Source organism: Varroa jacobsoni, unplaced genomic scaffold (genome assembly GCF_002532875.2).
Source record: "Varroa jacobsoni isolate VJ856 unplaced genomic scaffold, vjacob_1.0 scaffold_408, whole genome shotgun sequence".
Lineage (NCBI taxonomy): Eukaryota > Metazoa > Arthropoda > Arachnida > Mesostigmata > Varroidae > Varroa > Varroa jacobsoni.
Genome location: NW_019213310.1, coordinates 112,848 through 174,057, shown reverse-complemented (window position 1 = coordinate 174,057; position 61,210 = coordinate 112,848). Strand labels below are relative to the sequence as shown.

Genomic DNA, 61,210 nt, shown 5'->3' with positions numbered 1-61,210 from the left:
ACCGAATCGTCTACAAGGCGCTTCGCAGAGGACTTTTCCAAAATAGCGAGTAACCCGTCTGAAGTGAGCTATCACCCGCATTAGGCTGTGGGAGCTGGTAACTAACAAAACTTACTACGGTTCCCGCAGCCAAGCAACTATGCCCATTTTCGATCTGCGCTTATTTTGTTGCTCGAGAGCCTTGGGCAAGTGTCGTCATGATGGATAAAGATACATGTGCGATGGCAAGGTAGAGCGAGTGAATCGCGCCACTCGTGTTTTAAAGACCTGTAAGATTTTCAGGCTTGGGCGAACCTAACATTTAGTCTATTCATAATAAACGACCGATTTCTGACCACAAACCTTTACCAAACAACAACTTCTAACGGAACTAATTCGATGTTACCAGCGCCCTCTATTTGCCCTTGCGGGCCCTTTCCACCTTATTGTCTACTGGTACGTTGGGCTATTCAGCATTTACCGAAAACTTTCCATGCTAACCTTACAGAGGGTCAGGCTACCATACACGAACTGCAGTTGTCAATTCTGAGTATCGCGAGGCGTGCCCTTTTCTGAATTGGCCTAACACGATGTATGCCTGTAACTTACCAATAATTCCTGAGCAGTCGCTTCGTCCTGGCAATGGACACCTCAAATTTAATTTGACCGTTTTCGTGTTTCTACTACATAGAGAATAAAGATACAAGTGCGCTTGTTTGGCAAATATGTATAGCGTGTTGGTTTCTTATTATTATTACCTATGAACTACGTGTATCTATTACTTGGGTCAAGTCGATTCGCCTTCTTGTCGTGTCGCCACTAATCACGCATGCAAACCGTCAGTGATACAAGATTCAAAGTAGCCAGGGGGAGACAAAAAAAAGCATGAATGGTCGATCCGTCTATCGGTAATCAATAGATACTCAAATGCAAAGGTTTTGGGCGTTGCGTGAAACTTGCAATCAGAGTTTACTTCACGCCAGCCGTGATAGAAATCTATTCAGAAGATGTTGCTAAAGGGTGATTCCCCCATATATCATGACGCGAATACGGTATCAGTACGGTACGCTGTGTAATTTTACAAAAAAAAAAGCAAAAACATAGTTTTCTATACGACTAAAACCTGTAACTAGATCGCTAGATACAATTATTGCTTACTGAATAATCAATCATGGATGCCTAAACGTTAAAAAACATAAAAATTAAGCAATACTGATTATGCAATCGTTTACTATTTTAATACAGTATATCTATTACGTTTAATGTAGTGTGTTCTAATCATGGGAGCGAAACAGACAAATTGACATATGTGTCAACTTTTTTTTTTTACTAATCTCACTCCTCTCTACTTACGTCGAATGAAATGAAAATTTTAATATAAATTTATTATCAGAGTGTTCATTAGTAAGAATCTATGGTTTAAGAGTCTAACAGTTGGGTACGCGTACTTTATAAAAGCTGAAAATGCTGATTACAGTAGTTCTCAGGGCGCACCTAGATAATTTGCTAGTTTTGTAACATATACTATTTTCAGCAAAACTGGATCACATATTTTTACGTTAACAAAACAACGTCACGTAAGTGGCAACATACCTGTTGTCACATCGTGTCACCATTGATCGCCGACCTCGACTGCATAGGGTTTCACGAACAAGGTTATAATAGGCAAGAGCAAATTTTACCGTCTCATAAAACACAACTATAAAATACATTGCTACGTATATATATTTCGTGCCGAGTTTTGCATGTCCACTCTAATAAAAAAAGGTAATTTTTTTCTCTTACGATCTTGTCTCCGGTAGCGAATTCGAACGTACGTGACGGATGTAGGCTCCGAACGCAGAAAAAAAAATGAAGAACACGTTTTTTTGTCGTGTCGGATCGGCGAATGTCGGAGAATCAGCGCAAGGTAGAATAAACACAACGGTCACAGAAAAGTAACTGACAGCAGAACAGCTTGAAAAATAACTCAGATAACAGAGCTTTTAAGCGCTCACCATTAGAGTTATTTGGTGTATGGTCTCATTATAATCAAATGACTAATTATTTCACAAAACAAAGTTTCCCAGAGTACTTGGCATCTTCAAAATGTATCTGGTTATTGTTCCCATATGTTATAACCATTTCGCTATTACTTTTTTTTGCTATAATTTTTATTATTACTATTTATTACTTTTCTTGTATTTTTGATATTTCAATTTTATTAAATATGTTACAAAATACACCCAATAACTAAATGCAGCATTGATATCTTCGGCTAGCGATTCCCCTAAATTAGTAGCACATAAAAGTAGATGGTAATTTAGAAAAACAGAGATAATTCGATCATACATTTTCCTTTAGCCTTTGATTGTGTTTTTTTTTATTTAATCAATCGATGCTGATCAATACATTTGTTATAGCATTGTCGTGAAAAAATGTCCCCACACTTTGTAACTCAATCGTACTTTTCATACATGTTGTTTCGATCAGCCCCTCTATGTTCGCCCACCTTCGTATTTTTGTGAGGGAAATCGTGCGTAAATCATACTTTGTTATATTTAGTAACCACTCACATACAAGGCCCAAAATGGTTCTATGCGAAATGATATAGACTTCCCGATAGACCTCGAATGTGGATCGAGAAATGACTACTTTCTTAGCTAATGGCAATGGGAATGATAAATGTTAGGGGAATATGGGATAACTGCTCAGTTATTCGAGATAACTAAAAAGACGACGATGGTCTATCTAAATGAGCAGAACTTCATAATGACGTTACCAGAAAAATGTAATTGATACAATGAAGCAACCTGGCAGAAAAGGAATGAAAGTATGGTACTGGAACCACGGTGAATCCAAATTGACTCGAAGCCTGAACGTGCTCGGCCGTTCGAAGTTGAGGCAGACAAAATTCGAGACGGAAAACATGAATGAGTAGATGCGCGCGGAAAAAATCATAGAAAAACAATTACGTAGACCCCAACTATTACAAATTGTGCGTTTGAAAATATCTTTCACCTGAGATAAATCATGCAATAACAATGGTAATTTAGTTTTGACATATTTAGGCTCTGTTTCATTCAGACCTACTGGTTATTGTTGACTAGCGATAAGTTAGATGAAAAGTGTTTTAAGTTGAATATTCCAATTCCACCTCTTGCCATGACCGATTCGACTACTAAGCTATCTAACAACACCAAATTAACTTACAATTAGGATGATTGGCTTTTTGATAGTTGGAGAAAAAGAGACAAGAAATTGTGTGTACATTGAATCTCCTCTCGATTCAAAACTTGATTCCGATTCTTCGGTGGTCAGAAAACGTCGAAGAGATATCGTTTATAACCGAGATAATTGAATTTCCTGAATATGTACGGTAAAGGAGTCGTGTCCAGAGTAGCTATAGTAGGCAGCGTGATTTGAAAAGCAATAGTTACCTTGTAGTTCAGCAAATTTTAACTTCATTTGTAATAACTTTCGTAACAATAACTTCAGCGGTGCTCTATCCTTCCTTATTAGATTTACAAGATTGTCACCAACGTTATGTGTTACGCACAACAAATCCGTGCGACGAAGTAGGTGCATTAGGTGATTATCAAGTTTTTGTTTTTGAATGGCCAGTCTGTTGCTTGAACGTGTTAAAACCTAGCGAAAGCACTAAGCTCATTTGCCTTCAGTAACTGCTCAAAGTGGAGGGAACTTGAACGATATTAGTACTTAAATCGGTGAAAAGAAAAACTTGCATTAGATTTTACAACCAGTGAAAAGATAAAAAAATTATAACTAAACTAAATTTTCTACCCTAAGGTATTCCGCTAGCAAAGTGATATTTCTTCGATTGCAAGTTACACGTATTGTCAAAAACGGGTTAAAAATGAGAAATTTTAATGAAAATTTTATCCGTCGTAATTTTATTCTACGCCCGACCAAAGCATATATAATTAAGTCTGTATCCGGTCAGCAGAATTACGATCCGAAAGAGGCGCGTGTAACACATTTCGTTAATAATAAACGTCACTCGTATCAGTCTATGTAGATATTCCGAAAGAGACCTGACTAAAATGCGATTTTAACAAAATAAAACTTCCAGTTCAACTCTATGCCAGATAAGTTTGGAATCCAACGTCAAAAGAAATTTTTATTAGAAGTACAAGGTGTCTTCATAATAAGGTATGTACAATTCATTGAATTGCGGCAATTACGATTTGGATCGGGCATTCTAATATTTAGGATTGATCTCGATCTTCATATTATTGACTTCCGTGCATTACGGAAGCCAGTAACTGGACTGCAATAGATGAACGCAAAAATTCTTGAAGACGCAGTAAAAAAAAATGGCAACGCAAATGTCAAGCTTACAGCTACCGAAATCACCGAGAGGGCTCGTTTTCATACGCAATTAATCAGGGAAGCATCAGGCTAAAAATCTTTGGGAACTTTTACTACAACGACCTGCTATAATGATCTTTTCAATAATGTTCAACCGCCTTTCGCAGCTTCAATAAAATAATGTATAGATAGTTAAAAAATATAGAGTATATGCTACATGGTTATCTGATGAGCGTATGGAAATGACCAGGCGAACTATAAAATATTTATTATTACCGAGATCACCCACTCGGACCTGCACAGTACCTAGGCCTATTACTTACCCTATAACAGTACTGCAGTTTAACCGACACTAGTAGAAGATTTTAGGCCAGGACCCAGCTTTTTTCAAGCCTCTGCTAGAACTGAAGATACATAGAAGAAGAAAGTAAAAGATCATACCAATGTTGTGCAAGACGGTATCCAAATCTATCACCGTTTCGTCTACAAGATGACTAGATTTGTAAATCGCTAAAAACCTAATGATGAAAAAGTGATGGGAGTTCACTCAGTGTCGGTGATTAGAATTATAGTACCTCTAAGCTGTGTCCCAACCCCGCCCGTTTTTTGACCGATAAGATGCACTCGTCAAATTCTGAACTATGTGTAAGGTTTACAAAATTTTCCTGACAAAAATGCAAATAAATAATATGCGAATGGAATCACTGTGTTTATACTTTTCGATTACGCTTTCTTAGCATGTTCTTTCTTATTATCCCATTATAGTTACACTGTACTGATAGTGCATGCCGTGTTCCTTTGTACACTGCTGGTAGCAGCGGATGTGCTTTTGCGTGCTCTTGTTTATTCTTTGAATTAGGTCTATTAAACGCCATTCAATAGTTTTTTTCTTAAAAATATACATGAGTCGGAAGGGGCGGAGATCATCTACTGGCTAATACGCATATGCCTTGATACTCAGGAAATAGTTCCGCCACCTTTAAAGAGCAAGTCGTGGTGTCAACCGCAAACAACAGTGCACCCTACGAGATCGTCTAAAATATAACAGTGGTGGGCTGAACGATTGCTACTGCGACAGGAACCAAATCAACAGGCCTTTGTTTATCTCATAAAAGCTATATATTTATTTAGTAACCCAAATATACCCGTCTTGGCTTACTTGCATCATTGCCCTTTGCTTTTGCTAAAAAGTAAAGGGCAATGATGCAACTGCCCAATGCATTGCCCATTGCAGTTTTCTAAACGTTTGGCATATATTGCGCTTATTCAGTGCACTTCGTTGTTTGTTCATTCGTAACTTCGCGCCAAATAAGGAGTTCACCATGGCCCGTTCCGCTATTCCGAAACTACTGGCAGCATCGCTGTTGGTACGAAAGCCGCCATTGTTGTTGACATTGGACGAAATGTCTGTTACGCTATAAAGTCCGTGGTGTTTCGTTTTTGAAGTGTTCATCTTGAAGGTAAGAATTGCATGTGACATAAGTTTTTTTTCCAAGTGAATGCAAAAAATAAGATGAAATGATCCTCTGTAACGATTATATGCATTCGGTGCTAATTGGCGTTGTGTCAACCTGCGGTGTTAGACAGAGTGTACTGGTTTGTACCTTGCTTGCTCAGATTAAGCGCGTGTATTTCACTTGCTGCTGTTAGCTTATGGCCAACTGGCGTTAACAAATGGAATTTTTACGAAGAAAAATTCAAGTAAGAAAATGGGAGCTCATTGCTTAAATATGATTGAAATTAAAAAGCATATAAAAATATTTTCTTCTTAAGTTATATCCGCCATTTTTTTCAAGATGATTATTAACATCTCTTTGAGCGATGTTTGATGCATTATAAACAAGATTTTCACAACATGCCTTAGATTTGCTTCGCTTCGTAGAATATGCCCGAAGGCCACACTACTTCATAATATCCTTATTCACAACAAGTAGTTCCTATGCGGCTTAAAGAAAATATTTGTTTCTATTTTCTGCAGGAGTTTTTGATTAACCGTGATCGTTTTTTTTTGACGCTAGGGACGTACAAATTAAAGTAAATGCAGCATATTTTATTTTTTTTTTTGCTATTATATATTTTACTTTCATATTGGCGTTCAATATTTTATTTATCGTTCAATGTCGTAACAAGTTTGCCAGAAAAAGCAATACCACTTTATTCAAAAGATTAGGAATCTGATCTCATATGTTTCTTTAGAGTGTCTGTTCACTATGTTTCCCGTTTTTTCAAATTCCTCGTGACATCAAAAGCGCAACGTTAAAGACAACAACGGAAAGAAAACATTGCTCGATAGGCTGTGCTTCAAGCGTAGGGCAGCGCCCAAGTGTAGAAGATGACGGGTCTCCCTCCGTTCCTGCCCCCTTTGGGCGCACCGGACCCATTCGTCATGGCGATAGCAATGCAAGCCCAGGCCGCGCAGGCGAACCAGGCACAGCAGCATCACCTAGCCGCGCAAATCGCTCAACAACAGCAGACGGGTGGCGGTCCCCCTGGAGTATCTCCAACCGCTGCGGGTCACATCCCACCACCCCCAGGTGCCACACATATGCCTCCACCACCACCTCATGGCCATATGCCCCCGCCACCAGGACACATCATACCGCCGCCACCTCCAGGCCCTATGGCACCTCCTCCTCCTCCCGGGCATATGGCACCACCACCGCCGCCCCCAGGAGGTAATCACATGCCACCCCTACCGAGCGGACCACCTGGTGGACCTTCGCTGCTCTCGTCTCAGCAGTTTGTTCCACCGCAGCACCAGCAGCTTAGTGACGCAAAACTACAGGAAAAAGGTATAACAGCAACGACAGTGCGGATTTTGAGATGTATGTATTTATACGTTTATCGTTGTTATTGTTCTAATATTGAAGTTGTCAATGGATTACTGGTTGAAGACGCTTAAAGTATAAATAGCTTCCTAATTAGCTAGCTAGATTTATCAAGTTAATTATTAACAGCACCTTTGCGCGGAGAGCTGGGCAGCTTGCTTTTGCCAATAAATATGATGGTTATGAAAAGCTTAACATATTAATTAGTTTAGTATTTTGATAATTTGTAGCCCGCAAATGGCAACAGCTGCAGTCGAAACGATACTCAGAAAAGAGAAAATTCGGTTTTGTCGACGCGCAGAAAGAAGATATGCCGCCCGAGCATTTGAGAAAGATTATGCGTGATCACGGAGATATGACTTCAAGGAAATTTCGTCACGACAAACGAGTCTACCTCGGCGCTCTCAAATATATGCCTCATGCGGTGCTGAAGCTGCTTGAGAATATGCCAATGCCTTGGGAACAGATTCGGGATGTTAATGTTCTGTATCATATTACGGGTGCCATTACATTCGTGAACGAGATTCCGTGGGTTATTGAGCCAGCTTACATCGCTCAATGGGGGTACGTTTTGTTAGTGCTAGTTTTTGTGCCTTTTATAAGATATGTCATTTTTCTAAAATCTGTCACACGACAGAACACTTTGCTACTTTGACAAACAGTTCTTTCGCAAATGAAAGGTAAATTTACCTGTTATAAGTATCTAACCTAACTGCGAGCATGGCATCGTCATTTCATTAGTAGCTCAGTAGTCAAAGGACACTTGATGGCACTTAGTAATAAAAGGCTCTCCTTTGTTGCCCTTTGTATTTTAGCACCATGTGGTTGATGATGCGTCGTGAAAAACGAGATCGGCGACACTTTAAGCGAATGCGTTTTCCACCGTTTGACGATGAAGAACCACCTTTAGATTATGCCGACAATGTACTTGATGTTGAGCCTCTAGAGGCCGTACAAATGGATCTGGGGACCGAAGAGGTTTGTTATCAAATATCTGATCAAACGTAACACCATGCCATGGAAAATTAACAAAAGTTAGACACTTAAAGATAATTCTCTACGCATTGCCTTTTTCAAATACACATTTGTTACTTTATGTTTATGTATAGAAAACAATTGTACAAATTCATCTTCGGAAGATTCACATTTTTCTTGAATCTGACCGAGTAATTTGCCGAGTCATCAATTTTTCGGCAAAATATTTATAAATAAAAGGTTAGAAATTTGAAGATGCTTATCTAAGGATTGTTTTCGTGCATCGCGAAGAACAAGAGCACTAACACTTAAAGCAAATGCGTAAATATTTCGTTCGTAAAAATATAATAATGCAAAAAAATTGTAGAAGCTTATATACTTTTCTTTCTATTAGGCTACATCAATTTGAAGACGTAATTTCCTTATCCAAATTTTAGCGAAATGTACAACATATGGAAGCAAAATTTTAATCATTGAAGATTTTTTCTTATATATATATTCTTATCTAGACAAATGTGTGTTTCAGGATGCTCCAGTAGCATCCTGGTTCTACGAGCATCGACCGCTTGTCGACGAAGCTGCACACGTGAATGGGTCTACATATCGTAGGTGGACGCTGTCACTACCTCAAATGGCGGCGTTGTACCGACTTGCTAATCCATTGTTGACAGATCTTGTCGACGATAATTACTTTTATCTGTTCGACCTTCGAAGCTTCTTCACAGCGAAGGCCTTGAATATGGCAATTCCTGGAGGACCTAAATTTGAGCCGCTTGTCAAAGACATCAATCCCGCGTAAATAGCTCACTTAGTATTGACGATTTTTCATTTGATATATACGTATATTCAATTAGAGGCGCCTGAAAGCACAAGAAGTTATATTACATATGCAATTGAACTACTGCCTTATGATTACCAAACATGACAAGTTACGTGTCAGTTTTAAGGCATTCGATCATTATGGGTGCCTATTGTAACTTGTTTCAATTGTATTGTAAAAAGTGTAAAGCAGTGTTAACGAATAAGCTTTCTTCTTATAAAACTTCGCTCATTTTTCTTACAGTGATGAGGATTGGAACGAGTTTAACGATATAAACAAGATTATTATTCGACAACCTATCCGAACAGAATATCGAATTGCGTTTCCATTTCTGTACAATAACGTGCCCAATTCGCACGTTCATCTGTCGTGGTATCATACGCCAAGTGTGGTGTTCATCAAAACCGAAGATCCTGATCTTCCAGCCTTTTATTACGATCCTCTGATTAATCCAATTGCGCACCGACATAACGCAACTGCGAAGATTCCTGCAATGGACGAGCTGCTGCCAGAAGACGACGATGAGTTCGAACTACCGCAAGGAGTTCAACCGTTTCTGCAGGATTGCCCGCTCTATACGGACAACACTGCTAATGGCATCGCTCTTCTATGGGCACCGAGGCCGTTTAATTTGCGGTCAGATCGTACAAAGCGTGCATTGGATGTACCCCTTGTTAAGAGTTGGTACAGAGAGCATTGTCCACCTAATATGCCGGTCAAAGTGCGTGTCTCGTATCAGAAGTTGCTGAAGTATTATGTACTTAATGCATTGCACCAGCGACCACCAAAGCCACAGAAAAAACGCTACCTATTCCGCTCATTTAAAGCTACAAAATTTTTCCAGTCAACGACCATCGACTGGGTCGAGGCAGGATTACAAGTATGTCGGCAGGGCTACAATATGCTGAATCTTCTCATTCACCGAAAGAACCTGAATTATCTTCACCTTGACTATAATTTTAACCTGAAGCCAGTGAAGACTCTAACGACAAAGGAGCGTAAGAAGTCCCGATTCGGTAATGCATTCCATCTTTGCCGTGAGATCCTGCGGCTGACAAAGCTAATTGTTGATTCGCACGTCCAATATCGTCTGAACAACGTCGATGCGTTCCAGCTTGCCGACGGCCTTCAGTATATTTTCGCTCACGTGGGGCAACTCACCGGTATGTACCGGTACAAGTACAAGCTGATGCGACAAATTCGCATGTGCAAGGATTTAAAGCATCTGATTTATTACCGTTTCAACACTGGAACCGTGGCCAAAGGTCCGGGTTGCGGTTTCTGGGCACCAGGATGGCGTGTCTGGTTGTTTTTCCTGCGAGGAATCACTCCGTTACTCGAACGCTGGCTTGGCAATCTTCTATCAAGGCAATTTGAAGGACGTCATTCAAAGGGCGTAGCCAAAACCGGTGAGTTCATTAAACTCATACTAGCGCAAAAATTATATGCTCGTCACATTTGCTACACTGTCTGTGATAAATGAAAGGCTGAAGCTGCGTTCCTGAAAATCATTCCAAGTTTGTTCATTAAAGCACACAAGAAGAATAGGCAGTTGCTTTATTAATATCGAAGGTTTCACCAATAAAATTTAACAGCTCTCTCCTCACGTAGCTCTCTTAGCTGTAGTAAAAACTAGTAACAATGGAGTAGCAACGCGTTTCGATTTTAGTTACCAAGCAACGTGTGGAGTCGCACTTCGATCTCGAGCTACGCGCCTCCGTCATGCATGACATCATCGACATGATGCCAGAAGGCATTAAGCAAAACAAAGCCCGTACGATCCTGCAACATCTAAGCGAGGCGTGGCGCTGTTGGAAGGCCAATATTCCATGGAAGGTTCCCGGCTTGCCTATCCCGATCGAGAACATGATTTTGCGGTATGTGAAGATGAAGGCTGATTGGTGGACGAACACTGCTCATTACAATCGCGAGCGTATCCGACGCGGCGCGACCGTCGACAAGACTGTCTGTAAAAAAAATCTGGGTCGACTGACGCGTTTATACTTGAAAGCGGAACAGGAACGCCAACATAATTACCTTAAGGACGGTCCATACATCTCGGACGAGGAGGCCGTTGCTATCTATACGACGACTGTGCATTGGCTTGAAAGTCGTCGATTTTCGCCTGTACCCTTTCCTCCGCTATCGTATAAGCATGACACGAAGTTGCTGATTTTGGCTCTCGAACGGCTCAAGGAAGTGTATTCGGTTAAAAGTCGCCTCAATCAAAGCCAGAGAGAGGAGCTTGGCCTCATTGAGCAGGCCTACGACAATCCCCACGAAGCGCTATCACGCATCAAGCGTCACCTACTCACCCAGAGAGCGTTTAAGGAGGTGAACATTTTTCAATATTTTACCTACCATTGCTAAGACCTGATGCTTGCTAGAAAAAATATATTGCACAAGCTGCTCTCATAGCAATCAAGTGTTTCTCTCATTCAGCCGTTTAATTGAAGCGTCGTGTTTTAACTCTCTTCAAGCGTTTTTGATCAGATAATCTGCGAAGTGTGTTCAATGATGAATTGCTTTGCGAAGCCTTCCCTTCGGGCGGTCGAGGCGTCAACTAAATGACACTACTTACTTGCCCTGGACTGGTCCATACGTTCCCTTGTATGCGGTTTGAGCATAGTAGAATGCCTGAGTGCGAATGGTTTGTTTTATTTTCGCATGAGACATATAGCACCAATGAAGACAAGAATTAATTCGAAGCTGTTTTCCGACGTCTGGTTTGAATTCCATAACTTTGCGTGACGCCTGTTTGTTAAGAATTCATTAGTATTATTTATTATCTTAGAATAACTTCCAAGTTTTCTTTCGCACATGTTTGTCTTTTTTCTCTTAATATATAGTTTTTGCACTGTCTTCCTTGTCCTTCCTCCAAGGTCAAAATTACGTTCGCGATATTGAGATTTCGCTTAGATTTTTTGGTTTTCGCTATTGTAACTTCCTTCAGACGCCACACTTTGGTGGTACAATCGACCAGACCTGTCGTGAGCTCATGAAGGTATCAAGTTTTCAATCTAAGGTGCTGTCTCATGTGACATTTCAACAGACACTCGATTGCTGTGAGGAGTCAAAGGCGAATGCGAACACTGCAGGCGTTTCACAAGCGTGAAACGTTCATAGGGTTCGAATGGTCAAGTGGCCGGGAGAGTGACAACTAAATGATTTGGTGTAGCATTTCTGAGAACACATAGCGTGCACTATGCACCGCAAGAAATAAAAAACTTAATTTTTGGCTACATTTAGCAAAATCTTTAACATTAGTTCGCAACTAGTCCTTACTTCTTAATTAAGAAAAAATAAACAAAAAAACAAACTTATAGGTTATGCAACATGTTCGTAGGAATCCTGGTTGTCCCGTTATAACTTTAGCGTTTTTTTTGTTTCACGGCTTTACTATTACAGGTTGGCATCGAATTCATGGACCTTTATAGCCATCTCATTCCAGTCCATGAGGTCGAGCCGCTTGAAAAGATTACGGATGCATATCTAGACCAATATATGTGGTACGAGGCTGACAAGCGACGGTTGTTTCCACCATGGATCAAACCGGCCGACTCGGAGCCACCACCTCTGCTTGTGTACAAGTGGTGCCAGGGGATCAACAACCTACAGGACGTATGGGAAACGGGTGAAGGCGAATGTGCGGTAATGATGGAATCCCGCTTTGAGAAACTTTACGAAAAGATGGATCTAACATTGCTCAATCGACTGCTGCGTCTTATTGTTGATCATAACATCGCCGACTATATGACAGCCAAAAACAACGTGGTTATAAACTACAAGGATATGAATCATACGAATTCATATGGTATCCTTCGTGGTCTTCAGTTTTCGTCATTTATTGTACAGTACTATGGCTTAGTGCTCGATCTATTGTTGCTGGGCTTGCAGCGTGCCTCGGAAATGGCAGGACCCCCACAGATGCCGAACGATTTTCTGTCGTTCCAAGATGTACCGACAGAAACCGGGCATCCGATTCGCCTCTATTCACGTTATATCGATCGAGTGCACGTTTTCTTTAGATTCACCGCCGATGAGGCGCGCGATTTAATCCAAAGATATCTTACAGAGCATCCTGACCCGAATAATGAAAACATAGTTGGGTATAACAATAAGAAATGTTGGCCCCGCGACTCTCGTATGCGTCTTATGAAGCATGACGTGAATCTTGGCAGAGCCGTATTTTGGGATATCAAGAATCGTTTGCCACGCTCAGTAACAACAGTCCAGTGGGATGCAAGCTTCGTTTCTGTGTATTCAAAGGATAATCCTAACCTCTTGTTCAATATGTGTGGGTTTGAATGCCGAATCCTGCCGAAATGTCGGATGTCGCATGACGAGGTAAATATTTTATTTAAATTATTCGTCATTTTTGCCGTACATATTGAAGATGGCTCGGCCAGAAAAGTAATGATAAAATGATGATGAATCAATAATAAATGCTTTAAACAAGAGCCGATATAAGATATATCTAATAATCCAAGCTAGGTAAGTTCTCCTGGCCATGAACAGGTTTATAGATTATTTATAGCTGCAATTGTATATTGGTGACGTTATAGTTAACTCACAAGGACGGGGTGTGGAATTTACAAAATGAGGTAACAAAAGAGCGTACAGCCCAGTGTTTTCTACGTGTGGATGACGAATCGCTGGCAAAGTTCCACAACCGTGTGCGACAAATTCTGATGGCGTCAGGTTCAACAACGTTTACGAAAATAGTCAATAAATGGAATACTGCCCTCATTGGTTAGTTGCCATCTAAATGTATTATTGCAATGTACGATATCGGCTAAATTATGCGGCGATAACAATGTTCCAATCTACTCATAGGCCTTAGGCCTAATTAGAAGTAAATTGTAGGGCCATAAAATCTCTGTTCATATACGTATGTGTATCAGTTAGTGAATAATATATTCAGAAACTTCAGTTGCTTTGCAAATGTTAATGTAATCTCAATGCACAGTCATTTCAGCGTTATGAATAACATTGTTTCAGCGAAACTAAAGTAGAAGACAGTCATCTAGTTATTATTTTGATACAACGCATTGTTTTAATTCCCGTTGACTAACATGGAGTGTTGTCGATATTGTCTCACAGGCCTGATGACCTATTACCGCGAAGCCGTGGTGAATACCCAAGAGCTTCTAGATCTCTTGGTAAAGTGCGAGAACAAAATTCAGACTCGAATCAAAATTGGCCTGAACTCAAAGATGCCATCGCGTTTTCCACCGGTGGTATTCTATACTCCAAAAGAGCTCGGTGGTTTAGGCATGCTCTCAATGGGTCATGTACTCATCCCACAGAGCGATCTGAGGTGGAGCAAGCAGACTGACCTCGGAATTACGCATTTCAGGTCAGGTATGTCACATGACGAGGATCAAGTTATTCCTAACTTATATCGTTACATTCAGCCGTGGGAAAGCGAGTTCGTAGACTCGCAACGTGTGTGGGCAGAGTACGCTCTCAAGCGACAGGAAGCATTAGCACAGAACCGTCGGTTAACTCTCGAAGATCTCGAGGACTCATGGGATCGCGGCATCCCGCGTATTAATACGTTGTTCCAAAAAGACCGTCACACCCTCGCTTATGATAAGGGCTGGCGTGTACGAACGGACTTTAAACAGTATCAAGTCCTGAAGCAGAATCCGTTCTGGTGGACGCATCAACGCCACGACGGCAAACTGTGGAACCTTAACAACTACCGGACGGATATGATTCAGGCGCTCGGAGGCGTGGAGGGAATCCTCGAGCACACTTTGTTTAAGGGCACCTATTTCCCAACTTGGGAGGGTCTATTCTGGGAGAAAGCGTCAGGTTTCGAAGAAAGTATGAAGTACAAGAAACTCACAAATGCTCAGCGATCTGGTCTCAACCAGATTCCTAATCGACGTTTTACACTGTGGTGGTCACCGACTATCAACCGCGCTAATGTTTACGTCGGTTTCCAAGTGCAGCTTGACTTGACAGGCATATTCATGCACGGAAAAATTCCAACGCTTAAAATATCATTAATTCAAATCTTCCGTGCCCATCTGTGGCAGAAAATTCATGAGTCGATTGTCATGGATTTATGTCAAGTGTTCGACCAAGAGTTGGACGCTCTTGAAATCGAGACTGTTCAGAAGGAGACGATTCATCCTCGAAAAAGCTACAAAATGAACTCGTCGTGTGCGGACATTCTCCTATTCGCCACCTACAAGTGGAATGTCTCTCGACCAAGTCTGCTAGCAGACAGCAAAGACACGATGGATGGCACTACCACGCAAAAGTTCTGGATCGATATTCAGCTTCGATGGGGCGACTATGACTCGCACGACATCGAGCGTTACGCCCGTGCAAAATTCCTGGATTATACTACGGATAACATGTCTATCTACCCGTCTCCCACCGGTGTGCTTGTCGCTGTCGATTTAGCCTACAATCTGCACTCGGCTTTTGGCAACTGGTTCCCAGGGTCGAAGCCATTGATTCAGCAGGCACTAGCGAAGATCATGAAGGCAAATCCCGCGCTGTATGTCCTTCGTGAACGGATCCGCAAGGGCCTTCAGCTCTATTCCTCGGAGCCTACCGAGCCGTACCTTAGCTCGCAAAACTACGGCGAACTCTTCAGCAACCAGATAATTTGGTTCGTCGATGATACGAACGTGTATCGTGTCACAATCCACAAAACGTTTGAAGGTAACCTGACGACGAAGCCCATTAATGGTGCGATTTTCATCTTCAACCCACGTACGGGCCAGCTTTTCCTAAAGGTTATCCACACGTCAGTGTGGGCCGGACAAAAGCGTCTTGGTCAGCTGGCTAAATGGAAGACGGCCGAAGAGGTAGCCGCATTGATTCGTTCGCTGCCTGTAGAAGAACAGCCTAAACAAATTATCGTCACAAGAAAGGGTATGCTTGACCCTCTTGAGGTCCACTTGCTTGACTTCCCTAACATAGTGATCAAGGGTTCAGAGCTACAATTGCCATTCCAGGCATGCCTCAAAGTCGAGAAATTCGGCGATCTTATTCTCAAGGCGCAGGAGCCGCAAATGGTATTATTCAATTTGTATGATGACTGGCTTAAATCTATCTCGTCGTATACGGCCTTTTCACGACTCATTCTCATCTTGCGTGCTTTGCACGTCAACAATGAGCGGACAAAGGTCGTGCTGAAGCCAGACAAAACGACGATCACGGAGCCCCATCACATCTGGCCCACATTAACGGACGAGGAATGGATCAACGTGGAACTCAAACTGAAAGAACTCATCTTGGCTGACTACGGCAAGAAGAACAATGTAAACGTTGCTTCACTAACCCAGTCCGAGGTCCGAGACATTATTCTCGGTATGGAAATCTCTGCACCGTCAGCCCAGAGACAACAAATCGCCGAAATTGAAAAGCAGACCAAAGAGCAGTCGCAGCTTACGGCCACGACTACCAAGACAGTCAATAAGCATGGAGATGAGATTATTACATCAACGACTAGCAACTACGAGACAATGACATTCGCCTCACGCACTGAATGGCGGGTGAGTATCCAATTATTTTAATAATTTGGGTATCCCTTTTAGGTGCATTCAAATTGTGTAAAAATTTCAGCATGCTGGTTGGAGTAACAAGCATGCATTCATCCGTTGAAGCCACTTCTCTTTAGAATCAAATAAGAAATCCTCGATGGCGGAAAATGCGTCGTTTTTCGATTTCATGTAAAAGCCAGCTATTATCCAACTTCCCACATTGGACCAATTCATTTTAAAATAAGAACGCATTGCTCGAAATCGACGGTCTATGTCAGTGTCGCCTTACATTGGCTGCTAAAAAATCCAAGAAAAGATTCAAGGAGCGATCCTCAAGTGAAGATCCTCAGTAGGGTCTAGGAAAAATTCATCATTTTAATACTTCTAGATTAAAAGAAAAGAAATATCGATTGCTACTTGGGTTGTCCAAATAACATCCAACAGTTCTTTTTGTACTTTTTCTGTACCTTTTGCATTTTTGGAACATTTGGGCTGTTATCAACGCAAAATGTAATTCCGTTGAAATTATTATTTTCAGCGAATTACATCTGCCTGTTTCGCTTGATGCGTAGCTTCCATTGAAATTTAAAAAAATATTAATGATGACTAGTTAGTGGGCCTATTAAATAAGCATGACCATTAGAAATGATGCTTTTAGCTATTAGCGCATACAAAATAATTTGTTAAAGTTTTTAATTTAAACGAGTCATTATATGCATGTATACACACATATATATATATATATAGTAGTGCAAACAGAGCAGGTGTTACATGTTAAGATTTAACAAATCGTAATTTCATAAGAAAACTTTTTCTTTTTTTTTAGCAAACGCAACCACTGTATTATGAGCGTTTGTCTATTTTAGATACGGTTAAACCAATAATGAGTAAGCATCATCTAAAGGTGTTCGCTGCTCCCGTTTTAGATCTTGTCAGGTTACTATCAATTACCATCATGTTTTTGACTCTTGCTAATGGATGTGGACAAGAGTTCCTTCGGCGTGCGCAAGATTTAGCGCGCCGAATTTTAGTCTGTCCTATATAAATGGGGCTTTTCACCTAAGCAGGCTCTGGTGTTCAATGGCTTCTGCGGCCGGCGAATGTCATTAATAGCCTGACTGGTTTTGCGGGCCGCGACATTGCTTAGTAAGGACCTGTAAGTTAGCTCAGTAATGAACAACAATTACGTCAAACTCAGTTGCAATTGTCTTCTTTGCCGTTTACAGGTACGTGCGATATCCGCCACGAATTTGCATCTTCGAACTAATCACATATATGTTTCGTCCGATGACATCAAGGAGGCGGGCTACACCTATATTCTGCCGAAAAACGTACTCAAAAAGTTTATAATAATCTCAGATCTGCGGACGCAAATTGCTGCTTATTTGTACGGTGTTTCCCCGCCAGATAATCCCCAGGTAGATTGACCTGACAACACTTTGTAATAATTTACAGTTTCGACCTCACAAACGTGTAATTTAGCAGTTAACGGCCGAATTGTTCGTTACCTGTGCTATGAGTAGCACGATCAATGAATTTTATGCACACGCTCTTAACTACTTGTTTTTAAGCAATTACATTGCCGTCCTTATCATGAAATTGTACTAGTCGCCTATGCAATTTTTCGTTATTAATTGGATGTGCTTGCAGGTTAAGGAGATCCGTTGTCTTGTTATACCACCACAATGCGGAACGCATCAAAGTGTGACACTCCCACAAGCGCTGCCGCAGCATGACTACCTGAAAGATTTGGAAGCCTTAGGCTGGATGCATACGCAACCGAATGAGCTGCCCCAGCTCTCACCTCAGGTATTTAATTATTTATTTTTATTCCTTGCTGTGTCATAGGATTCAATTCATGTTGATTCTAAACGTATCTGAATGCACACAATTTTTTCCAGAGCAAGGTAACAATATACGTGTACACGTCAATTAGCAATTACGCACGATAACTAATTATCTGGCCTTCTCTTTATTATAGAGCCAGATATATGAGCTGACAGTAGCCGCAGTGGGTATATAAACACACTTTTATGGAATTTGAAATCTAGCAACGTTACCAATAGCTTTCCGTACAATAATTTGCTGTCTTTCTTTTGTGAATACGTAATATTTTCAGGATGTCAGTACGCACGCACGAATGATGGCTGATAATCAAACATGGGATTGCGAGAAAACCATTGTACTGACATGCTCTTTTACGCCAGGTTCGTGTTCTTTAACCGCATACAAGCTTACACCGTCTGGCTATGAGTGGGGCAGGCTGAACACTGACCGCGGCAACAACCCCAAAGGCTATTTGCCCTCACACTACGAAAGAGTGCAAATGCTGCTTAGCGATCGATTTCTTGGCTTCTTTATGGTGCCGGCTCAAGGCTCCTGGAACTACAATTTCATGGGTTAGTATCGCGCTGCTATAATGTTAACGGCCATGAACCGTACGGTTTGTACGATACCGTACAAACCGTCTTGCGATATTTACAACTCTGTCACTATTCGCTGCCTTATAAACGAAGCAGAAAATGTAGCTATATGGCTTGAGGCACTCACTAAATAGAATGCGGGATTACTAGGTAAAAGTTGAATGCTGCGACCGATAGTTCGCCTTGCTTTTAATATGGTCTGGTTAAACTTATTGAATGTTAACTGAAGTATGCATATACAATATTTCACTTTACAGCTTAGTAATGCAGATTATATTTAAATTAGTGTTCTTACGACATGAAATTGAATCTTTATATTATGTAATTATAATTTGTATATATCTTTAGTAACCTATTTTGAGTAGTCAAGTACAAGACCTCTTAGTAAGTATCAGCAACATTAGATTTTTTGCCAAATGCTATGTTTAAATTTCTACGTTACTTCCCACTTTTCTGTTTCAGGTGTACGGCACGATGTAAACATGAAGTACGATTTGGCGCTTGCAAATCCCAAGGAATTCTATCACGAGGTCCACCGTCCATCGCACTTTCTCAACTTTAGTGCCCTTGAGGAAGGAGAGGCCGTAGGTGCCGACAGAGAAGACCTGTTCCAGTGAACAAAGGCAGCAAGATGCTGAAATCTTTCAATAAGTACTGAAAGAAATTTTGTGAATTGGCAGAGCATTGTCTGCGAAAATGTATATACACGTATAATTAAAAACAAATTACGTTGATGAAATATATTTGGAAAAATATTATGTATATTAATTTCTCTTAACCAATAAGATTTAAAGTGGGTGTAAAGAAAATCCAATGGTTTTTGACTGATTAGTTACTATATAACTGAATGTGGTAGATTTCGAAAATGATATGATCGTAATAAAGGGGCTTCTTTTAGAGTATCAACATCATGCAAACAGACGCTTATTTATTTTGTTGCAAGTTAGTCCGTCCACAGTATAATGCTATCTGGTATTGCGTGACATTGAATGAAATTAACTGCTCTGAAGAATTTACTGTACCTATTTACCCTCATATTACAACAGATTGCAAGAAATTATTACTAGATTAATTAAAAATTTTCTATGAATTACAGTATTCTTCATCAACAAATCGTAGATGTTCAACTTTTCGCTGGAGGAAGAGACGAACTTTCGAAAATACTGGACTTGCTAGATATGTTTACAGAATTCTCCTGCATTCCGTAGATTCTTGTTATATTGAGCGCGTACATATTATGATGCTGTATCCACCATATTCAGTACGTGCATATTATAAAATGAGGCTGGCAACTCAGGCTGAGTTTTTTCTTGAGCTTACGCGGCCTCTTGCTAAAAGCTCAGTATTCATAGCACATAAGAAACTTCAATCTACTACATGCCTTGGACAACAAGACTGCTTGTAGTCTTTTTATTATTTTTTAGTCTTTTTAAAATTGCTTTTTATAAAGCAATTTTGAGCTAGACTCCTATAAGCTAACGAATTCAATAATATTATCAACCTTTTTAGTGGGGAGAAAACTATAGTGCTATAATTTAAAGCCGACAAAATCGTCGAATCTGGGAAGTGCAAGAGTTATGCCCACTTGTCACTTGTTACCATTCTAACTGCTTTATTGCTCCTTCTAACATACACACTCAAGCCAAAGTTACCTCCATAAAACATGATCGAGGTGTATGTATACGCGGACAAGTGTCCAAGTGTGACAAGGATTTGTAACTTTAATGACGACTAACTCGTATACAGACAGGTTGTTTATTTTTGGCACTATACTACTAAATTAAAAAACGAATGCCTTTAATTCACCAAAAATAACGAATTAGTATTTCTTATATTTACATACATCCACATTTTTACACGATGAGTGTAGAACTAAAGATATTTTCCATGGTTCATAAATATACAATTAATGCAACACATATGTTTCCAAGTTGTTACACAGTGCATGCCACTGCTTTATGGCTAGTATTTGGGCCTACATCCTTGAAAGCGTGTAGTTTAACCTGCGAGTTTAAGTTGCGAGGGCAAGCAGCTTTAAAATAAGCCATGACTTACGGTGTTCAGATAGTTTTTCGATTATAATACGCCTGCAGTTTGAAACGTTCTTTATATTTTAATACAAGACAAAAATGTCTAAGTAGATGTTCTTTCTGTGTGCTGTAGGAAGCAGCACCTCAATACAGATCTATATATATCTTCACTTTATGTTGTCATAAATACTACCACTTAATTCATATTAGTCATTTTCGTTATTAACTTAGGTCTCTAGTTTCAGGTGTACAGCTTCGCTCGGTCACCATAGATGTACAATTTCGAGCAACAATAATTTACTTCTTTAGTTTTTTTCCGGATTTTACTTTAAAATTCTCGTATTTACTACCCAGTACCTTGTCTTCGGTACTGTTTCAGTTAGCATGAGGAATTACCATCGAAGCTGATGGCAAATTTAATTCAATTGTCATACTTCAATATGCCTAAATAATGAGCGAGCGAGATGTGTCAGTATATAAAAAAAAAAAACAGGGCATAATGAGCAGCCTATTCAATGCCTCTCAGTTTCCTAAGCGATGACACCCTGTTACTTAAGGCATCGCTACTCTTATTATTTCGAAGGCCATCTCATAGATGAGACCCCACCGTCCTGACCACCGCTTCTGGACACAATCATGCTGCGGTTGCCTCCATGGAATTTGTGCTTTCTACGGACCTTTTGAATTTCCCCTCTCACTGGATTACCCCAGTCGTTAGTTCCACCCCTACTACCAGGATGCTCTGAATTTGACGCTGCTTGGCCGAGTTCCTCCATACCGTCAAATTGCTGTCTCTGACGATTCCGTTCTTGATTGTAGAATTTTCCTTGGCCCCGCCCGCCTGATCCTAAATGTCCATCTGAAACATTGAAACCAAAATGAATGTCTTCTATATTGTGCATTGATACCTGAAGGATAACGTCTTTATTATTTAAAACTTTCGGTTTCGTGCTACCCTGGCAAGCGAAATACCTACTCTGCTAACTACTTTACAAAGTTTCTCTTTATAAATCCTAGTAAATTCCAATAATTGTAATTCAATAAAGTCTTAAATGAATCTTATAAAAAATATTGCGTTTTGGTGTTATCCCGTAGCTACTCAAATTCACCAAAAGCACCTTTGTTCAGTCTTGTTTAGCTTATCTATCATACGTATGCTTTCATATTCCTACTAGCGTGATCTCGATTTAATGATTTCGTGAATTGTACAGGACAAGCCTTTAAGAGAAAGTATCATTTAGCAGAACAGAAGTCCGGTTGAGATGACAAAAACTCCGAGACGTGTTCCGTAAAGTGACTGCGTTTAAGCAGAGAAACTCAAGTATGTCGTAAGTAAGAAATTCAAAATCGACTGCTAACAACTGTTCAATGCTACTGCACCGTTTTTAAAGGCCTATACTACCCGGCGTTACAATGGCTGTCGCTTTTCCTACCTTGCCTATTGTCTCTGTTGTTATATTGTTGATTTTGGTGCTTTCTTGGCTGCTGACTCTGTTCGGCGATGGCCCCAGCATAGTTGAACGGTTGAGTCTGTTCGCGTTGCTTTTGCTGTTGTCTCTGTTTTTTTCGTTTTCTCCTCTCCAACTTCGACGTTTGCGTATTCGCGTAACTGTGGAATGCCGCAGTGATGAAAGTATCGATTAAAGTTATGCTTTGTCAAAGCATATTGTAAACAATGTTTATTTGATATAATTGTACGTGTACTAGTATGCTCTCTAGCTGGTCTGGTGTTGACCTCTTCATCTGGACGTGTTACAATGATGCTATCATCTTACGTTCAGTAGGGTCAGTTTAGGAAAGGCGTTAGTTCAGCTTGATCACTGACATTTATAGTAATTTTTACTATAGTTCACTTTTCTACGGCGGCGTTTGGCTTGCTCATACATCCTGTACTTATCTCTATTTCAATAAGTCTTTGAAAATTAAAATGTGTATAGAAAACGACCGAAATTCTAATTGAGTAGATTTGGTTGCGCGGTTCACCAGTTATTATGCATTATACCAAACTACTCTACAAACCTAATTTCCTCGCCGCCAGCAAACGGAATTGATGGTTCTTCCCGTTTTCGTTTTCTCGACCTCGCCCCTCGGATGACGGTAGGCTCCGATTCTTGTGATTTTTCCCCGAATTCTTCGTCGATCTCCGAATCTTTTTCATCTTCTTCGTCTTGAATGCATTCCGACGACTGCTCTTTCGGGGCAGTCGAATTTTGCGATGTCTCACACTACAAGAATATTTAGACCACATTTACATGAAGTATTCTAATAGCCCAGGACGGCACTATAACTCAGTAGATTCTAACACGCCATAACAAAATGTTGCCTATAATTTTACCTCCTGTGGTTGACAGAGTTCAGCGTTTTCTCTTGCCTCCTGAAGCATCTTGTTAAGAGAATCACGTTCAAGCTCGGTTCGTTCCACTTCTTTCACGTATCTAAAAAACAATTTTAGTTATTATAACACCGGCTCTCGCCTAGATATAGGTACATAAAACAAAACAATACCGTTCACATGTTTTTAAATATTACTTCTATGCGAAAGTTTTACGAAAATATTATATATTTTTTGGATAGATAAATGGGTGTTTCTGCTAATGCTGGTTTTATTATTATCTCTAGTTTTCTCAGCGCTGGGTTCACTTTTTGAACAAAAATGCTGCACCTTTCATAGGGCGTAATCATACGAAGACGTTGAACCTGTCCTTCCGGCGTCCGCTGCACATATAGATTACGTGGGAGACGCGCCCTTTTTACTTGATCCGCTTCTTCCCAATGTGGAAAGAGAGCCGAATGCCTCAGGCGAGGCACCGTGATAGGTACACCGCTGTCACTAAGTGATTTGCCTTCTTCGCTTCTTATCAGTTCACCGTTATCATCTGTAACATCGCACAAGAACACAACAGACAACTTGTCAGTAATAAAAACCCAGAAAATTGTATAATCAATTGTAAAGGCAAGCATTTTATTATTACGTGAGAGCATAATTTCCTTTCGCTATAATTTGCACATCATAGACCTTATTTATAGTATTAGAGGCTGAAATTAAAAATAACTTCTCAATTGGCAAGCTATACGCATTCATAAATAATTACTCCGGGCTGGCCAGTTTCTCATTGTATGCAAAATTGCACTTTCGTTTCGATACGAACCTATAAGTGTTGGTAGTCGAACATGAGTATCGTCGTGGGCATGCGCCACGGGGATGTCATGTACAATATGAAGCATGTTGTCCATGTCGAACATGTGCAACGTAGATGGCACAGGTATTTCTAATTTTGGGGCGTTCAGAATCGGCTGCGGGTCAGTGATAAACAGCGAAAGATGGTATAGTCGTTCATTACTTTCATCTTTTTAGATAAGTAATTGAAAAAAGGTAGTGACTGCTACTCGTTATCGATGGCAGTATGAGCTGAAATAGATCTGATAATTTTCTGTCGACAAAGAACTTTCTTCCCCACAGGCACTTACCCGTGGTTCAGTGTCACCTATTACCGTTTTCAAATCAAAAGAAGTGTAATGGCTAATTAGAGAACATTCCACCATTACTGGTTTCGAAAACATAAATCCCTTTCTTTTTAGTATTCATCGTTATCTTTAAAAGAGTTAAAGTTTATGGATTCATCGCAAACTAGCCTTTGAGAAGACTTAATTGAGGTATCATGTTTTGATAAATGTGCAAAGTCTCATGTTCTATAATGGCCTATGCCGTTACTGGGAAAACGAGTTTTACTTACATTGCTTAGTTGAACTTCACGGGCTTTCAGAATGATTTGGTGCAATTCGTGGAGCTGCTGTTTGACCAGTGGCGGACAAGGGTTGCAACAAGCGATAATACCTTGAATCTCGCGAGGAAGCACTTCACACATTTGCAATAACATGTGATTCGGTAGAACGTACCTGGAAAACCATAGCGAAAAATATTAAGCTCCATTAATGGCTACAGAAGATAATAGCTTGTTAGTAAGCGTGGCTAATTTTTTAGCAGCCCATAGCAAACTGATGTCCGAGAACGTTCTGGATTACAATTCTCTACAAAACTTCTGCTTCGGGAAAAAATTATGAAAATTATACGCTTACGAGCTATTGAGGTGAGTAAGTACTGTTGGGTAATGCTACAAGGTATTTGCGTCTATAAATCCCTGGTATGGTGTTATTTGTACTATGTATGACCTATATTGTGAAGCTCCACATCAACTGACGTGGTTCTCCTTTGATCAAACAGAAAAACGCTTCTGTGTGGATTACAGCTATGGAAGACTACGACTTACCCGGTGCTCTCGTCATGTTCCCTGGCTAAACGATCCCGCCATGCGTAAAGATGCTTTAATGCATACATTTGTTTATCGTTCAATTTTTTGTGACTAGCTTTCGTCAGCTGTAGGTGGCTATCTTCAGTAAGCAGCGGCTTCTCATAACGCCGTAAACAAATCTGTGAACTACGTTCCCATACTGCACGTAATAAATTGCCCTGAAGAGTTGAACACCGGTTAAACACTTCTTCCCTGGTAAAAGCCTCCATTTAGGTAAAAATTTGTGACGACCCGTACAATTTTAGTTTTTTTTTACTATAATTTGGTCGTATTGAATACGACGAGATAATTTGGAGAATTTGGTTTCAGGTTCCGACTCTGTGCACTATCAGAGGTAGGATCATGATCATTATCTATGTAATATTACTTTTTAAAAAGCAATCACTAATAATATGGAGTGCTGTCTGCTTACCTGTGTATTGGATGCATCAGCTAAGTCTCGTTTCATTCGCTCAAAAATTGGTAACAAATAATGGGTGTCCCCTCTGGCATACGCGATCATTTCCTCAGGTAGAGGTCGAATACGCCAGTCTACTAGTTGAAATCGTTTGTCCGCCTCCACTGACATATAATATTTAAGAAGATAGCTTAATGACAATCGCTCAAAGTTCAAAAGTTTAGCAGCTACGCCAGTGTCGAATAGGTTCACTATGTAGATGCCAAAATCACGTTGAAGCCATTGTACGTCACTAACAGCACCGTGTAGAACTTTCACGATTCGTGGGTCTGTTGTCACCTCATTCATAATATGCAGTTCAGCTCGTAGTACTAGAGGATCGACAATATAGTCTTTCTCCCATGTAGAAATCTGGACTAGACATGTGAAACCCTGACAAAGTGATTATCATAGTACATTAGTGTCTTTTTCATATAGGTTTAGACGAACATCCAACAGTAACAATATATTGCGTTTTGAAGTCTGCAACAACGTCTGGTCGTTTGTATTTCTCGACGTTCGAGCGAAAAATTGCTGCAATACTATTACAAGTCATAAAAAGTAGATTCACCGAAAAAAAAAAAATATATATATATATATTATACATGTACGATATTTTCACTCTGTGGAACGAGCGAATTATTACCTGAAATGAACGAAAAGAGTGATGCTCGAGATCAATTGCGATGCATTTCTGAATTCGTAAATGAGCCATCATTTCGTCAATGGCTTCCGACGTGTTCACCATGTGGAGCGGTGTATCAGCCATCGATAGCGAATCCTACGAAGCATAAGAGCAAATCGAAATGGATGATAACTTACAGCGTTTTCGAATAAATTTGACAAAACCGTGTAACTGAGTAATTTATTATAGATGTCGTCTTCAATACAGATTTCTTGCAAGAAATGCTTATATGCGCTCGCTTTCATTTTCAAATATTTCTTCGAAAAAATTCCCGAAAAGAGACTAAATATTATTCGAAGTATAACTAATATGGTGGGCTTTCCCATACAAAGTATATTTAAGCCTAAATATAATACACCAAAGTATCTATAGCACAAATAAATCGATACGCTACTAATGTACGTACTTTGACATTATGAGCGATGTGCTCTTCACTGGGCTGGAACGTTTCAATTTCTACTTCGTATGGATGACTGTATACTTCTCGACCGTCTTCGTGTCTTTCGATTAGTATTGCTAACGGCTTTTTGGCATTCGGCTTCTCCCTGATAAACATAAGATTAATGTTGTTCCAAAAGCAAATTGCTCAATTTAATGCGTGTGAACGGGTTCATCATTCGTATTTTGAATTCCCTTAAGGGTCCCTTAAACCTTTCATTTTTTCAGTTGAGCTTATTTTTCGCGTTAACGAGCTGTTAAGCCACACAAAAGGCTGTTAAGCGTATGATTAAGTGTATAGTTTTAGTATCTAATTCCAACTAGATAAGATATTGTTTGACATAGTTTTTAAATTGCGTACTTCCAGATTGCAGACACGTGTATAGTCTCCACTTACTTAATGATAGGAACGAACAAAGAATTGGAGTTGTCAATTTTCTCCGGAAATGATAGCTGGGGTCGAGTTACATTCTTAGCCGTTAGAAGAGTTATTGATGTAGCAGAATCACGTTTCACCTTGTCGTTCTAGAAAAAACAGAAAAAAGAAAATCGCAAACGAAGACAAATATCAGACTTATTCCTATTATTTGTATTTTTTTCCGATGGAGAGTTATGTTTACAACATGCAAGCACACGAAGCTAAGCAAAAAGGCACTTGTTAACAGCATCTACATTATGGAATAATCTAGTTTTATTGGTTCTTTATGGAATGAAGTGTGTGTACTTTAGTTACCAACAAGATCAACATCCTTTTATATGCTTAAAAACCAAATATGATTTCGGGGGACATAATTTTAATGCAAATGCGTGGCATATTTGGGGCAATGTTTAACTAGCAAGTGTTAACCTTTCCAATACAACGCTAGTTATAATTTTGTTTATAACATTCCTCATGAATTTGGATTAATATATTTCGTAGTCTAGAAAATATCTCTTGATGTCATCTTCTAGACTTACATTTTTAGAGCTGTTTAAATCCTTATTAAATAAATTTACATTCAGATACTTCATTTACCATTTACAAGTGTTTAAAGCGAAAACGAGTAATACGAATCTACAAAATATAGTATCAGGCTTACTTTTCGATTCCAAATTGTATCGATCTGTTTTGACACTGTAGCAAGCTGAAGTTCGCTTTGCTCCTGTTTTACACCTTTAGCTACATCAAGCGATATTCCTGCTCGCTCAAGAAGAACATCATTAACCTCAGTAAGAAGGTCCACCTATGCAAAAATGAAATGAAATAATAGTTACTGACTTCCTTTTCACTTTCAGTCGAAGCCCGCTGGTCTTGAGTGAGATGTCCTTTTGGATTATGCATGCTCGTGTATAATCAACTACATTTGCCATAGGCACTGAGATTGCAGACAACAATCAGCTGTTTTGTGCTTTAATTATACTACAGATTATTTTTCACTCGTCATTAAAGACCACACACAACATCGCATATCCTATATTATTATTATTATACTGTATCATGTAGTCTTTTATTCTAATTCAGATAAAGTAACGCATCTAGTTAAGAGATGTTTGGCAAACCTTTTCATCAAAGTCGGTGCCCTCTGCCTGGAACATGTTCTGCTTGCCGACCTGTTGACTAGCCAACGAAGACATCCTGCAAAGATTAAAGGAAGATGAATGAATTAACTTACCAGTTCTAATTTTTTGCCTATAATATCAGTTAAAAAAAAATCGGATTAAGCAGATGATCGCATTATTCATGAGCGCAGCAATCAGTGATGCATTTCAAGTGCTCTTTTTATTCGTGGTCAAAAAAGCCTTCAATAGAAGGTCAAAAGAAGCAAAACACGAGTAGAACATGCATGCTAAACTAAATTTTTTCTAGGCAAAAACATTAGAGAAATGAATTTACTTATAGTTCGGATTCATTTCCGGTATTTAATACAGATAGCCTACATGAAAATCAGAATCTTAAAAATGAAATGTATAAATGTTTCATGTTTCACGTCCGATAGTGGCTTTAAGCTTAGTCTCAGACGACTGGCTTCTAGCATAAAATGAAGTGTTTGCGTTCAGTTCTGAACTTTCATCACCCTTGTACCCGTAAGAATTAGCAGGCAAATAACTGCTGCACTACCATGGAGAGGTACTTCTCACACTTACATTTCCATAATGGCCTGTCCTTCAGCCCCCATAACGCGTTTGAAGAGCGGAAAACTACTATAATAATCATGTTCCTGACCGGGTGGGGGCAATTTGTTCGCGGCTGCCGTAAAATTCATTATTGACTGTAGAAGGACCTATAACGAAACATGCAATTAATATTAGCATTCATAAATAAAAACGTCAGATCGTGAGATACATTTGGGATTAGCATCTAATACGTATCAGTCATTTTGCCCCTGTGGATATTGAGAAACAGAACTTGGCGAATTGCATTGGAACACTGCATAAATAGTAACATTTTATTGAGCATACTGACACTGAACTACAGAGAGTTACTTTTTCTAACGCACCCTCTACGATGTCTTGAGAGTTAGCCCGATGCCCCTTTAAGAAATAAAGCTTCTGTCGAAAACCTTTTTTCCTAACAGTCGTTATAGCAAACGATGAAAAATGTCACTTCTTAACTTCGTGATAACTTTACCGTAAAAACTAACCTAATCTAGATGATACAAGTTGACTCATTCACTTCATCAGACGCTTTCCAGTTTATCTATCGCAATGTAGTGTCTTATAAAACCTACCACACACCATTTGCTGCTAAATTACTATAAATCATTTTTTTTTAAATTCAAACATGACAGTCGTTCAGTTGACAGTCACGTCCTAGCATATACACTTATAGGCATAAGGCATTATTAATTATTACATGATATATTCAGTAGCATAATACAAATATTACTTCTACAAAACTACGCAACTTTTATACCGATACTGTTTACTTCAAACATCAATAACTACTTACCCTTTTATAATCCTCAAAACTCTCATATTTTCCAAAGCTCTGTTTTTCAGGTACACCGACCGCCGTGCTAGCCTCTGGTTTTTCCATGTCGCATTCGATTTCACAAGTTTTCAGATTTTTTTAAGATAGTCTCTTTGTCATATGACCACAACGCATACTATAAAACAAAGCAAATCGAACACACACTGGTAAACCCTATGAGCACGTTTTGATGGGTGGTTTAGGAATCTTGTTAGTCAACATTTGGAAAGGGCAGCGGAGACCCTCTCCATACCTCCTCAGACTCATACGATCCGGCGGTCCGATTCTCTTTTTGAACTAATATTCGTATAATCAACTTGATTTACGTAAGCATCTATTGTTTCTTTATTTAATTACACTTGTCGTTGGCGGGTTTTAAACCAAGGACTCTTGAGAGCAGAAAGGAGCGATTTCGGACGAAATTGGTATAGTATGCGAATGCTACAGAACAAAAATAAGCAGTAGCTAAAAATGGATGTCGGCTTACGACTGTTAGAAAAATCCTGCAAATACGAATGTATTTATCTGCTAAGCCTAAGGACATCGGGCTAGTCTGGGTTCAAACCTATGCATAAATATACTTCGTTTTTTGCTGGCGGTCAGCCGCGTAAAATTATGCTCAGGCACTACCCGACGTTAATACTCGGAACATCCTACCGAATCTGTTAGAGGAAATCCAGATACGTCTAGCAAGCTCCTACATGCCGGGAACCCTTCAAATCGAACAAAAGATAATTCAGAAGCCGCCCTATGGCACAGCAAGATAATTGAGGGTCATTTTCGACAATGTCATATATTCTAGTTTATGTTTATTCAAAGAAACTGTTTAAAAATAAGCTTTTTTTGTTAATCTGAACAGGTAGCAATCTATGATCGCGTAGACTGAAGCAAAAAAAAACTTGCTTTGAGAAACAAAACTTCGAAATTTCTGATTTTTTCAACTTATTTGGCCAGTATTTACAATTTTGAAATATCCTTAATGAAACCTATTTAGAGGAATCTTAAACATATGTTAGACGACCTATAGAGTAAAGTACCTTTAAGCCAAATTCTTTCATAAAACTTATAATCTTGAGTAAATATGCAATAACCTATGAAAAGCTCAGAGACATATTTTATAATGTTTAGATTTTGCTTGTTAAATGCGCATTTTTCAATATGGACTACAAGAATGAAAAAGCATATATAAAAATATTTTGATTCTAAGTGCAAGGTCTTACCGTCATCTTTTTTGTGCAGGTTACATTATTTAGCTATTCTAAAGTAGTAAAGTAAGTTAAAAAGTTTTTCTTGAACTTTTTGTGAAACTTTTTAGGGATATTCCGGTTTAGGTTTTAGCTGGTAGTGACGTCGATGATAATGGCATATGGTTATCATGTAATTATGTGTAGTTACGCTTAAGAATGTATGTTCAGAAATACCCACTTAACATAATTTTATTGGATTCTTTGCATTAGGTGGACTAACCATGACTCCATTCTTGGTAAGTTAAGTACCAATGCCAAGTTTAACAAGCTTTCAGGTCCGCCAAGAGGCTGTCATTTAAAGATATATTAACACGATATTTAAATTTAAGGATATATAAACAGTTTCGAGTAGTGAGTTAAATCGTTATATCACTTTCGTGTGGTTTAAATTTATTTGAAATGTCAGTTGGAAGACTGCGGGGATTTGAGTAGAACAAAAAGGGTAAGCGAAAAACGGGGAAGTCAGCGAGAATAAGAGTAAAAACAGGCTTTAGCAAGGCGTTTTCGATAACTCTTCGAGTTACCTCCATCTAAAAGGAATGAGAGCAACAGATGGCTATGACATGCCGGGAAGTATAAACATCGATGCGCGGGGCTGAAATCGGGCCTGCTTACGATCGCGGTTTGATGACTAGAAGCGGGTTAACTTCGGCTCTTCAATTATCTCTTCTGTCTAGGCTCAACTACAGGGCCTCATTTTTTCCTTCGTATATCGGAACTCAAAAATCGATACCTGTCAAGAAATTGAGCGATATGAATAACTCACGACGTTTTCTGCTTTAAGTAGTTTTCTGCATTAAGTAGTTTTCTGCAGGATTCAGTAGCAGTTATAACTACCCATATCTTACACTTTCAGCTTGTTTAAATGTCACGATTGGCTATGGCTAGGACTATAACGGCTTTTGTATCGGCTCAAAGTTCTCGTTAGTCGTCATTTAAATAACGAGATGAATAGCAGTGGACGCCCTGCAGGTGCTCGACTAGCATTCACTTCATAGAGGTAACATGAGACGAGACCACTTGAAGTATTTTTTATGTTCTCTTTACAGTGAAGAAATAGGCACACCTGTAGCGCTGAATTCCTAAAATCCTTTATGGATTAAATAGATATGACTACGATTTATTTATGTGAATGCCTATGTTCCCAATACTGAAACAAAGCGGCCAGAGCATGAGGAAATTATCACGAAGTTACTGGCGATGTTATGAAGGCTTCATTATTGCTAGCAATAGAGAATGGACACGTAATCAAAGGAATAAACGGTGTGCGACTTCCGCTTCCAGTAGCAGCTTCCCTAGTAGTTATTGAAGCGATGTTGAGTGGTGATTCCAAAGACGGTTAGATAGGAAAATAGCTATGGGTCAGCCCGGTAAATCTAACTTCCATTAGCGTCCAACGAGAATGGCCTGTCGGATAAATCGTCTCAGGCAAAAGAAAACCGAATTATCGCCAATAACCCGGGTCATTGCAGCACTCCGGTCTTTTGCTATTTCGATGTTCCATTGCTACACTAGGCCCAGTTCTATCTATGTCCAAAGGCTTGCAGACGTAAGGCTCAGTTTTTTTTCTAACGAAGGAATTAGCATGCCGTAACGTACCGGAAGGAGTGGGATTGAAGCTACAAAGCGCGTGCAAGGTCAAAGACAAAATGAATATGTCACTCAAACGCCGGAACCGGAAATAGATTCGTGTGACAAAGTTGTGTTCCACCGCTCATTGTGCTCCGAGTAAGTTTCGGGCGGAGCGTTTCGCTTGACGTATCAAACCGACTGCAGTCAGTAGATCACTTCGAATGGGCTTGTTCCTGTACGCGAAAACGAAAATTAAGCAGTAATGCTATTCATGTAAAGGGAATGTTCATGTATAGTTACACGCCTGTTGAGTATACAATAGTACAGTAAAGGTTTATTGGTCTATCTTATCAGGCCAAAGTAAACGGATCCCCCCCCTCCCTAAAATTCAAAGGTGAACACCACGTAGATAAAATTTACGTTCATCTAAAACACATTTTGCTAGCTTAGCGTTTGCATGTAGCTAAATAGGGACGAAACATGAAAGGGTTTCTATGAATATGTTTAAGGTGATAAATACATGGCGGTAGCATAGAAAAAGTAAGAACAAGTCGTGGCGGAAATGATATACGCCTATTTCAGTTTTGCTTTCCTATCGAAGCTTTCAACACAGGGCGGCTTCATCAAGCCAATAATGCGGGACAAAATAAAAAAAAAACAGTTATTATTATAGACGGTTCCAATATTTTCGCCACTATATATACCCTTGCTTTAGGTTTTGTACAATATGCCTTCGTGACACACCAAATAAAAAAGCGTTTAGCGTATGCCTTAAATCCTAATTACCACTTTTCCCCAAAATCTCTTTTGTATGAAACAGGTTTATTTCGGAAATTCGTAGGCAACTGAATTCTCTACCAACCAAAATGGACAGAATAAATGCTCACAATCCTGGCACAGTATGAAATATTCACTTACGCAGCTAAGGAGGGAATACATTCTATCGGCTAAGGGGGGAATACATTCTATTTACTTTTGAATTGGCAACAAATGTTCGAGTCATAACTTCAACAACTTGACTTTCGCGACGAGGCTAAATGGTTAAACAGATTAAGGTTGAATTAATGCGTCAGTAAGTGGTAACGCATTACGATACACAGGCCTCATAACTTTTGATGATTATTGGGACCTATTTTACCCCTTTAACTAGCTTGGCCTTACTATTCGGCGTAAAACACAGTTACGCTTGCGTAACCAAACAACATGTTTATTATACAGCAAGCTATAATAAAGTGTTCGCAGCAGATAAATTTACTTTGTTTTTTGGCATATTATGCAACAGGCTTCAGTTGGATGGCCAGATAAAAGTCCGGAAATTCGTTGGTCACAGCGACATTTGTCTGCTTAATGTTTTTTTTACCGTGTTTGCGGCTTCTGCTGCCACGACTCTCAGTTCGGGGTAGGAACATCAGTCAAAAATCTACCAAAGAATCTGCTCCATTTTCAACTTTAGTTGGGCATTTCTGAAGAAGTCATATATTAGCAAAATGGGTCAAGTTACAAATACGACATTTAGACTATTTTTGTCAATTCGACACCCTGATTATCATCACGGTCACAAACGCTACTCGCAGCAACCTCTTGAATTTGTTTATGACTATCATTACTTTCGACCGATTGTACGGCGTGATCCGACAGCGAAGCAGTTAATGAGCCACGACGCTGACTAACCGGGATATAATATAGTGGACGTTGAGACTGAGGCGAGACAAAATCCACTAGAACCACGCTAGATTCCTGCCGAAGGGAATCCCGGTGATAGTGGGCAGCACTAGACCTCGACGGGAAAGATAGGATTTCCACGGAGGGATCTATGGCCACTACATCGGTGGCGCTCTTTTGGCGCTCAGCAAAGGTCGATTTTAGGACCCGGCGACGCAATCGTTCGATAACACTAAGTGGATTTGCATCATTCTGCAGCGACGTTTCTTGCGAACTCTCTCTTGTTGAGGAGGAATGGTCACCTTTGTGCTTGCATTTCTTACGACGCTGCTGACAGCTGACTGAGCGTGATGTAAATGCTTCGCCCGCGATTTTTGTCGATCGATCCTCGCTTAGCGCTGTAGGCTTTTTGCCGCTTCGCCCGAACCCATCTTTGAAATCCCCAATGTCACCTTGTTCGATGGACATGGAAGCTACATCAGCGTGTTTGCTCTCTAAAAGGACTGCCTGTGCTGGACTAACAATATCCGACGCACAGAGATCACCAATAACGTCCGCGGCACGTAGTATAGCAGGGATGTCAAGTTGCGTTTTCGGCTTTACGATGTTCTTTATCGCCGCGTTTTGGTCCGGTCTTCCCTGCAGCCCTATAACGCTTTCGCCCGGCCTTTGATGCGTGACTGTTAAACTATCCTCGGCGGTTTCTTTCAAAACACTCGATTCCTTTTCGAAAGTTTCGGATCTTGGGGTATCATTAGTAATCCTAACGCGTGACGTCTGCTGCTCTTGCAAGACATCCTTAATTAGTCGTTGATTTGATCGATGCTGTTCTTCGGCGTCATGCAGAAGAGCTGACGCGGCTTCTACGGTCGTCGTCGACCGTAAAACCGCATCGGCCTCCTTATATAACGCACCCAGCTGTAGGATACTATCCTTAGATAGGCTTTGGTCCGACTTGTAAACATCGCCTGCCACTTGCAGAATGGTCGATATGTCTCGCAGGGTTTTCGATCTTGAAATAGGAGTTGGCAATGGTTGTCTTTCGTGAGTCGACACGTTACCCAGCGTGCTGTCCTGTAATTCGTGGTGACGAGGTCGTTTATCCTGCTTTTCTGATGAGCGTTCATGGGTCAAAGTCAACGAGCATGATGAGTCTTTCAAGTACTTAGCTAATGGACTAGCTGACTCATTATGTGCATTTAGAAGCGAAAAGAAAAATGACGGAGAACCCGTTAATTCCGGACTAGCAACTTCGATTCTTCGATATTCGGTGAGGTTCTCCAAGGACGGTTCGGTTATTAGTCGAGGAATAAAGGGTTCAGAGGGCGATGGCTCTATAAACGAAGTCGTCCAATCATTCGCCTTCGTTGATGGCGTCGATGTTTGACGCAACACCACGCGTTCCTAAAACGAAGGAAGAAACCTTCACAACTCTTAGAAAAAAAACGGGACGTTTCCCGATACCTAAACTCGTGACCTTACAAAAGATAAAAAGCGCAAATTCCGTATGCATATAGCCGATAGCTTATACATCTGTTTTTAAATTTAAGGAAACGTACTTTTGGCAATTCAAAACTGTTGAAGGCGGTGCATATATTGTCATTGTACCATCGAAGTATACCGTCCTCACATTTACCCATGTTTTAGTAACGCATTTATTGATGTTTACAAGCGGCAGACCGTTCGTCTCACCTTCTCAGGATGAGTCTCTTGAAACGGTACCAGAGACTCGTTCGATACAGTCTTTGTCCGAGTGTCACCCTGTAGACTGATTCTTTCTATTGCACGGGGCTCATCGCTATCTAGGATGGATTTTAGCGAAGTCTTCGGTGACGGTTTCTCTGAAGAGGTTGATGACAATGGTGGAGAAGGTGCTCGTGATGATTTCGGTGACCTTACACTCTTTTCTCTGCGCACCGGTGCAGGAACTTCAAATCCGTATATCAAACTGTCGCGGACTTCACCAAGGGGCAATGAGTTTGATCGCAATCCATTCGGAGTTGATGACCGTGGATAGATGTAATCGTAGTTCATGTAGCGACTCTGAACGGATCTTGTCAATGGGGGAGAACATCTATAAGAATACATTAAGAGAATTTTTAAAAAAGTTCCGTATCAGTCATCGCTGTTCTGCTTCATGCAGTTTTTTTCAAGCTGACTCGACCCATAATTTTTTTCCCTTGTATGGCAGATTTTCGAAACTACCTATTGGAACTGGCGTGATGACCAACACGCAGAACCCTTCATAGATCCTAAAATGTACAAGACCTGTTTTCATTGTGCAGAAGGAGGTAGTAAGCAGAGAAAAATGAGGTGATGCTAGGCCACTTTTCACTCAACTACAAAAGCAACCAAACGAAATACATAGGTCTCCTAGGCGCCTGCAGTCGGGCGGCAGTCCAACGCTGACGGATTAGATTTTTTTCAGCTTCTTTCTTCGTATCAAAATTCCATGGAACACGCACGGCCATTGATTATGCTAGCTTGTCTTGGTCACTTATAACGTTATTGGTTTATTCTCTTCCAAATATTATAGAAAACACTTTTAATGTCACTTATATTTGAAGAGCTTCGTTGCTATTGTGAAATAGCATTATTCTATTCGAATATAGAAACTATATAAAAGGCTTAAGGCAAATGTATAAACCAATATTGATACACATTTTTCAAAACTATTTACCACTGAGTGAATGCAAAAGCGGGTGAATGAATGATAAAGGTAGTTTCTAATATGGCGAAGAACTTGGTCATACACCAAAGTCCATATGTCATAATTGTCATACCAACCGATGTCGTACAAGGTGCATATGACATTACTGCAAGTTAGGATTTATTAAATACGCCTTTGAAATAGTGTTGAAATAATAATTATGATGTAAGGTGGAAATATTTTATGCACGCTATATCCTGGATATCGCTTTCCGAAGAGTCGTATAGTTAATTAGTTCTTTGCCAAATCAACCTAATAGAAAAAAATCATCAAAAATTACAATTTTTGCACCGTAACAGTTTATTTCTCTAGGGGTCGTACCGAGAAGGTCGACAGCATCGACCGCGCGGCTAATCAATTCGAAGTCTTTTCTTCAAGGACTTGCAAACGCGGAAGACCATACAGTCGAACGATGACGTATAATTAATTTCTCAGTATTTGCTGGGGTACTATTCCTCCCCAAAAGTACAAGCATTTTATGGAGCATTATGAGTTCCTGAAAGCCTCCCAGATTTCACCTGGACATGAAACAACTACAGGAATAATGAAAAGGGATTCCGAGCCACAAGAATCTGGCAAAATGTTCAAGGAAAATTCGCAACAAAAACTTTGTATGCAACATAGGTCACAGCTTTCTTATAGCTTTTTCAATTTTTCCGGTATATATATATATATATAAAACAGACAAAGGTTTAACAAGTTATCTTAATGTAATCGCTTAAAAAGCGTTGCTAGGAGTCTGACAAATGCAAAGGAGTCTAGGGTTTTGTAAGACAAAAAATAACAAGCTGGGAAATACTTTTCCAGGTTCATTTCTTAATTCGATTTGAAGCAGCTTTAAACATGAAAACTAAAACGAACTCTCCGAATTGGCCATGCACGATTTTCAGCGGCCAGTTCAGCGTCACCATAGTGTAGCACAGCAGTAAACATTTATAGCAACAATTGACCTTAAACCACATTATCATGTTTCCGAGAAGGATTAACGGGGGGCGGGTTTGCGTGCTTATCATAGGCATACATCGTATTCGACAAAGGCACTCTTCGTTGTACGGTGGAAGCCCTGTGAGGGAACGCCTAACGACGAGGCCGCGGGTATAACTTGAAACGATTTTAGACAACGTTACCTAAAGTTGCTTACTACTTTGTCTCAAAGCAATGTCCACGTCTGCCTTTTTTCTTGACCCGACAGCCAATAGAGATCACTAACAAGAGCGTCTAGTACGCTGCCATCAGAAATCGCTTCGTGCCTACCTTGTCTGCTACTGCTGTGAGCTACGTTTTATGAGACTTTCTAATAATTTTCAATTGTGTTGTCGAATCTCTCTCTATATGGTATAGGTTTGTTCCTAGCGTTAAGTGGATAAAATTCACCGACCTGCCACCACTGACGTCCGTGTCGAGAGAGTGCTTTAAAAGTGGATCCTTTTTGCGTGATAGACATATAGCTTAGTAGTCAGCTGTATAACTATCCTTCGCTGCCTAGCCTTATCAAGCAGTAGCTTTAGATCCTGGTGACAAGCTAGGTTGTCGAGGACACTTGCTTTAGGGATGAGGGTAAATACTGTGAAACATATTTGTACCTTATTTACATAGTTTATTTAGTCTAGTCAGGCAAAGAACGCCTATTTGCTCATAAAAGTCAACTAAATGTTTGCAGCGTGAGTGTTTTTCTTATTCTTTTTGCATAAAAGTTTGTTAATAATTAACCAGTGCTGATTAGCGGGGTTACCATACAAAGACACAAATGCATAAAGGACGCCGTCTCGCTTTTTTTGTTGTGGTTCGAATATCCCCCCCAATGGCCGAAAGTATTAAGATTGGATCTAGTCTCGATTAACTGTGGCGATGAAATGCTTCAGTAAATTTTACACGCCCTATAGGATTATGACGTTCATAATACTAATAATTAATATTATCGTTTTTTTTATAGCTCATTGTTTATCTGTCTACGGACACAGGTAAAGTTAAGCCTCTCGTTTTGGCGTACAAACAAGTTGTTAGTTTTATCTATAATTTGAGACTTTCCCGTTCTAAAATTTTTGTGTAACTTCTTCTATGTATACACATACATTTCTATCGACCTATTTTATTGCCAACTATGTCTATGAAAGGATCAGCTGAAAGGTTTTTTCACGTTGGTATAGAAAAAAATAAAATAGAGTACGTTAGGGAATCTATCGTCTACCACGAATTTGTTAAAAAAAATAGTACGCGCTATTACCTCGGCAGGTATACCTAAGTTCATTAAATTGATCTACATACAATGTTCTACATTCTTATGATTATGAGCGTTCCTCAAATATACACGGTTAACGTGCTTCCCAGACGGACACCTGCTAAGTACAACCTCAACGGTTAGCGCAGAAAGTAAACTTATTGCATTTTGCATTAGTCAGAACCTCTAAGTGTTAGCTAGTGTAATAAGAGGTAAAGCAGCGGTAAAGTAGGCGGGAATGCTTCTCTACTTGATGAGTATTTATTTCGAATAATTCCAAACCGTCCGCTTCCATTCCTATTCAAGCTGATCTCTGGATTTGGTTGGTCGTTAAATTTAGTTGTACTTTCATCTCAGCAGAATCATCCTCGGCATAGAATGTTTCTCATAGATAGAAGCGAGCTCTCCAGTCAATCAGTGTGAAATCAAAGAACACGCAGTACTGCACAGATATATTCCCTAGACAGAGTCGTGCGTTTTCCTAGGCATGTTACTGCCTAGGACGCGAACACTTTCTTCTTCAGGCCGCAACAGCGGTAGCAAACCTCCAAGCATACACATACAAACGTTCTGATGTTTCTATCAGCTATTCGTGCACTTAGAGTTATTCGCTTCGCTTTTAATCTTTCCGTCCGCCCTTGCGCCACTATCAGATATTCCGGAACCGAGGCAAGAGGGCGTCAGATCAGTAGCGAATTTTGCGCAAAGATTACCTCTCTACGTGAAGCCGAGATGGAAACGGGATAAAGGCTATGCGAAGATTACTCTGTGATGATCTTTACGCATGGCACGGAATCGACTTGGCTAGCCAGCCACCGCTTTACCTAATCTTCCTTGATGTTTTTCACATTGTCCTGAGGACACGGTGACGATGCGAAACTGCAGGCCCGGATCGTTCTTTTCGGCGATCTAACTTACGGAAGCAGCTCTGTGCAGAAACGAGATTAAAATAACCACATGCTATGGCCCCGTAAAGTTGAGAACAGGTCCTGTGTTGTAGGTAAACGGAATTGTGTATTAGTATCGTACTACCAGCCACCGTGGAAACAATATCAGCGACGAGAAGAGCGACATCGTATGCAATAGAGTAAATGGTGTGAACATGTGGGCTATTTAGACATTAAATCCCCAATGGCGAGTGTTGCAGGCCGCGGGCTCTAGCATCCTAGCTCCGTGAACCGAGCGAGCCAGCTAAACTTTACATGGTTGCAAGTCCTAGTAGGCTATCTTGCATCGAGCTCAGATAACTTGAGGTAGAGTTATTTATTATAGATAAACGGGCCATATTTTTGTAAAAGAAGTGTGCACCTATATCAAAAGTTCCTTGAGTTGTATTGTCTTCTGAGCAGCAGTTCAAAAAATAACAAACTTGTATTTGTTATAGGGCAAAGCTGAGGCGAGAATCATAAGCGACTAAACCATTTGGCAATCGGCAGCAGCATCTTAGTATCTAAAGTGTAGGATACTAAGCTCTCTACTAACGACTATATATACACATCTTCGGATTATGATGTCAGGAGATACAAACGCGTCTATATCGATTGTATGCAAGCCAATAAAAAGGAACTACTTTAAACTTAAAAGATTATCTAGTAAAGTTTTCATCGATTTGTTCTTCGCACGTATAAAAGCAGCATTATGTTAAAGTTTTAACGGTCAGGTCGAGATTCATCTCTTTCCTACTTCACTCTTCTTAATAGTTTGATCTCGTACCAATCTCATGAAGTCGATGAAAACAGCAATTCGTGGAATTCTTAGGCAGATTTACTGAATTTGACTATTGGCTTTGCAATCAACCCCGTTAAGAATCGCAACCTGGAGGCGTGACAGTTATATTGGGGCGATCCACCTACCCCACGTGAGGCTGATTGAGTATTGAGTTCGGTAATGATATTTTCATTCTCCTCGGTGGACTGTAAGGAAGTGCCCCGTTCTTAAACGAGAATTATAGCCACTGCTTAAGCCAGGACGTGCACATGAGCTCATCATAGGATCGTTTAGGAGCCCTAGCCAATTTCGTAATGGTTAAAGTTGAAATGTTTGAGCCCTGACGTATGTATACGTAAATTACAATATCGAACCTGTCGTTCGAACACTAACAAAAGCAAAACACAACTCTAGAGTTTTGAGGCTGGAAGTGCTTGTTGTCACAACCGTAAAAAAGTTGCTTCTACTCTATTAAGGACACAATTAGCGTCCGTTTACAAGAACATGTGGTCCTTAAGGATGTCCAGCTCAAATGTGAAGCTAAACAGGCACCGTTAAGTATCTGGTCATGACGTAAAAACGAATATGGCTAAAATAAACCGCGGATTTTTTTACATTGACTCTGTTAGTGGAGTGATTTAACCGACTGGACCTTTGAATTGTTTCTATCAGCAAAGTTGCTAATAGATGCATGAAGACAAATATACTTGTAAGGCCGTTGTTGAACAGTTGTTACAAAAAACTTGCACTAAATTACAGAATTATCGTCATTAACTTTTTGCAAGAAACCGCAAATGTTGGTCGCATGCCAGACACAAATTTTAAAAACGAAGAAACATCATTTTGCGTTTTTGTTGACTATTTTAACAAAAATGACCCCCGGACATCCATTGTAAGCTAGAATATGTGTAGTCTCTTCTTGTACGTCCAAATATGCAATTGCAGCACTCGACTTTGGCTTTGCAGAAGGCATTATGCGATAGTGGACTATTGTTAGCTTAACAATAGAGAATTTAGTTTGTTGATAGTGAACGGTGCTGACTTGCTACAACAAATGTCACCGGGAGGGCGGAAAAATAGGTTGAGGATAAGAAGGACGTGGGCGCATTCTTGTAATATAGTACATATTATGGGTCTACCTTCTTTTTTCCTCAACGAGGAACGGATTTGTCTCGCTTTAAGCCTGTCTTTATGTCTAGTTATTGTTTTAATACATTTGCCGCCTCCCTGCATAATTGACCCTTTAGCTAGGGTCGTATCTACTTCTCTCGATTATTCACCACGTAAACATACGACTTCTTTGAATATTTTTTGGCTTTTAAAGCTGAACTCTTCAAATCTATCGATACTGCATAGTTCCAGTACCCGACCCAATAAATTATATCCAACCGAAATAATATATGCGGTCCATTCGTTCGAAAAAGGCCAAGTGCTGCAGCTGTACGAGTATGAGGGATCGAGGGAGAGTAGAGTTCGTCTCACCTCATTATTAATGCGAGGAAACAGGTCTGATTGTTAAGACTTGCACCTTAATTCACCTAGCGGCGGTCTATCCTCGAATTCAAAATTGAGTTGTGAAAATCAATTGATCGGACATCTCTATTTCTTTAGAACTAGCCGCCAGTAACGAGGAATAATATCCAAAACGAGGCCTGTAGTCGTCAGGTTGTTCAATTGAACTGAATACATTTGCACAAAACTCTCATTTTGCCTAGGTAAGTCTAACGAATGAGAATTCTGCCGGTACAAAATCAACGGTTACGTGATAGTGACTATTTATATAGGTAGTTTGTTTCCATGGAGCAAACGTATACACTGCTCAGAGTACTGATTTTTAAAGCTAAGGAAACACCCAAAGATACATCGTTCGGGCAGAAACTGGCAGCAAATATAAGAAGCGTCTACACCAGGTAGTTTCCGCAATGGAGCAGCTGTTATTCGAAAAAGGAATACGAGGTAGCTTGAGTTCGAATTAAATCATTGACATTCCCCATGCGGTAGAGGCTGGAGAAACCGTGCGATATAATGCTTAGAGCGGTGCCGAACCCATAACCTTTCTATCCAATACGGATGACTCGAAATACACGATTCTATTCCTTATTGGTTCGTTAAAATCTTCTATAAACAAAAAAAAGGTTTTACGGAATTCGAATACTGGTAGGTTAACTGGAAACCGTTTCATTATAGTTATTTACTGTAGTAGTCCCCCAAATGCCAAAAGACACACGTACTCGCCCATCGATAAGGCTTGTACTTAGAGCAGCTTAATTGTAAATATCTACATTGAGACTTATAGTGCCTTCAGCGTGCTGCCTTAGAACCCACCTACTTCGCAGCGAGGACACAATACCGCTTGAACATGTTGAACACCTGACACTCTCACAGCATCACTCCATTAGCTCTTGATCGGCTGACAGATTTCAGTGCTTTTCTCTTTCCCCTATTTCGTTCGACCTGTGTCTCACCATCAGACACTGACTGTAAAATGTAGCCCTGTCCTGCCAACCTTTTGGCCTAACTCTTACCGATGACTACAGTTTCATCCACCGTTCGTGACTAAGCGGCAGACAATTCATCTTGCTCTTGAGTAAGCCGTCGCACAAGAGGAACCGGATACGAAACGCGTGAGAGAACAGGGGATCCCATACATCTGATTGCGTAGCCTGTTTTGTCCTGTACACGACACAGGGGTGTAAGCCTGCCACGGCTACGTACGCTGATCTACGAGATAGAGTGACGTCGCCCGGATTGTTTCTCGATCACGATTAGAAATTGAAATTACTTGTTATTTTCAAGCAAGCGTATACATGTAAGCTACATATAATATTTAATAGAGATATGCATAGAGAGTCCATATTGCTAAAGGTTTGAACGAGCTTAGTCGGACGAACAGAAGCGTTAAGGATACATAAAGTTTATGTAACCGCGGTCGTGGCATTTTAGCCGTCCGGTTTCACCTAAATCTATAACAGCAGATATACAGAAAGCCGTGTCTCTTCTTTTAGAGTGGACACAAGCGGAGGATGAAAGCTAACTAACGAATGAATACTTTAATTAATAAGAAAAATCCAACAATTTAAATAGCATTAATATCATTGTGGGTTTTTCTACCACTACCCTTCACACGGGTGCTTGCCTCGCATTTTAATACCAGATTCGCTTTTACTGATGTAATAAGTAGATCTTAATTCCTTTTTGCGCATCTATTCGATAAAATTGCTACTATTTATTTAGGCATAAAGTCCAAAGTTGTGACCTGACCTGAATCTGCTGAAGGAAAACTTTTGTAGGTATCCTGGCTAAAAGTTGGACGCACTCAATCTTACAGTTGACTTGGCAGGAAAATCATCGGCCGGTAAAATCACTTCAGACTATATCGCGTCTCAGAGAAATCAACAGAGGTCCCCGGAGATTTGAACGAAAAATTTAAACCAATATTTTTGCATAAGCTAATGAGCGAAATCGATTTTGATTTTTCCTCTATTATATCTAACTGATTCATCTTAGTGTTCTGTGTCAGCATTTAATTTGAGATGCTAAGCTTCATAGTAGGATGTATTTACTAGACAATCGTCGTTGTCGTCAATACCATTTTCGTGAAACATATTAAAGCTGAATAATTAAATAGATCCTGCTCTAAGATCGTTATTACGAAACGCACGTTCGCCCATACAAATGCCTAGACCCGGGACAGCGGACATCTTACTCAAAGCAATACGCAACAGAAAAACTCTTCGTCTCATTGCTTTCCTTTCTATAATGTACTTATGAACAGGATTAAACTAACTTCGTTCGGGACAGTCTTATATTTTCTCTCGTTTACGCGAGTGAATTTATTGGTCAGAGGCTGTAGGAGTGGTGAAACCATCTTTTCAAGAAATCAGATTTGAAATTTACCTCGTTGCATGGAGAAGGAAAAGTGTCTCAGGGAAAAGCTAAGAAGATTAGGATTTCGATACGGCCAAGCAGTGCATGTTTAATATTCGTGACTGCTATGGAATACCCCAAGCTAATGTCTCATTCCCACAAAAAGTACTTCTCTAACCTGTTTTAGGATCTGAATCACAGGGATTACGCCTAACGTTTCTCTGCGACGTTCCGTTTTTTTCGTTGTGTACGTACAACGTTTTTTGTTCCTGATGAAACAAAAAGCAGAAATAAGTAACGTTTCTTTGCCATCAGCTAGAAAATCCATAAACATTCTGTCGGGACCACAGTAAAGCCATTAGAAAATTTAACATAGCTACTGGAAGCGATCTACCGCTGTTAGCAAAGGTAGACATTGAAAAGAGCAGATTTAGCACGTGTCTGCAGATCAGCCTAGCATTAAATAGTTCCTAGTGTTTTCCTTGCTCCTGCTACTGTCCATTGTTATTGTTACTATTACGAACTGCTATAGAAACATCGAATGCATAAAAGTGAGACGATATCCCTGGCAATCGAAAGTAATAGCCACATACCGGGATGAACTCTCTGGGTCCTCCCTTTTTTGCTATAGGAGTTTACTTAGTATTTTCAAGTGAATGCCTTTTCTAATTGCCGTCAAAGAACGGTAATTATAGAGCTCATTCCAATCCTATCGAGCCTAGCAACGGCGCTAACACGGCTTATACTTTTGATTGTGGAGCTTCTTCTAATTCTATACACAAATGTATACGCGAACCCAGCAAATCAATAATGCAATTCCCAGCTTGTCGTGCATTCGAAGTTCGATGTGTACTCTAGTGTGTATTCAAGGTCGACAATACCTGTAACAAATAGGGTACCATGAAGCTCGCAAGTAATCAGCAGAAGGAATTTTATCCCAGTCAATCAAAAGACTGCGATAGGCAGCATTTTCAGGGCAACAAATCGTAGCCGTTTTGTAATTGCATAATTCAGTATTCAAAGTGGGCTCTAGAATAGGTATCGCGTCCTGAACAAAGTTGCTAGTAAATGTTACGAGGGAGACAGGGCGTTTCTTCTTCCCCATCCAGTACAATCGCCGCTCACTCACTGCATCGTGTAGGGCTTGTGTTGCATCTAAGCAGACAGCCACTAAACCTCGACGATAAAAAAAAACCGGAACATTACTAGCAACCGATCGGACTGAAGGTTTTCTTTAAGCACGCAAGGCTGGATTCTGAATCAAGCTCTAATTCCCGCATAGCCTTTTCACAGGGCTTCGCTTTTTCAACTGCTGTGGCTTGGCTTTGCCCGCGATCGCCCCTTTGTTTCCTGCCAACTTGTCCTACCTTTGCAAGAACTCTTCCCTCCCATACAGACGCAATAAGCCGTGAAAGTCGGGGGAAAGCGGAGTCCGCTTTTCGAACCGCTCGGGCGTACGTAATACTTTCAGTGGGGTCCGTTAGCAGATTAGCTCTCTAGTCCTTCGGTGCAAAACTCGCGATGTCAGCACGAGTCAGCTGACTCCGCAGACGAATATAGGCTATATGAGGTACAGTGTGCCGCCATATCAGATGCAGTATCCGCTGTTCCCTATTGCTGGTGCTAACATCATCGATACGCAAAGCCTTAGAATGCGTTTGATACATGAGGGTTGTGCAGCATCACCGGTTGCTGACTTGAAACGGTCGCAGTGGTTTTAATTTTTTCAATGGGGTTGTACTAAATTCTGATACCGATTTGTTGCTGAAAAAAACGTTGTTAGACAAAATAGAATATCATAATGGCTCTCGATTCAGATGAAAGATTATCGCGTTAATAATGGGACGGCACGAGCATGCTCAGTTAAAACGATACCTAAGTAAACAAGATCACGGCTGTTCGTGTTTACATTGTCCCTGAACATTTCTGTTAGTTAATTACAATGGCAGAGAATAAGGTGAACCATAAAAAGAATTCGGTAAGAGAATAGATTGCATCGATAATCTCCAATTCTGATTGCAATTATATCAGGCCAACCTTCAAGACGCATCGACAGCAATAAGCGGACTTCTCCTTTTGAAGGCATCAATAGGTTTCTTAACGAAACAAATCGTAATCTACTGGCTAATTCCTATATACGAGTGGAGGTAATTCTTGAGGCCGGCCCATAGGTACATCACGGCTGTAGGAAAAAGTGCTGAAGAGACGACGCTGCAATAATCTGAATCAAAACACTGCAGTATAGCAGGACACGATGTCAAGATCAGATGTTCATCTGGACGTCCTACGCTACTCTAGTGGTATAAAGATTGCGTGATTCTGGCTTGCGTGGCCAAGCGCCCGCACTCATAGCTTTAGTAGTAAAGTTCAAAAGACTCCAAAGCCGGAAATCTTTATTTTAACGTCAAAGCGAAGTGTGTGAGAGTTATAACAATTGCTATAGCAAGCTGGTTGTTGCGCTCTTCTTTAGGAAGAATTGCACGAAACCGACGATCGTACGCTCCGCTGTACAGGTTTACAAAAATCAGTCTCGGTAGATGCGATCGTCGGTGTACCTCTGATATTAACAAGCAAAGTCAAAGTTCACAGTTTTGGCAGACAATGAGAAAAAGTAGCAATATGCAAAGGCATGGGATGTGAATGTCCAGCACATGGCACCTATAGGTATTCTCTTGGTCAGTTTCCTATCAGATTATTTAGCAATGCAGTCGATATCGATGTATTGCTAGCTAATTGATTGAACATTGCTTTATGAATACTAGAATATTCATATCTGATTTCTGATTGGGTCAGAGCTCGTTAAAGATCAATATCGTAAAGATTTATTCATCATAGAACGTCTATAGGTATGTATATACAGAATGGGGCGAAAGTATCTTGACAGCCTAGAAAAACGTAATTTGGCAATATCAGAGTGTTCATTAGATTTCTTTTAATGTTTCCTGTATTAGCTTGACTAGATGTGCTCTATAAAGTAGCCTTTGAAACAACATGACCCATGCAACTTATTTAACTCGATGAAGGTAATCCGATAATCTGCCAACACCGGATTAGTTACGCGTTTTATTCGTATTCGTAGTGATAGATGGCCCACAAATTAGCTTTAAGTCTTTAGCAAACTCTAGTCCCACTTGTCTTAAGTCTTTTTACAAAATTGACATCATAAGTTCCCTATGCCTTTAGCCAGCCTTATACATATATTATTATGTCTAAGATCTAGCGCAAACTTACTAAGTAACATTGGTCCTGGCACGTGCCTTTTACATATAGCATCTATATCTACCTCATTTTGGTGTTTTAGGATTATTTTCCTATAGCTACAGCGGCAGGTAACATAGTCTCCACTAGCCTAGGTCGTGACAATGCAAATCTGACGTATGGATCCATACATCAGTCCCCTCTGCTTATTGAGTGTTGATGGTCACTGCTTTTCATAGATCCACAGGCTAGGATCACTCCTTATCGGTTCGACGTTTTTTTGTTCTACTATGTTTCATATCATACAAGATTGTTCGAGAAAATGCAAGGCTAGAACAACGTTTTCGAATTAAAAACAAGCATCTAGATGCGGTAATGTATTACCCTATTAATCTGCGCCAACAAATATAATTTATCAGGTTTCGGCCCAGAAATGTAACTGCTATTAAAGCCAATTTTATAGCAAAAGTGTCGGTAGTAAAGATCGAAGTAATCGTGTTTGGCCCCTAGAGACAACTATTCATACATATGTAACTAGGACAGCACTTATTTACTTAACTTAAATATATGCAATAAATGTAAATGCTTAAGGAATGAAATCCGAATTCGAATGATACTCCTTCGGTACTAGGCGTCGGTTTTTTTTGAAACAGCAAACGGTTATTATCGATACGGTCGTATGAGGAACGACTTGCCAAAGGTTGCGGTATTGGAGCCGAGTAACTATTGCTGCCCAGCTGAGTCTTGACGGATCGGTTTGTTCTCTGTTGACAACCGTACTCTTCTGCACTCCGCGGCATAGTTTCAGCAATTTATTTTCCACTGCGACTGTTTCTAAATAATTGACAACAGCTTAATCAATTGCTCGGCGAACGATATGACCAACTGTGTCATATCTGGTCGCTACGACAACACCGATAGAGTTGCGTATGGTAACGGATCGTGGAACACGTTGATCTGGTTGAAAACGCATCGACTTCGTACTCAGCAGAACGTCACCAGTCTACTGAGATATACATATACTTTACTAGATTTTGATGGCAGATATTCTGTTCTGTGAAACGAATGAAGATTAATAACCTAACCTTGGTATGCAATGGGCTTGCTACTGTCTTAATGAGAACACCGCAGACTCGTTCCCTCTTCCCTGCATATTTTTCCTAAGCTGATTTATGAGCACGTCACGCTTCACATGTCATTGTGTATTAATAGTTTCGATGTCATTAATAATAACGATGATCAATCAAGCATGTGTTTCAATAACACTTCGGTGCCTAACATATTGGACAAATATGCCCAAGTCGGCCTAGCACGCATTTAAATCTCCAGGTAAACTTTTTCAATTGTTAAGACATGAGATTTTCGTCATAGGAAGTTTTCTTACCGCCTTTAGTCAACCCACAGAAATCATAGCGCTGTTTGTGAGATTACCCCCAATATGTATCCATACATATACACGTTGCTCGTTTAATATGATAGGATAGAAAGCAGTATCTTATCTGTTACGGCAAATCGTCGACACCCCTTGGTGGGGAACTATTCGGATTCCAGACCAATGGGAAGCGAGGCGCCACGTGGCCATGTACGCCATTTGGAAAATCACACTTTCACCTATAAAGTTATCAGCTGAGAACAATTTCGAAAAATTTCGCAGCGGCGCTATATTTTAAACTATATAGAAAGTGTGCCACTCGTATATCATTCACCTAGGCACTAAGTGATTATAGAAATCTTTAATGAAGCTCGTTTTTACCAACGAAGCGTAGGCATTTATAATAATAATAATTCACATTGCATAAAAGTTCCACTCGAGGATTCCACGAACTGCCGTTGATACAGATGAACTTGGGATCAGTTTATTTAATAGCTATTTATTATTTTAGCAGCGATAGAGGTTTCGTCTTTGTTCGTACCTATGTAGATTCAGTAGTCTCAAAAGAATCTATACCGGTTTTGCTAGATACGATTCGTTTTACATCTCACGAACGTCTGTGAATAGTCACATTGGTGCTCTGAGCAGCTATAAGATCCAATTTGTATAATCCAGTAGAACGAAAATGAAGACATACGGATCCAGTGCTTGTAATGGTCTCTGGAAAACAAAAGTCCTTTTGCCTTTAAAAATTTTTTTTTTTTTCATTACCAGTGTATTTGCTTCTCGCATTGATTGTTTAAGTAACTAAAATGTGTAGAATTCACAAAGAGATTTTTGAAATCTACCGTTAGTGTTCAGCCAGCCTTCGAGGTAAAGCGAATCGAACGTCCATGACCCACTATTCTCCCAATCAGTTGAAAATGTCTTGTAGATCCAATGGCGCAATTGGAGGTCGTGGTCCACGAAAGCAGTTAGGTACGCTAAGACAACTGCTCCAAGCAAAAAAAATCTACGACGTTCGTCTTGATTCGTTAGACAATAAGTCATGAGAACGTTTGAAATCTACATTATTTCCATAAATTTCTAACTTGCATAACAGAGAAAACTATGAGTGTTTCGGTCTTAAGCATCATTGGTCGAATGCTGCATTTCCCTGATTCAAATAGATCGCATGGCAACTAACTAGTCTTATTTGGTTCTTAGAATAATTTTGCAATGGGCTTTCTAGCTCGACTGGCAATCTACTAACAATACTTGTTCCGATTTCTTGCTGGAGCAGCGAGACCTAAGCATGATTTGCTATCTATGCATACGTCCTGTTGACCTGCACACAGGCTAGAAACCGAAAAGTTGCTTTTCCTAGGAAGGCTTAGCGTTATGTGGAGGTATTGTGGGAGTATGTTCAAGTCTAATGTCAGAAGAGGCTGCCTAAGCTCCTTGATACGCCAGTCTAGAAATGGGATAATTCATTGTCAAAATTGAAATCCAATAGTCATCGTACAACTGCGTAGCGTAAATTATAAGCAGATTGAGGTATCATCAATCAATCCTATGAAAGAAGGCACCGATAAACGTGGTAACCGATCTACTGATTCATAATGAGGCAGTAAAGTTTAAGTTAGAGACGTATTATCTATCCTCCACCACGCCGTCAATATGCATTCCCACTGGGTTACGCTGCTTGCGAAACCGCCTGTAACGAATATTCCGGCTAATTCATTCAGCGAACTACACAGAATTTTCAACTTTTTTCACTTTTCGCTCTAATTAAAAGCTTAGAGTTTCGTTTAGTAAGTTGAACATTTATAGGAAACTTGACTGCAGTTAACGACTGTCTGTTGAGTATCCAGCTGTGTGTAAAGCACTTACTGAAATGCGTTGTAAAGTGTCAGGAACGATTGCGATGCTAGCTTCTCTGCAGAACTTACCTTGTCTTGGCGAGATCCGCTTGTCTGCTATTGCTCCTATAAAGTTTGCAGATCCATCTGTACAATTGTGTGTATATGTCTCCCGGCAGCGGTCCAGAACAAGAAAACCCATTAGCATAGCATCTATGACAGGAATCCGTTTGCTCATTTAGGTCGTTTGGAAAGAATAGCCGTATGATGTTTTGTAACGATTGCGTTTGTTGCATTTTAAGAACATCTTTCTAATAAATCGATCTTCGAGCCATTTACAATAAAAATCAAGCTTTACAGACGATAGAAAGCCATCTCTTCAACAAGTCACTCGCTCAAATGTCTTCTAAGTTACTCTTCAGTACGGATTTCCGTTTGTCTGTGCTGGCGAGGCTGTATCGTATGATGCGTACGACTTTATATGGATGATATTGGTTTTTTAATAAGGTAACACTGCGCGGTACTAGCACGTAGCAATCTTTGCTAGAAGTTAGGTACTAGCAGACGAGACACCTCACCATGCCTGATAGTAATAAACGTATTCTCTGTAGACATCGTGAAGTAGCTAACACTTCCGATAGCACTCCTAATCGTATGGTTTTCAAAGACGAAACATAAAGCCCAAATATAGAAATAATAAAATCAACATTATTATTTTTTCTAGTGAAATTATTTAAGAACAAAATCGATTTAAAATCAACCCTTGATATGTTAACACTAGCATATTATTTCCATAGCTCGGATTCACATAATAAATCTGAGATGCAGATGGAGTTAATTGGTTAACTCATCACATTTCATGCCAGATTCATTGTGAAGCAGTACTAAATATAGTGAAGAAATACATGTTTGGGCTTTATTGGGTGGCTTGATGGGGACGCAACAACGTACACTGCTGTACCACATAGGTCCGGGGCAATCACAAACAGATATATAAGATACAAGCTATACATCACACAACGAACAATCAGTCATCTGTTAAACAGAGCGACAGACTCAATTAACCATGGAAGCAATGACAACAAACGTTTGTGATGGATCCTGTTGACCCGATCGGTCTCGATCTCATGGTAATCTAACGCAAGACGATGCAGTCTTATCCAGATCCTAATGTTAGCCTTAATGGGCTACAGATATTGTGCACGTCCACTGACTTTCACATCAGTGTAAACAGACGAACCTTAAATACACCATTAGATGATGTCAGAAGCTCAACGAGCTTAGCGCACCTGCTATTGTTCAACCGGAACATTCAGCAGAGGTCTCTTCGAATCAAAATAGCGTACCTACATTTGGCCTGATCGCTGCGCTCGTGGCCAAGGTGCGCATTGCCTATTTAGGAACAGTTTAAGCAATGCTACAGTCACGTTGTTGTCCCTGTAACGGTGATGTGAACATCGAACGTGACAAGCCAAGACATAACCTTTTCGAATTATCTTAATGAGAAGAATCATGTCCCAGACAAACGGAGGATAGATCTTTGCAGAATGCACTGCAGTACCACGCGATTAGCTTCTTTGTAGGTATTTTTTAGGAGGAAAAAGCGACTATGTGAAGCTACTTGAGGAATTTTTTTCTCATCGATACCCTTATGAGGTTCACGCAACTGTACACCTATACAGCTCTTTTCAGCACCATAATCTAGATACCAAAATCACGCCATAGTCGAGCCATGTTTTCTGAATCGCTTCCTTTGTGCCCCATGACCTGATCTGATTAGGTTGCGTGAGCGAGAAATGTAAAGAACGGTATATGTAAAGAATCAATTTAATAATTCTATATGACGGTTACAAAAAAAACCAGAACTTTTGCTCGTTTCGATACTAACGGCGGGTCGTGAAATATCAATAAAAATCATGTGGAAAGAGCCTTGTTATTATGTGAACGGCACATGCAACTTTGCCTCCTATTACCCAGAACCTTTTACATTTACCTCCCGGAAATTAACTCCCAGAAATTCAATTGTTTCACTATTTACTGTTGAATTTCGCGAAATTGTCGAAACGATAAGTCGGTAAGAGCAAAAACACTCGTATAAAAAAGCTTCGGATCAATTTTACGTTTGACGCAGAACTTTCTACCTCGGTGGCAATGGTGCGAGCAACGATGTGATTGCTTTCGGTAAATTCTGGTACGTTCTAGGGGAGCCCCGTTTATCGGGCATATTTTATCGGACAACGTGGCTTTCATACAGATTTCAAGTGAATTATATAGAGTGAAGCTATTTTTTCAAGACGTGTACTAGGGGTCCCAAGAGAGAGATACCAAATCACAATGACTGGTGGCCTATATTTGATAAAATAGGAAAATTAAAAATAATATAACTGAATTCGGTAGCTATCATACCCACAATATAGTTCAGTAAAAAAAAAAAAATTTGGAATCTAATAGTAACATGCCACCTGATTGTTCATCTCTAGTAATAGTTTGTTATAGTTCGCAAATGTGGCTCGCCTACAAATGCTACAAGCAGTAATTTCGTTCGACAACGATCGGGACATAGCTGTGAGGTTCGCTCGCGCCAATCTTTAACATAATTTTCAAAACAACAAGTGATACTACGAACGAAATGCTTTCACGACCCCATTGACATTGTAAAACAACCATAAGGCTAGATGATCGCGCCATAAGAAAAACTGCCGTTAACAAACAAAGTGCTGCAGCCAGCAACACGTAGACAAGCATCGTCCTGCTCCTCCTCGACCCCAACCACCTCCATGCGCCCCTGTCATAAATCCACAAACGCAAAAGTGCCCCTTTACTTCTTCTGCTTTTTCTCGGTGACCGCGCCTATGATCCTGGTGTACTTTGTACACAACATGCGATACTGCTTGGGCAAACGATGCGACACTTTCCGTTTTACCGGAAGTCATCCATGAGCTGTCTGTTTTGCTCTGCCCAACCCAGACCCGGCGTGCGCACTAATATCCGTTTCCTGTAGTAGGCCGTTAGCCGTACTGAAGCTAATGTGATTTAGTTATAGCGCGTACAAGAACGATGACTACGGACGTGTTATCAAAGATAGATAATTCATATATTCGGAAATACGCCGATCGCTAACCTGACAAATGGCTGCGTACAGTTGGGGCTTACCCCCAGGGTGGAACAGCATTGTTTAGTTTTAGATTGTTATAGCCGTATTAAGTAAGTTTTATTAAATGAAGAATTCAACCGGTAAGTGTGTGAGTGTTGAATAGGCGCAATGCTTTTGACAGTGTGTATACAATGCTTGGATAGTTCGGAGTTGTGATTTACCTGAAGCTGTTCCGTTACGCAATATTCGAGTACTATGAGAGTTAACAGGCTATGTAGTGATTCGAGCTTCTCGAAATTCCAGTCAGGATGTCACTCTTGACGCAGATATCATAATTATCCATTATAGGCAGATACTTATACAGCGGGATATCTTTTTTCTCTACTTCGGCAAGCGTCCGTAGAAGAATTGGAAGCCCACTTTGGAGACATGAAATTCAAGCTCAATCACCAACTCACTCTGCAACAGGAAATGCTGTAGAAGGACGTACGTGGTCACATCGGTCAGCGAAACGTTACCGCCCTTACCGGCAACGCCTCGTAAGAGCAATATACATATATATATATATATGCAAAGATGCCTTCCCGGCATAAAAAGTAATTTACTACGTAGGTCGAAGGCAATGTCGCTCGTCACTACTCCTTATGAGTCAACTACTTCACTTGCTGGAGCTCATCTTCTATCTAGTTTTAAGCATCTTCTGCTTCGCCATTGTCTTACATAGAGCGCTCTACGTTACGGATGCGGGAACACGGATATTTAAGGACGATGTTCGGATAAACTTAGCTTGTAATTTATCCGGATGCAAAGCGCATTGGTTTATATATGGTCTTTGTATAAAAGTTTTCAATTAAATAAGAAAAGACTTCAGGTAAAGTAATATTTGAGGCGAAATCGGCAAGGGTAGAAAACAGAGAGGATGCTGCGTACGTCAACCTGCTGTTGTTTTTGTTGTTAACTGTAGATATTTCGCAACTATTTGGTATAAAACACACCAAATACTACACCAGAGAACATATGACGTTTATTTGAATGTGTTCATTCATTTAAAATGGTAAAAATTGAGACGGATGCCATGATAAATTACGTTGCAGACACACGAAAAGACAGCGCAGCGTTCCAGTACCTTCCTTTACCTAACGTACTCTGGAGTCTACCTTCATTTGAAAACCAATGAATCAGATCACTTGAGCAAAAGTTTTATACTTACATAGTGTCTGAATTAGGTTAATTCACCATGGATGTCTAATGTTTCCTCCATTTACATCTATAGTGTTAGCTTTTCACTGTGTATCAACTTAGCAAAACTTCCGGATGCCTATATATGCGCTGATTTATAACAGGTAGCCTCATCGATTTCATTGCTTGTCGCTCGCTTGATGCTTCTGCCCGCCTAATCAAATCAAAATAGGTTAGGCCGGTTGATGAGAGTTGCATCGTTCCGTAACCGCTTACACGTTCCGTGATAAGTTTTATTGATTTTATTGGAAAATTCCATGTATCAAAGGGGCCACGGTATGAAGTGGCAGATTTTCGAAAATGGATAAATATGCGAATTGTTTTTTTCTAGTTACTTAGCTCGACAGTACATATTCATACATACATAGCTTATATATCAAAACAACAAGCGTCCGCTCGCAAATCTGACAACGGTTGAATTATGATCATCTCAGATACCTAATCGGATACGAGTCCCTATATTGATAACACGAAAGATCATTAGTACGAAAATACGGGTACCCCATATTGACCTTAGGCTACGCAACACCCCCTTGGATAAGGTCGCGCTGCTGATGAACGTGTCCAATGCCCGCGCCACAATGATTTGCGTCTACTTCGTATGGGCTTACGAAATCCTGATGCTTTCAATTACCTTGTTAAAGGCGTTCAACATACGGCGGTAGTAACGCTGCCGAACTATAATGAAGAACTATAGACAAATTATACTACTATACACTGAGCCATATTTAGTAACTAGGATAATGATGATTTGGACGAACTTTCAGTTGCCGTATAGGCTCGTCGGTAGACATTAACTACCAGGCAATTCTGAAACTACTCGCTCTGGTCCCACATGAGTTCCCATACATATGAACTAGCTAAACAGCTACTAAGTCGATGAAATTTTCTTAGAATTCATACCAATCACTAGCTTTGATTTCTAGCCATCCCGCTAGATGGCGCAACTTTCATTTTCAATCGTTCATTCTAAAGGTATATGTATTGCTATTGATCCCTTTGTGTATTTGTGAGCGTTCGTTCTAAGCCGGCGACTCGAAGGACTACGAGTTCCCTATCCGAAGTACTGATCACCAATGTGCAAAACGATAATGTGTTGACGTTTCACATTGCGACAACGCCGTGTACGTCTCAAGTGAACCGGGCGTGATCAATGAAAGATCGTCAAACCCACTTTTTAAATTGTCCAGCTGCTTTTTACGTGTACTCGTAAAATTCAACGTTGGTAACGATTTCCGACACAATTATTTACCTTAGTATAAAACTATTTCGTATCCGGTAATCTTGATTACAAGTTAATACGACACTTTGATGCACTCAACAAATTGTAGTTTCTAACTATCGACGAAAAATTGAAATGAATAGACTAAGATATCTTGAAACTGTGAGATTTGGTTTGTACACCCCATTTCTAGATACGATACTATAAAGTATACTTTGTTTTCGAATGAACAATACGTCTTTCGCTTCTAATACAATCGTAACTGTCCTATATTCTTTTTATAGTGGACGCTTTGGCCATATTTACAATGGAAATTGCCAACGGAGCGAGCATTAATATTTGACAAGGCCGCGGCTTCAGGAAGTTTTCTTTATGTATACACGTATAATTTGAAATAGAAAATTACTTTCTGATCGAACAAAGCAGAAAGCAAGCTTCTTGCTCTACGTGCGCTGCGCTTACGAAAAAAAAGGTTATGTTGTTTTCAAATCAAGCGGACAAATCGATTAGATTATTCGAAAAAAGAAAAAAAAATTTGTGGGGGATAAAAAGTTATTTGACTTTCTGGTTAGAAAAGTAACATCGCCTTAAATGGACTTCTGGGATTTGTAGCCTGAAAAACCGATGACAGTTCAGTGCTACGAACAAACCATGTACAGACGTGCCAGGATAACCTAGAACCTTATGAACACTGACATGGACCTGAAGCGGCGTAAAACTGAAAATCCTAAACAGGAGCTTTGAGTTCGTGAAGGACGTTTTTAGCTATCATCTGCTAATGGAGATGACTAGGGATAGATTGCTTCCTATCTGTTATAGTCGTATCAAAGGAGCTTGTTCTCTCTTTTCGACATAAAGCTCGCAATAACGAACGTAGCAGACGTTTCAGGACTACTTACGTAGCAATTAACAAAATAGTTATATAGGGGTCCTAAGCTAGCTCAGAAAGGAGATTCCATTTATCGACACAATTGCACTACGGTACATTTGAATCTATTTTGTAGATAGATGGTTAACAAAAGCTATTGGATTCAAGAAAGGACAAACGAAGAGCATGGCGGCACGAAATTCTACGTATGAAACATAACTGGCGGTAGGTACGCTATGCGATGGCGATTCTACTCTTATCGATAACATAGCTGCTATTATTTCTAGACAACGTACTTACGTTGCTTTGTTGTTGAACACAGTAACTTATTTATACATTGTTTTTCACTGCTGCGGCGGTTTAGCTCCAGCCGTTCGCTCTGTCTTGAGGTAGAGGTACGTCCCTATTTCCACCCTGTTCCATGCCAAATTTCTATTGTCGACTTGAGAGTTTTTTGTTCACCAGCTTCAATTCTAAAGTGAACCTGCTCACTTTTCAGTAAGGGGGGTAAGTTTTGCTAAACTTATCTGCGGTTTCGCTTACAGGCCTATAAAAGAACGCTATAGTAACAACAGGTCACAGTAATTATTTGCCTACGTTAGAATTTGAACTATTAACAGGCGCACGTTCATCGTTACCATGGTAACCCATTAAAGGAACTTCGCGTTAGCTTTCCTGTCAACGCCGGTCCTCGTAACTGAAAAGTCAAAAAGTACAAGTTACCAAGAAAGCAAATCGCAGCGTTCTATCACCGTTCAAATGAAGCTCCGCACTATAGATGTTTACATGAAACAGCATGAGGGTATAATATAGTAAAAAATTTACGGTGCATTGCTGAGGGTGCCCACGTGATTGGTACCGCCAACGCTGAGCGCAAAAAGCCAACCACTAATAGAATCAAAGATGCCATCGGCAAATAAAACCAACATTAGTTTTGGCCTCCAGAAATTATAGAATGGAAAGGCCGACAGAATCAAGGACAAACCAGACCAGATAAAAATTAACATCGATTTCAGGATTCAGAAGATTGCTCCTTAAAACGAAATCGCTACCGAAAGAATAGTAGTTTTGTTGCGATTTCAGCCAAGAGAAAGTACGGCAAAATGGCAAACTTTCTTTAGTGCCTAATGGGGCGATGATTTCAACACGATCTGCACCTAACATACTCTACTAAGTACAACAACAGTCAGGATACAAATCCTATTCGACGTTTGGCGAAGAGAGACTATAGGGTCTTATCTAAATAAGCACTTCAATATATGAACGCAATTAAATCTCCTGCCAATCGAACGCATTTGACATAACTTCCAAATAGGAAGTTGGACTAGACACCGTACATAACAGCTCTACAAGTTCTTTTCGATGCGGCGGATAGAAGTCCCATTAATTTCTACAAGAGCCGACACTCGTTCAGACGGTAAATCGTATGAGTGGCACAATTATTACAGCCGAGGTGAGCAAAAATGCCAGCTTTATATACATAGTTAGATTCTACGATATCGTTTATTTATCGCTTCACTAAATAGGAATAGCAATCAGTCGTCAAATAGTTTTCCAAAAAAAAACGGCAAAAGTATGGCCATAGTTTTACTGTTTTAACCATCGACACCTTGCATTTGAATTCAGTAGCACTTAGACATAATCTTTAACTTAAACAACTAGGTACAGGTTTTACCCGCATTTCACAGTCAATATTCCCAGCAGAAAATACCAACAATAATGACGAAAAAAGCCAATAACGTAATTTTGCTAGCAGGAAGACTCACGTAAAAAACGTGCCTCACAGCACATTATAATACTTCTGGCTATGACACGACACACATCTGCAAATCTGTCTATAAATACACGGCTATAGCTGACTAAGCAGGCAGCGACCGGGCCGGCTTCTGCACAGTTTCTAATGAAAAAGTCTGTCAGACCAAAGGGATGTAGCTCGGGGCAGCAGCGTCGAGGGCCGTTGAGCTATCAGCGGTCATCGTGACGTCCTTGGCCAGCACGTAGACAAGCCCGATAGGCCAATGACCGTTACACGACAGGACTAGCGACAACTGAGGCAGATCACTGGCATCGCCGACAAGCAACAACTCAAACCCGATAAAAAAACACCCTGTTTACCACGACAGCCGTTTGTTACTGCTGATGCTGAAGGAGAACATTCTAGGCATAAAACAAACGAGCAGCTACAAAGATAACTGAGATAATAGTACCGGCGTTAGCAAACACCGAGTGGGAAAAATATAACAAAAACAACAGAACCGCAAGTAACCACGAAAGAAGGAACGACGACAAAGTTCTTACGTAGCAACCGCTATCAGGACAATTGCATCGCCCTCTATTAGATTTTGATTTTTTTTAATGAAAAAAAGTCTAATTTGATGGTGGAATACTAGCGACTATAGCAATTGGGTATTATTCAGCGATCTGATGCTTCATAAACTGACATCAGTATGGCATAGAATAAAGGTGTGAAGCCAATATTTTGGTTTTAGTGATTGAGTCGGCATTACTCTGCTACAACCAGATATATTAACACGATCGAATAGAAATAAATACACAGCCCCAGGGCAAAAGTTGTGTTAAAATACGATTATTGCGTGAGAGCGCAATAATCGTATTTTATATTAGCGTGAGAAGGATCGTCTAGCGCAGCGAGTGTGATATTTATGCTTGTTTTTGGAGTTTTGTAAGTTTGTTATTCACACCAATTGCGTAGTAAATATATATATATATATATATGTATATATATATATATATATATGCATAGTAACTTGGGATCTTCGCTTTTCGAGGCAAGCTTCTGTTATTTAGGCAAAAACTTCTAGTCGACCAGCTATTTTTCCTTGAAACCTTATTTAGCCTACTGTCATTTAAAGGCCTCACATGTGTCATTAGGCCTCTCGGAGCCGCGACCGCTTTACAAACGATGTTATAAAAAAGAAATATCCGACGCCCACGTGCATTGACATCGGAAACATGCCAATCGATTGTGGGCAGACTTTATAGATTCACGAATCAACAAGATGTCACTCGATGTCTTCGTTACTCTACCCATTAATCCAACTAATCTACTTTATGTTTCCATGGGCGAAAAATGCGGCATATCTATTTGGAGCATTTATTCTTATACACATCTAAGCTACAAGTTATTAACTTTTTTTTGCGTTTCAAGAGAATACAATGGCTTATTTACATGAACAGTGATAAGCCTAAGTAGACCCTATCCATATCTTTCGTTTTGATAGCTTGTTTGACTCAGAGTTCGTCTGCTATTTGACGAGCAGAACACAACAGGGACTGGAAATTCAGTCCGGGCGAACGCAGGCAATGCCTAAATATTCTCGTTTGTCATTCCTCAAATAGCCTTAGACCCGTTGTCGCTTATATCTGGTTCTTGATTTTTTTGCCACTATATACCGGTTATTTGGGTCTGCCCCAAATGACAGTAATTGTTAGTTTTTTTTAGGGCTGAAGAGTTGACTTAAGTAGCCGTAAACTTACCGCTGTCTGCTTTTAGACGCACATTGAGAGCTGGTACCATCCAGCCAAAAGTGCATTTTTTTGTCAGCCAATCCGCGAATTGGATCTGATAAACGTGTCTACAGGGTAGCCTAACAGGGGTTTTCACAAGCAGCCCAACAGCGGTTCGCGAGTCGACGGACCATCTATTCATTGAGTAACTGTTTACGTGGCAAAAAATCTT

General features: G+C 40.1%; 3 protein-coding genes and 1 long non-coding RNA gene across 6 annotated transcripts; 1 reads left to right on the top strand and 3 right to left on the bottom strand.

Moving 5' to 3' along the window:
• Positions 1-5,667: 5,667 nt before the first annotated feature.
• On the top strand, positions 5,668-19,761 carry Prp8 (pre-mRNA processing factor 8). Of its 2 annotated transcripts, XM_022832739.2 has the most exons (14): positions 5,668-5,750; positions 6,540-7,082; positions 7,349-7,682; positions 7,934-8,096; positions 8,620-8,888; positions 9,157-10,322; positions 10,583-11,247; positions 12,322-13,260; positions 13,479-13,665; positions 14,017-16,433; positions 17,648-17,839; positions 18,072-18,230; positions 18,541-18,820; positions 19,307-19,761. In XM_022832739.2, the coding sequence occupies exons 2-14, from the start codon at positions 6,623-6,625 to the stop codon at positions 19,459-19,461; spliced, it is 7,386 nt and encodes a 2,461-aa protein (XP_022688474.1). In that variant the 5' UTR covers positions 5,668-5,750; positions 6,540-6,622; the 3' UTR covers positions 19,462-19,761. The 2 variants fall into 2 exon arrangements, with proteins under 2 accessions (XP_022688474.1, XP_022688475.1); XM_022832740.2 differs by lacking the exon at positions 5,668-5,750 and having other exon boundaries at positions 6,733-7,082; positions 7,420-7,682.
• An 824-nt stretch (positions 19,762-20,585) lies between these two features.
• Positions 20,586-29,865, bottom strand: Rrp6 (exosome component Rrp6). 2 transcript variants are annotated; one of them, XM_022832741.2, is made up of 16 exons: positions 29,673-29,865; positions 28,868-29,004; positions 28,283-28,358; positions 27,823-27,966; positions 27,141-27,268; positions 26,712-26,850; positions 26,267-26,401; positions 25,597-26,013; positions 25,143-25,387; positions 24,609-24,771; positions 24,024-24,168; positions 23,537-23,750; positions 23,210-23,309; positions 22,894-23,099; positions 22,308-22,483; positions 20,586-21,733 (listed from the first exon to the last, which is right to left on the bottom strand). In XM_022832741.2, exons 1-16 carry the CDS (start codon positions 29,757-29,759, stop codon positions 21,447-21,449), a joined length of 2,799 nt encoding a protein of 932 aa, XP_022688476.1. In that variant the 5' UTR covers positions 29,760-29,865; the 3' UTR covers positions 20,586-21,446. The 2 variants fall into 2 exon arrangements, with proteins under 2 accessions (XP_022688476.1, XP_022688477.1); XM_022832742.2 differs by having other exon boundaries at positions 25,143-25,342.
• Positions 29,866-33,698: 3,833 nt separating this feature from the next.
• LOC111260177 (uncharacterized) lies at positions 33,699-38,327 on the bottom strand. Its single transcript, XM_022832743.1, has 3 exons — positions 38,263-38,327; positions 35,867-36,248; positions 33,699-35,578 (listed from the first exon to the last, which is right to left on the bottom strand). The coding sequence occupies exons 2-3, from the start codon at positions 36,206-36,208 to the stop codon at positions 34,025-34,027; spliced, it is 1,896 nt and encodes a 631-aa protein (XP_022688478.1). The 5' UTR covers positions 36,209-36,248; positions 38,263-38,327; the 3' UTR covers positions 33,699-34,024.
• Positions 38,328-55,191: 16,864 nt separating this feature from the next.
• Positions 55,192-59,953, bottom strand: LOC111260180 (uncharacterized). Its single transcript, XR_002680146.2, has 3 exons — positions 59,277-59,953; positions 57,811-58,207; positions 55,192-55,574 (listed from the first exon to the last, which is right to left on the bottom strand). It is a non-coding gene; the product is annotated as an uncharacterized LOC111260180 (long non-coding RNA).
• Positions 59,954-61,210: the final 1,257 nt, after the last annotated feature.

Bases quoted from the DNA above. Each gene is read 5' to 3' on its own strand.
- Prp8 (XM_022832739.2), top strand. From the start codon at position 6,623: ATGACGGGTCTCCCTCCGTTCCTGCCCCCTTTGGGCGCACCGGACCCA. The intron at 7,083-7,348 runs GTATAACAGCAA...GATAATTTGTAG, and splicing joins CGCAAAACTACAGGAAAAAG to CCCGCAAATGGCAACAGCTG. The intron at 7,683-7,933 runs GTACGTTTTGTT...TTTGTATTTTAG, and splicing joins GCTTACATCGCTCAATGGGG to CACCATGTGGTTGATGATGC.
- Rrp6 (XM_022832741.2), bottom strand. From the start codon at position 29,759: ATGGAAAAACCAGAGGCTAGCACGGCGGTCGGTGTACCTGAAAAACAG. The intron at 23,751-24,023 runs GTTCGTATCGAA...GCGATGTTACAG, and splicing joins TCGACTACCAACACTTATAG to ATGATAACGGTGAACTGATA. The intron at 21,734-22,307 runs GTAGGAAAAGCG...TCAATGTTTCAG, and splicing joins CAACAGAGACAATAGGCAAG to ATGGACATTTAGGATCAGGC.
- LOC111260177 (XM_022832743.1), bottom strand. From the start codon at position 36,208: ATGAACTACGATTACATCTATCCACGGTCATCAACTCCGAATGGATTG. The intron at 35,579-35,866 runs GTGAGACGAACG...CCTTCGTTTTAG, and splicing joins AAGAGACTCATCCTGAGAAG to GAACGCGTGGTGTTGCGTCA.